Source organism: Oryx dammah, unplaced genomic scaffold, assembly GCF_014754425.2.
Source record: "Oryx dammah isolate SB20612 unplaced genomic scaffold, SCBI_Odam_1.1 HiC_scaffold_7, whole genome shotgun sequence".
NCBI lineage: Eukaryota > Metazoa > Chordata > Mammalia > Artiodactyla > Bovidae > Oryx > Oryx dammah.
The window spans coordinates 6,030,618-6,095,890 of NW_024070191.1; the positions used below are offsets into that span (position 1 = coordinate 6,030,618).

General features: G+C 46.1%; 4 protein-coding genes and 1 pseudogene across 4 annotated transcripts in view; 1 reads left to right on the forward strand and 4 right to left on the reverse strand.

Annotated features, from left to right (window-relative positions):
* Positions 1-10,767, reverse strand: part of XKR5 (XK related 5) — a gene marked incomplete at its 5' end in the record, with an annotated part of 14,995 nt that extends 4,228 nt beyond the window's left edge. The window contains 4 exons of the mRNA XM_040242867.1: positions 2,065-2,234; positions 2,891-3,100; positions 4,663-4,847; positions 10,568-10,767. Of these exons, the coding sequence (XP_040098801.1) occupies positions 2,065-2,234; positions 2,891-3,100; positions 4,663-4,847; positions 10,568-10,767 (765 nt within the window). The remainder of the gene's footprint in view (positions 1-2,064; positions 2,235-2,890; positions 3,101-4,662; positions 4,848-10,567) is intronic.
* A 6,326-nt stretch (positions 10,768-17,093) lies between these two features.
* On the reverse strand, positions 17,094-21,186 carry LOC120865586 (zinc finger protein 596-like). The gene is given in 4 exon segments (XM_040242868.1): positions 17,094-18,917; positions 20,102-20,197; positions 20,928-21,054; positions 21,175-21,186. Coding segments are annotated over 4 exon segments (1,134 nt in total). The 3' UTR covers positions 17,094-18,018.
* Positions 21,187-28,676: 7,490 nt separating this feature from the next.
* Positions 28,677-34,313, reverse strand: LOC120865587 (putative protein FAM90A5P). Its single transcript, XM_040242869.1, has 4 exons — positions 34,260-34,313; positions 33,559-33,755; positions 33,035-33,140; positions 28,677-29,396 (listed from the first exon to the last, which is right to left on the reverse strand). Exons 1-4 carry the CDS (start codon positions 34,311-34,313, stop codon positions 28,677-28,679), a joined length of 1,077 nt encoding a protein of 358 aa, XP_040098803.1.
* A 9,648-nt stretch (positions 34,314-43,961) lies between these two features.
* Positions 43,962-47,586, reverse strand: LOC120865589 (zinc finger protein 596-like). The gene is made up of 4 exons (XM_040242870.1): positions 47,575-47,586; positions 47,329-47,451; positions 44,390-44,840; positions 43,962-44,323 (listed from the first exon to the last, which is right to left on the reverse strand). Exons 1-4 carry the CDS (start codon positions 47,584-47,586, stop codon positions 43,962-43,964), a joined length of 948 nt encoding a protein of 315 aa, XP_040098804.1.
* Positions 47,587-56,429: 8,843 nt separating this feature from the next.
* Positions 56,430-57,335, forward strand: LOC120865590 (annotated as a pseudogene).
* The last annotated feature ends 7,938 nt before the right edge of the window (positions 57,336-65,273 follow it).

The following is a 65,273-nucleotide window of genomic DNA, read 5'->3' on the forward strand; positions in this document are numbered from 1 at the left end:
AGGATTGAACCCGGTTCTCCCACACTGCAGGCAAATTCTTTACCATCTGAATCACCAAGGAAAACCAGTTCTAAAGTGTGTTAACACTGCCTCCTGTCATGAACACGTGGGAAGTGTGTGAACGGTGGTGTGCAGATGGTATGCAGTCACTCCCCGACTTTGGTGGAGACCACACTGTTCCCTGCCCCCTGTCCCCCCTTTAAAACGTGCAGTTGCCTCCGCATAAATGGAGGTGAAGGGTCAGTCCATGCGGGACCCCTCTCCTTGTTGCAGTTGACTTATCAGCATTTGCGTCCCTCGCCTTTCCTCCGTGTCTGGATGTGTTATCTCAGCACCATCCACACGCGCTCTCCCTTGGGCACCCCCCCGGTTCCACAGCCTACATTGTGCTTCTGCAGCTTCTCCCCACTTGAAACTTCCGTACCGTCTAATCTGCCTCTCCTGCTTGATCTCTCTGAGCTCAGGAGTCCAGTGCCTAAGACGGCTGGAAAGAAGGAAGCATTTCCCCGCCGTCCTTGTGTGTGCACATGTGCACTCGGTCACTTCAGTCACGGCTCTGGGCAACCCCTGCACCGGGGCCCGCCAGGCCCTCGGTCCATGGCATTCTCCTGACAAGAACACTGCAATGTGTTGCCATGCCCCCTCCAGGGGATCTTTGGGACCCAGGGGTTGAATCCGAGTCTCTTGCTTCTCCTGCATGGCAGGCAGATTCTTTACCCGCGAGCCACCGGGGAAGGCCCCCTGCCCCTAAAACTCCCGGGACACGATCTGCTGATGAGGGTGTGAATGTGTCAAAAGCGAGCAGAAGCAGCGAATGTGAAACGCCTCCTCATTTAGTTCCGCCTCTCAGGGAGCCTCTGGACATCAGCACGTGAGCGTGATGCTCCCACAAACGGACAATGAAATTCACCCTCTTTTACTTGTAGTGCGTGTGGGCTGGGCTGGACCACACACCCAGCCCTCAGCCCACACGGTGTGAGGGGCTTGGTTACTCCCAGTTTCCAGATGTGGAGACTGAGGCTTGGTGTGACTCACCCAGTATCGTGGGTCCTCTGTGGGCCTGTGGCCTCGGGGGTCAGCGAGCTCTACGGGGGTCAGCGAGCTCTACGGGGCTCTCCTAAACCCAGAAGTGACCATGCTGTCACCTGCCCTGGGCCAGACCTGCCTCCCCGGCTTTTCCCTTCACTCTGGTCTCCATCCTGAAGCACCGGCACCTCTGAAAGTCTCAACTTCTATTTTTGGTAAAGGCCACTCTTGGTTGCTTATTTCAGCCCAAGTTTATTATTTTATTTACTCTTCACAGGGACCCGGAAAAGTAGGTAGGTATTAACATTATTCTCTCAGCGACACCAAGAGGTGAGTTTCTGATGCGCTGATGAAAAAATAGGTCCAGAGAGTCTAAATTCTCAGTCATAGTTGGTAACAGATAATGACAGAGCCAGGGTCCCATGGAAACCCTCTGGTTCCAAAGCCACAGCCAAAGCCTGTGGCTGATCCAGGCTCTCCTTTGCCTTCTGCGATACAGCTCAACTTCCTGCCTCTCGTCAAAAGTGTCCCTGGTCATCCGAGCAGGAAGTGATAATCCTATGCGATTCAGACACTGCTTTCTCTGCTGGCCTTGGTCCACATTCTGCCTCTTTATTATTACTTGGGTACAAGCTTAGAAGCTGCCTACAGATAAGCATTATGTCACCTTTGTGCTTTTCACACTAACTATGACCACAGCTATAACTCAGCAATTGAGCTGATTGACAAGGATGTCACGCATATGACAAAGAATAGAACTGTGATTATCTTTATCAGATGGGCTGATGTAGAGAGTCGCTGAAAAGCATCACCAAATACACTACAATCCTTGCTATGGTAACTACGTGGAAACAGACATCCGGTTGCTCCTTTCAGAGGCCATCATCTCTGCTCAAGACTATAATTCCTTTTATAGTTTTTCCTAAAATCAAGCTATTCCTTCATAATAGATATGCATGCACAATTGTACACATGCACACACACACACACGCATGCACGCCCATGTTCCACGTATACAGTAAAGTTAGGATCACTTGCCGTGTAGAACGTGGCCATCCTGTTTCTGGAGGGGCCGTCCCAGAGGTTGAGGTAGCAGAGGATGAACACGGCACCCACGAGCAGGTTGAAGAGCCTCCAGCGGCAGGTGCTGTCCACGATGTCACTCTGCTGAGCCACGAGCCAGAAGGTCATCACCAGCCAGTGGGCACCTGGAGAGAGCAGCCCTGGAGTCAGGGCCCCACGAGGGGGCAGGGCTGGGGGAAGCAGGAGGGCTGGGGCAGGGACTCAGAATCCGGGGCCGTAACCCTCCTCTCTTCTGACTGCGTGTGACTTGGCATCCAAGGAGACGGACGAAAACCCAGGAGAGATCCGAGGGACACAGAACATTCACAGGTTTAATGGCACGCGAGCCTTCGTGCATTCCTCTCTCCCCGGACACTCAGGGACACTCAGGGCCTCCCTCCACATTCCTGAACCTGGGCTGGCCGAGACCGCCTTGCTGGGCAAAATTCAGCCGAAGTCGTGCTCATCCAGTTCTGGGCCCGATTTAAGAGAACTGGCCGCTCCTTGCTCTTGGAATTCTCAGCTGCCTCGTCTGAAGCCAGCTGCCTCGCCGGCATGGACAGGGTGGAGGGGCCCTGGGTGCAGGATGTCTGAACAGCCAGCCCAGGGAAGCCCCTCTGTGGGTCCAGATACCTGCGAGCCTACAGGGATGGTGTGAGGACCCTGCAGGCAGGAACCCCCAGCGAACCCTGCTTGGCCCTTAAAGGCCTGGTTGTTGCTCACCAATGGTTCTTTTCAGGCATTAAACTCTGGGATTGCTTGTCGTGCAGCAGTAGTTGGTCGGGACAGAAGCTCAGCTTACCTGCGACAACCAGCACCCAGACGCGGTAAGCCCAGAAGAAGAGAACCAGGCTGAGGACGCGAGCCCCGACCATGCCCATCCTCCAGAGCTGCTGGCAGCCGAGGGCCGTCCAGGGTGTGGAGGGGTGGTCCGGCTTCACGGAGCCCAGGGATCGGGCGTAGCACACCAGGGCCCAGGAGAGCGTGGTCCAGGAGCACAGGGCACTCACTCCTGGAAGGCAAGCGGGACCCCAGGACCGCTAACCGACAGAACCTGCCTTCACAGAGGACACTGCCACCTCTGTGCACACATGCAGGCCTGTCTCCATGCAGAAGAAACGAGGACGTGGGTACTCCTCCCCGCCAAGGCAGGCTGGGCTCTCCGTGGGTTCACACTTAAGAAAAAAGGCTCAGGGGCGTCCCTGGTGGCTCCGTGGTAAGGAAGCCATCTGCCAATGCAGGAGACATGGGTTTGATCCCTGGTCTGGGAAGAAGATCCCATGTGCTAGGGAGCAACTCAGCCAGAGCACCACGACTACTGAGCCTGTGCTCTGGAGCCCGGGAGCCGCACCTACTGAGCCCACCTGCCACAACTACTGAAGCCCCTTCACCTGGACCCTGTGCCCCGCAATGGGAGAAGCCACCGCAACAAGAAGCCCGCACCCCACAACTAGAGGGTAGCCCCCACTCAAAGCAAACAGAGAAAGGCCCGCACAGCAAAACGAACGCCTGGGGTGGTCAATAAATAAATAAATAAAATTATTAAAAAAAAAAAAAAAGCAGCCCAGCCACTGCCCCTCGGGCACCTCTGGTTTATGATGAAGCAGCTCTTAACAGCTCTGAAGGCGGTATTTCATCTCAGTTGTACTCTGCAGTTCAGTCCATACGCGTGTGTGTATGTTGTGTCCGACTCTGCAACCCACGGTGAGCCATAGCTCGAAAGGCTCCTCTGTCCGTGGGATTCTCCAGGCAAGAATACTGCAGTGTGTGGCCATGTCCTCCTCCAGGGGCATCTTCCCGACTCAGGGATCAAACTCACATCTCTCTATCTCCTGCACTGGCAGGTGGATTCTTTACCGCTTGTGCCACTAGGGAAACCCTCAGTCCATACAAAGGACCAGGTAAGACCAGAACAGCGGGGGGTGCCCGGCCCGGAGGAGACACCCTGAGCGCACTGGCCTGACTGCCAGTGTCTCTGCTGGCGCCCGAGGTGTTGATCCCACTGCTCTCAAGGGGTGAGGCTCAGGCTGCACGGAGTTAGTCCCAGGGGAAACGGACACACTGATCTCACAAGGGGCAGCGCAGGCCTCCCCAGAGTGCTTTCAGGGTCCTCTCACCACCTGCAACTTTCCTCTCACGGCCCAACCTCCACGAAGGAAGTCCACTCCCTGGGAACTCACCGCCCCAAACAAAAGCCAGTTTTAACCGTCACCTTGGGCATCGTAGGTAACAGCCCTGGTGGCTCAGATGGTAAAAGAATCTGCCAGCAATACAGGAGACCTGGATTCGATCCCTGGGTTGGGAAGATCCCCTGGAGGAGAAAATGGTGACCCACTCCAGTGCTCTTGCCTGGAGAATCCCATGGACTGAGGAGCCTGGAGGGCTAAAGTCCATGGGGTTGCAATGAGTTGGACACTTTCACTTTTTCACTTTTGTGCACCGTAGTGAGCTTGGGCTGCCCTAACTCTGCCTAACAGAGGACATCTTAGGTTGCCAGGGTTTGCTAAACAAGGCGTTAGCTTCTGTCCCCCATGAGAAGTCAGGCAGGCTGCGGCCGGGGGTGGAATCACTCACCTGGCATGGAAGCAGTGAAGTCAGAGGCGAGGAAAAGGTATGTTTGGACCAGCAGGTGGGGCCCGACTTGGAGCAGGGCTTCGAGGAGGCGCAGGGCCGCCAGGTCCGCCTCCCACAGCAGCAGCGGGGCCTGGGGGGTGGCCTGCCCTTCCTTCCAGAGGCTGGCGGACACAGCGTCCCAATGCCTGGGGCGGAGGAGGGCCAGGACTCAGAATCACACTGCGAGGGCTGTCGGACCCCTCTCCTGGCGTACCACCTAGAGACCGAGAGCCTTCTAGGGCCTAGCCCGCCTCGTCCGCATCCCAGGTCCCTCAGCCCTGACTCTAGGCTGTGGGTGGCGCTTCTGTTCCCAGCGCAGGGATCCTGCCCAGCAGACCTCACTCTGCCCACATGTGGAAGGGTCGCTGGGTTGGGAGCTGGGAGCAGACAGGTTTGCTGGGGGCTCTCTCTGAGCCCTGCGAATCCTGAGCTAAGCCTGAGCCCCGTCTCCGACCCTGGGGCCGCCAGGGTCAGTCGCTCTGTGTGACCCCCTGGACTGCAGCCCACCAGGCTCCTCTGTCCATGGGATTCCCCAGGCAAGAATATGGGAGTGGGTTGCCAGGCCCTTCTCCAGAGCCTCTTGTGATGGGAATTAATGCAGTCCCGTTGAACAGCAGGGAGGGCAAGGGGCTACTAGGGGGTCTGCAAGACCAGGCTGGTCCGGGCACACTGGCTCCTCCAGTGGGAGCCACCTTCCTCACGTCCAGGAAAAGGAGTCAACACAAGAGAAAAAAAAAAAAAAGTCAGTAAATATTCCTGTTTCATTCTACTTCTGATAAACCCACCCTCGAAACCTTTCCTGATGCTTTAGTCTCATGCAAGCCCACCAGAGGTGCCATGGACCACCATCCTGTGCCACCTGGACGGTTATGCATGTATAAAAATGTCACTGCAGGCTCTGAGGACTTCAGGTTTTCACAGCAATTTCCCCCTCACCCTCCCAGGGGCAGGAACAAGGCGATCCCTACACCTGCCTGCAGCGGGGGCAGGCCTGCCTGCCAAGTCCACGGGCGATCGCAAACTTCAGTCCTATCCAAGTTAAGAAAAACTGGAAATCATTTAAATTTACTGATTCCTGAACCAGAGCTGGGTGTGCCTTTCAAGTCACCCCAAACGCCCTCTCCCTCTGATCTCTGGTCAGCGTTTCTTCAGCCAGAACAGGAAGGGGTCTTCTTTGAAATGTTCTTAATCAGGGTACCGAGAGCCCAGGAAAGGGGCTCAGGAGAAAACAGCTTTCCTTTTTCATGACTTGGATCCTGGAGTGAAGTGATTTCTCACTGAGTCTTTGAAGCTGTGATCTCTGACCCAAACAGAATGTTAAGAAAAAGCAGATGAAGACAAACCTGTAGCTGCTCTTCGGGTCCTGAATCCTCAGTTCTGGGGAAACCCCAGCCCCACTTCCTGCCCTCCCAGCTGCCCCCGTTCATTCAGCAGGCATCTTTATGGGCTGCCCCCACCTGCTGGAGACTGCAGAGGCAGCAAAAGAAACTGAAGATATTCTCTAGAAGCCCAAGATTCAGTTATGGAAAGAATGCCATACACGCTCGAAGTTTTAAGTAGGAAGAAAGATGTGCCAAAACGAGAAGGGTGAGAGGAGTCCTGGGGAGAGAGGACAAGGTGGGCATAAAAGCACCCAGTGGCACGGTTGTGGTCCCTTCTCCCCGGCCCTGGCCACCCCCCTTCTAATTTCTCTCTCTCTGTTTCCAGCTACTCTAAGCACCTCATGTCTGGGGCCCAGCAGCTGACGGTAAGGTGTCTGCCTCCAATGCGGGAGATCCGGGTTGGATCCCTGGGTCGGGAAGATCCCCTGGAGAAAGCAATGGCACCCCACTCCAGTACTCTTGCCTGGAAAATCCCATGGACCAAGGAGCCTGGTAGGCTACAGTCCTGGGGCTCACAAAGCGTCAGACATGACTGAGCGACTTCACGTCACTTCAAGCACCTCATGTAAGTGGGATTATACGCCATGCGTCTTACTGCATCATGTCCTCGAGACTCATTCATGTTGCAGCCTGTGACAGAATTTGCTTCTGTTTTCCACTGCATGTATAGACCGCACTTTACTCATCTTTTCATCCATTAATAGACACTTGGGTTGCCTCATGTTTTGGCTATTGCGAATGATGCTGCTACGAACACAGGTATACAAAGGTCATTTCAGGACACTGCTTTCAGCTTGTTTGGATGTTTACCCAGAAGTGGATTTGCTGGATTATACGGTAATTCTGTGTTTAATTGAGGAACTACTATACTGCTTTCCACAGTAGCTACACTAGTTTACATGGTCACCAACAGTACACAAGGGTTCTAATTTCTCCACATCCTTGCTAACATGTTATTTCCTGTTCTTGGTGTTTTTTTGTGTGTGTGGTGGCGGGGGATAGTAGCCATCCTAATGGGTGTGAGGTGGTATCTCATTGTGGTTTTGATTTGCATTTCCCTAATGGTTAGTGAAGGTGAACATCTTTTCACAAGCTTATTGATGGGAGTGTATATTACAAACTTTTAAATTAAATTTATACCCATCGATATTAAGCTTGCCTTACATATCCTTAAAGCTCATCTCAACTATCTTTGTAATAATTTTTCCCTTCCACTAAACAAATATTTTTAACCCAAAACACAGGTTCAGGATGAGATGGATTAGGTATTCTTCTACCATCTCATGCTGTGTTTACAAATGCATTTACAGGCTTAAATTTTTTTTTACTCGTTGGTAACATATGGCACCCCACTCCAGTACTCTTGCCTGGAAAATCCCATGGACAGAGGAGCCTGGTAGGCTGCAGCTCATGGGGTCGCTAAGAGTCGGACATGACTGAGCAACTTCACTTTCACTTTTCACTTTCATGCATTGGAGAAGGAAATGGCAACCCACTCCAGTGTTCTTGCCTGGAGAATCCCAGGGACGGTGGAGCCTGGTGGGCTGCCGTCTATGGGGTCGCACAGAGTCAGACATGACTGAAGCAATTTAGCGGTAGCAGCAGCAACATATAGCATTAGGGTAGAAATATAAAAACAAAATGTAACTGACTTTGTTTAAACAAGTAGTTACTAATGTCAAGTTCTTTGGAACAGTCAGATTTAACATTATCTATATTATTTGGAATTTAAAAAAAATACATGGGACTTCCCTGGCAGTCCAATGGTTAAGACTCTGCACTTCCCATGCAGGGGACGCAGATTCAATCCCTGTACCTGGTGGGGGGGACTCAGATCCCATGACATGTGGCTGGATAAAAGAAAAAAAGGAAAACATTTATCTTTTAGCTCCTTGAACTTTTTATAAGCTACTTTATGTCAGGAGGTTTTTAATTGGTTTCTCTGTAGTTAGTACAGTCTTCTGCATTGTATCAAGCCACATGCGTGCTAGGTCATTCAATCATGTCTGACTCCTTGTGACCCCATGGACTGTAGCCCATCAGGTTTCTCTGTTCATGGGATTCTCCAGGCACGAAATGGAGTGGGTTGCCATTTCTTCCAGGGAATCTCCCAGACCCAGTGATCAAACTGGGTCTCCTGCATTGCAGGCAGATTCTTTACCATCCAAGCCAGGATCCCCTTTTAAAAAGGTCCGTCTAGTCAAAGCTGTGGTTTTTCCAGTAGTCATGTATGGATGAGAATTGGACTATCAACAAAGCTGAGCGCCAAAGAATTGATGCTTTTGAACTGTGGTGTTGGAGAAGACTCTTGAGAGTCCCTTGGACTGCAAGGAGATCCAACCAGTCCATCCTAGAGGGTATCAGTTTGGAATATTCATTGGAAGGACCTATGCTGAAGCTGAAACTCCAATATTTTGGCCACCTGATATGAAGAGCTGACTCATTTGAAAAGACCCTGATGCTGGGAAAGATTGAAGGCAGAAGTGGATGACAGAAGATGAAATAATTGGATGGCCTCACCTACTCAAAGGACATGAGTTTGAGTAAACTCCAGGAGTTGGTGATGGACAGGGAGGCCTGGGGTGCTGCAGTCCATGGGGTTGCAGTGTGGGACCCAAATGAGCGACTGAACTGAACTGAACTGATAGAGGATTGCGCAAACAGAGTTCCTTTGGCTCCACCTAGAGGCGCTTTTACTGAACTGCAGTTTGCTGAGAGGCTTCTTGACTGACTCTGATTGGGAGTCCATTACAAAATTCCATGTGGATTTGCTTAAAGACAATTCATTATCCAGTGTCTTCTTTGTGAAAGTCAGATATGCTGGTTTCAGGATGAGAAATAGATGTGTTTTCTACTTTAACTTTCAAAGCTTTCTTCTAAGGAAGTAGATTTCCATTTGTTCGATTTTTTTTTTTTTAACACAGAAACACTGCAAACCATGGAGCTTCTTAACAAAACTTAGACCCAAATTTGCAGTTCACCTCGAGTAACTGCATTTTGCCATTACCTTCTTTTCCAACCTTCCCTTCCACCTCCTGAATGTTCTCACTTCTTTTCTTTCTTCTTGCCCTTTTTTTTTGTCCTTTTAAATTATTTATATATAGTCACCTTAACTGATTTTTTAAAATAAGAAGAGATATAGATGACTATTTGTTTTTCCTAATTTCTAATCTTTATGTCTCTCTTCACTTATTTCCATTTTAAAAAATGTATTTAGTATTCATGACATCATTGGAGAGACTTGGGGAAGATTAGGGGGTCAGCGTTGGACACCAGCATGAAAGTGGACACGTGAGCCTGACCCTGCCCCACTTCTGAAAAAGGTACTGGATCAGATGGGCTGGAGGGTCCCCACAGGACCCCAGAAGGCAGACTTATCTGACAATTATTCAGGAAGCTTCTCTCAAGTGACTGGCACAGACTTTACTCTTCTTCTGAGCTATGATATGTTTGCTTAGGGGAAAGCTGATTCATTTTTTTCAAGAGGTGGTCTGTCTTTGAGGTCACATGCTTGTTGGCTATAACGTACCAGGTGGTCCCCAGAAGGACTCGAGCCGTTAATGGTTTTCAGACCAATCTGGGCTGAGAGAAGCATCTGCACGTGTGAGTAGTGCCCACGACAGGCTCCAATCCCCCCGAGCCAGAAGGAAAAGCCGCCTCTGCTCTCTCCCCACTGGTCAGAATCTCATCTTTTCAGAGAAACCACACAGCTTGAACACAATGGCCCATCATCAGGCTAAATTGGTGTGGCTGAAAATGCTTTTGGTGCCTTTAGAGATGGAGGGTTCCAGCTCAGAGAACCCCAGTGAAATTTGGCTAGCTGCATGATATCTTTGTAAGAAGCACCCTCTGGGGTATTCCCTGGCAGTCCAATGGTTAGGACTCCGGGCTTTCACTGCAGAGGGCCCAGGGTTCGATCCTTGGTCAGGGAACTAAGATCCCACATGCCTGGCAGCAGGGCCAAAAAAAAAAAAAAAAAGCACCCTCTGCCTCCAACTTGAGATTCACTTCCTCCTCACAGTCTGCTGAGACACCATAAAACTCACTTCAGTTCTTCTAAAGAAAGCCTTGGGCTACAGCTTAAGGGCATAAAATACCCAGCAGCAAGGCTGAGATCTGAGACTAGACAACCACTCCTTGAACGGCCTTCCCACCCTGGCGCCTTCCTGCACCCTGAGCGAAGGGGCTGCACTGGTCTGGTCTCCCACAGGCCAGCCCGCTGAGCACTCGCCTGTCCAGACTGCCTGAGAAACTTTGGCCCTGGCACTCAAATGGTTTCCTCTCGCAGTAAAAACTTGATACAAATGTCACCATGCAACCTACTCCACTGCTTCAATCTGTGCCGCCCTCCTGGGGTGAAGGGGTGGGGTTCACATGGGCTGCCCCGAACTGACTCACTTTCTATGGCTTTCGATGTGCAGAACAACTCTCCTATCTCAGGTATGAAGTCACCCAGCAGGGTGAAAGGGGCTGTCTGTTCTTACCGCTTCCACACGCCGAGCTGGAGGAGGTGCAGGACCACCAGCAAGCAGCCACCTTGACGTCCATCTTCTCGGAACCAGAGATAGCTCAGGCCCTGGACCAAGAAGCCGGGCAGTAGCACCGAGAGGACCAGCCAGGCCCAGAGGAGCCGGCCTGTGGTGAAGTAGTAAATCACAGCGCAGAGGCCTGGGGCCAAAGAGGAAGGACCAGAGGGTTAGTGGGAGGCTGGGGGCGGGGGGCGCCTGGGCAACGCTGCATCCCGAGTTGGCCGAGCTGCCTGCTAGACACAAGCAGCCTAGATGGGAAAGAGGTTGAAAGGAAGGGCCAGAGCTACCCAAAGGATCAGACACCATGGTCCGCGAAGGAGACTGCTGGATCGCATAGGGCAGCGTGCACAAAACACTGGATGCTTAGCACCTGCTCAGAAACGTGAAACCTTCCCTCTGGGGATAGAAGATCCTAAGACAGGGTCGGGTTTCCCAGGTGGCTCAGTGGTAAAGAATCTGCCCACAGTGCAGCAGACGTGGGTTTGATCCCTGAGTTGGGAAGATCCCCTGGAGGAGGACACGGCAGCCCACTCCAGTGTTCTCGCCTGGGAAATCCCACGGACAGAGGGGCCTGGCGGGCTACAGTCCCTCGGGTGGAAGAAGGGTTGGACATGACTTAGCGACTAAACAGCAACAATAAGACAGGGTCAGTAGCGGAAGGAGCTTGACCAGTCTAATTCGGATCTGCCCTCCCTGATGAATGACAGTAGAGGTGGGTGCCCAGGACTCACAGGAATTGTTTGATACGACTGTTGCTTGGGTTTCCCAATGTTAGAGTTTAACATGGATTTATGGGTGCATAAGGCTGTGAATTGCAGCAGCAAGAGGGTACCAGCCCCGGGTACAGACAGGAGCCCTGCAGGTCTGGACTGAGAAGCCCGGGCTTGGGCAGCCCCTCCGTGGTCCACAGGCTCCGTGTTTCGTTGAGTCGATAAGTCCTGTCTGACTCTTTGAGACCCCATGGACTGCAGCACACTAGGCTTCTCTGTCCTTCACTATCTCCCAGAGGTCTGCTCAAACTCATGTCCGTTGAGTCAGTGATGCCACCCAACCATCTCATCCTCTGTCACTCTCTTCTCCCGCCTTCAATCTTTTCCAGCATCAGGGTCTTTTTCAGTGAGTGAGCTGTTCATATCACATGGCTGAAGTATTGGTGCTCCAGCTTCAGCATCAGTCCTTTCAATGAATATTCAGGGCTGATTTCCATTAGGATGGACTGGTTGGATCTCCTTGGTTCGGTCCCCTGCTCTAATCACCCGGCACACACAGCAAACCAGGGTCCCCCAGGCAAAAAGCGTCAGGTGGAGTCACAGCCTCCCCAACCTGAGGAATGCCCAAGGCCTGGCTGGGAGGGAAGGAGGAGGCTGGTCTGCGGGACCCCCTGGAGTGGGTGCTGGGACTGGGGTCCTGTCTCATAGGGGGCGCTGGCCCCGGGCGGGAGTTTAGGTGCAGATCTCAGCCTGGCGCCTCCTCTGTGCACCTTAGAAACCTCAGGGGAACTGCACGGACCGCAGTTCATAACGGCCCCACTAACACTAGGTTGGGGGACGGGGTGGGGGGTGGCGGGCAACTCACTCCCAGGGGTCAAGTTCAGCGCCGGCACTCAAACATGGTGCGAGCTGGGGAGGGGCGAGGAACCCTGGGGGTCTCGAAGCTGGAGCCCCATCAAATCCACTCCGCACCCGCCATCCGGGGGGACTCCGCGGAGGAAGAAGAGCTGCAGGGAGCGGGGCAGAGAGCGGCGGAGGCCTGGGCGCCGGCGGCCTCGGCGCCGGCACTGAAGGAGTTACGCGTTCAAACTGGAAAGGCGCGAAACCGCTCCCCGCGCTCGCTCCGCCGCGGCTGCGGGACCGCGCTCAGCACTCTGCCTGGGGGTCCCCAGCTGGCCGCCTCCGGGCAGGAGGTGAACTGTCCTCCAGAGCTCCGCGGACGTCGAGCTCGGTCCCACCCCAACCCGGCCCCAAACGGCTCCCCGCGCCGCCCGGACCCCAGGCGGGCGAGGGAGCGGGCAGGGACGAGCAGGGCGCGCCAGGCCCGCGTGCAGCGCCCGGGCCCCGCAGCACCGAGAGGCCTTCTGGAGGGAGGCGCGGGGGCGGGTCAGAAATTCCCAGACTCCCGGCGAGGATCGCCCGTCCGCTGGGCACGAGGGCTGGGGCTGGGGGTCGGGGAGAGGATTGTGCATCCGCAGGGGAGGGGTCTCAGGCACCCGGAGGACCGTGCGTGCAGCGGGGCGGGGGTCCATGCATCCTCCGGGGGATTTACGCCTCCCCGGGAGGGTCACGCGTTCGCGGGGATCCCCGAGGGGCTGGGCGGGGGTGCGGCGTGCCCAGGGCTAGCACTGGCGCGCAGTGCTGGGGTGCAGGCTGCCTCCGTGGCGGGGCGGGGGTGAGGGTTCCCGGGCGTCAGGGTGGGTCGGAGGGGCGAGCGTGGCCTGCCCCGCACTCACGCGCGCTCTGCTCGGCCGCCAGCAGCAGGGCAGACAGGCCCAGAACCCCCGCGTGCATCCTCCGCGCCGCCCGCCCGCCTCCTGCGCCCCCGCCCCTTCCCCTCTGGCCGACCCGGGACGGGGAGGTTTCCGGCCGGAGACCCCACTGCAGGTTGCATTTGGGCTGGGCTCTTCGGCTCAACGTTTTTTCCCGGGTTTCTCTCGGGTTTTTCCCGGGTAACTAGACGGGGCGGAGGGAGGGAAGACAGGCAGCTTGAGTGGTCTGGTTGCTAAGTCAGGTAAAGCACGGATTACACCCGGCCTCTGGATGTGCGCAGCGGCGGACCCCCAGCCCTGTGACCGGCCCTGGGACAGGACTCGGTGAGTGTTAGGGCCGCGGAAACCTGCCCCCGCCTCGAGCCGCTGAGCGGCAGTCTGGTGAACCACTAGTCTGAGAGCACACGGGCGTCTGTGGGAGGAGCTGACTTGGAACCGTTAAGGAGTCTTTTCGAAACCCTGGAGGGCATGAAAGCTGGCATGCATCTTCCCCGTTTCTCACTCTTAAATCCATCATGATCTCTGTCCGCACAATTTTTTTTTCTCCCCACACGGACTTGACGGTTAATCAAGATTCCCACGTGCAAGAAGTAAAACTGCTCTTTGGAAACACCTTCCCCCACGTGGTACGACCAGTCTTGGCCTTCCGCAATCTGCAGAAATTGAGTAGAGGGCAGAGGAGAGATTCAGGCAAGGCTTCACTGGGGCTCCTGGCTTCTTCCTTATTTGGGGTGAGGGTTGGGGTGGGGTCAGGCTGGAGGGGTGGCTTAGGTGGTTTGCCCGCCTTTTTGTGGTGTTGAGTGCAGAGGGTGCTCAGTACCCTACTTTTGTTCTTACACTCAGTTTTTGCTCCTGGCTCTCCAGAAATGACCGCTGAGTTTGTTTTTGTCTTTGTGTGTCTTTTGGGGTGAAGAATTCGCCCCAACCGCACATGCACACAGTTATTTTTAGTCTCCTACAGTTTCTTTGTATTTTGTAGGGTGCAAGCATTCCAGCACTGCAGCAAAGTGTCTCAGTCCCAGGCCTGTCTCACCAAGTGAAGTAAAGTGAAGTCGCTCAGTCGTGTCCGACTCTTTGCAACTCCATGGACTGTAGCCTACCAGGCTCCTCTGTCCATGGGAGTTTCCAGGCAATAGTCCTGGAGTGGATTGCCATTTCCTTCTCCAGGGGATCTTCCCAACCCAGGGATCGAACCCGGGTCTCCCACGTTGTAGACAGACGCTTTACCGTCTGAACCACTACATCTATCTATCTCTGTGTGTGTCTTATCTGTCTATCTAACTAGCTGTAGTTTAAGGAAGAAGTGATATTTAGGCATGGTGATGCTGATGATGCAGGTGGGCCGTTTAACTTTCAAAGTAGGCAGCCAAACTAGTCCTCCTTTTTGGGCTTCCCTAGTAGCTCAGATGGTAAAGAATCTGCCTGCAGTGTGGGAGACCCAGGTTTGATTCCTAGGTCAGGAAGATCCCCTAGAGAAGGAAACGGCAACCCATTCCAGTATTCTTGCCTGGAGAATCCCATGGAAAGAGGAGCCTGCAGGCTACAGTCCATTCGGTCGCAAAGAGTCGGACACGACTGAGTGAGTAACAGACACACACACACACATGGACACACACACACACACATTCCTCTTTTTTATTTGGGAGAGTTTTCCACGTGCCTCCTTAAGACAAGGATTTCCCACTTCAAAGGACCTTGCTATGCTGACCCACTGGTTTAATGAGATAGAGTACCCGCTCCTTCCCTACAAAAGCCCTACAGTAGAAAATGCCCCAGCTGAAGAACTTATATTTTGAAGGGAAAAAATTGAGGGGGGTGACCCAGGTGACCCTCTAAATCAAGTGAAGCTACAAAACATTTTTTCATTTACCAAAATAAAACTGCAGAGTCAGACATCTTTGATTCTTCCTTACGGTTTGGATGCAGTTCTTTAAAAAAAAAAAAAATGCTTTATTTCATTGAAGGTAATGCATTTGGCTTCCCTGATGGCTCAGTGGTAAAGAATATGCTTGCAGTGCAGGAGACACAGGAGACTCTGATTCAGTCCCGGGTGTGGAAGAGCTCCTGGAGAAAGAAATGGCAACCCACTCCAGTATTCTTGCCTGAAAATCCCCAAGGACAGAGGAGCCTGGTGGGGTACAGTCCAGGAGGGTGCAAACAGTTGGACATGACTTAGCAACTGGACAGCAGTGTGTATTTATCCCAAGAGGCTTCCCTCCTAGTTTTCCACTCACTTTTCAATGCATTTCTGGATTTCTCATCAGAATTCTGATCTTCTAGGTCTATCCCCATTTCAGAGTCTCAGTTCTGTGATACAGATGTTCAAACCCTTTGTAAACCTTTGGCAACGCTTCCCTCAGGGCATCCCTTGTGGCTCAGCTGGTAAAGAATCGCCTGCAATGTGGGAGACCTGGGTTCAATCCCTGGGTTGGGAAGATCCCCTGGAGAAGGGAAAGGCTACCTACTCCAGTATTCTGGTCTGGAGAACTCCATAGACTCTTTGGTCCATGGGGTCACAAGAGTTGGACAGGACTAAGTGACCTTCGCTTTCACTTTCCCTCTATATCAATGCAAGGGAGCAGGTCTAAGATCTGGGTTGTCGTATGTTCGGCTTCATTTTCACCAAAACCGCCATGTTAAAAGGCCCACTCCCTTTGGCTGACTACTATCTCTCCTTTTATTGGCTTCCAGTCCCCAAAACCTCCTTTTCCTGGTTGTCCAAAAGGAAACATGTCCAAAAGGACTATGTCATAATGTGTACACATTGGGAGCAGGACTCTCCTCCTCTAGAAAAGAGATAGAAAATTGAAGTTACTTACAGAATTTGGAATTGGGAGGAAAGGAATCATTGTGGTATTCCATACTTTCCTCAGTGTTTCAAGTTTTGGAAAAAAAGAATGTTTCCCCGAATTCCTAAGTATTATTGGAGGCATAAATATGTATCCTACTTTCATATGTTAAAAAAGAATCCAATGATTAAAGGTTTGGAGGAGGGCCTTACTCCTGGGACGGCAGCAGTTTGAACAGGAGCTACAGTGGATGTCTTGGGCCCTGAAGCTATGGGAGGGTCTTTGTGAGGAAGAGGATATGGATGTGTGTCAAAGGATAACTTTCCAAGTCCTTCAGACAGAGTGGGGAGATCTGCTTTGTGACAGCATTTTTTGAGGGAGGAAAAGTACATTGCACTAATTATTTTAAAAACCTGCTTGTGTGATGGCTGGTAGCTTTACACATTTTATATTCCTGCAGATTTACTCCATGAGCTTATCCTGTTTAGTGAGACAACTGTGTGCATAATTCAGGAATCAGCTGAGTAAGTTAGTATGATCAGTGGAAGGAACCCTCCATCCACTTGGCATAGTTCTGAGGCTTTGGTACAGAATAACAGAGATTTCTGAGGTCTGGGAGGGCAGAGACGTCCGTCTCTTGAGCCCCAAGTGGTTTCTCTCTGCAGACATAGGTTGAAGGGCCTCAAATAATGTAGGACCAGATGTCTCTGAGCCTCCCCCAGGACCTTGCCTGAGCAGGTCGTGACATTCTGGGAAACCTGGCCAGTGAAGCTGAAGATCAGAGCTGTGTTACCCCCAGGGCCTGAAGGGGTAGATGCGGGGGGGGGGGGGGGGAGGATGTTGGAATGAGTGGATCCGAGTTGTGAGGAAAGAACAGTGGAGAAAGGAGGACTCAGAGTGGGGCTGAGTCTCTGCCCACTTTGCCAGAGTGCAGACCTGCACCCTGTGCTAAGTCTCTTCAGGGATGTCCGACTCTGCAACCCTGTGGCCTGTAGCCCCCCAGATTCCTCTGTCCATGGGGATTCTTCAGGCAAGAATACTGGAGTGGGTTGTGATGCCCTCCTCCAGGGGATCTTCCTGACCCAGGGATCGAACCTGTGTCTCTTACATCTACCTGCATTGGCAGCCGGGTTCTTTACCACTAGTGCCACCTGGGAAGCCCATCCCTGTGTTTACAGGGGCCCAAAGAAACCAGACAGCAACACTAAGCTCCTTTAGCCACAGACTTTATTGTTTGAATATTTTCAACTATGACTATCTCGGATAAACTTTAATTTTACAAAACCCTACATTCCATGTTGCTGGGTCACTTCACTCTCCATTTGATACCACATTTTCATGAAGAGGTATTTCCCTCAGTCACAAACTGCCTGATTCTTTTAGGCAGTTTAGGATTCTTTATAGGATTCTTTTAGGATTCCCCTTCCCACGCAGTATCTTTTTTTTTTTCTTTTTCTGATATGAAATCTAGCTGTAGATTCACTTTTGATTTTAGGACTGCTGCATCCTCAGTGTGAGAATTCAATGTGGACTGAGAAATGAAAGTGATCCCTGAAGTCTTCCCTTCTGCCGTGACCCTGAGAGTGTGATCTATAGACTGAGCGTGTGTGAACTGGAGGGGTTGCTCTATGGAGAAAGAATTTCTCATACATTTCCATGAAATAACTTCTCTAGGATGAATTATTTAAAAGTATGCTTGGTGTTGCTCAACCTCCTTTGGTATCTTTCGAGAGTCTTCATCTTTGTTCTTGTGTTTATTTTTTTCTCAAGCTTTCTTGTGCACCTCAAGTGAAAGGTCGTGAACAGTTATTACGGTCTTGGTGGTTCTCTCCGTGGAGTTGGTTCACATTGATCAATAATTATCGAAGAAGTAGAAGGGGTTGCTTATCCTCTGCTCACGTCCTCTAAGGTCTTTAGAGTTGGGGGCTGTTGCTGGAAACACCCATATTGTGTTTGTAGAGTGAGTTCTGTTAAGTTACACGAGGTCAGGCTAATGACTAAAGGCTTAGTCACAGAGATAGCACACGTGTGGATCCAAATCCACTGGCAGTGCCTGCCTGGACTGCACAGCGCAATGCCTGAAGGAACCTCCATATTGATTATGTCACCTCAGGTCAGAATGTCTACTGAGGGTCCTACTGGTTTTCTCTCCTGTGCTGGGTTCCCTTGTGTCGTCTAAGGGAAGAGGCACGAGTGAAGTGTCCTCCACAGAGCTGACATTCACAGGGCTTCTCTCCACTGTGGGTTCTCTCATGTTCCCTCAGCTTAGCATATTTACTGAAGGCCTTCCTACACACAGAGCATACGTATGGTTTCTCTCTAATGTGGATTCTTTTGTGCGCATGAAGCCCCGAACTATGAGTAAAGGCCTTCCCACACTCAAGACATACATGTGGCTTCTCTCCAGTGTGGACTTTCTTATGCGAACTAAGGCCAGAGCTTTGAAGAAAGGCTTTGCCGCACTGATGACATTCATATCTCTTCTCTCCTGTGTGAGTTCTCTCGTGTTGTTTCAAGGAGGAATTTTGATTGAAGACTTTCCCACACAGATGACATTTGAATGGTTTCTCTCCAGTGTGAGTCATGCTGTGTCTCCTGAGGCTAGCGCATCTACTAAAGGCGTTTCCACACTGATGACGTTCGTAGGGCTTCTCTCCTGTGTGAGTTTTCTCATGTACCTTCAGGGAGAATCTTTGATTGAAGACTTTCTCACACAGTTGACATTTGAATGGTTTCTCTCCAGTGTGAATCATCTTATGCCTGCTAAGGCTAGAGCATCTATTAAAAACTTCCCCACACAGAGCACATTCACATGATTTACGTTTAGTGGGAAGGTGACCCTGTCTGTTGAGGGATGACCCTTGATGAAGTGATTTTCCATGCTGTTTGCTGACATTATGTTTGCTTCTGAAGGGAACTATTGAATATTGAAGTGAAGATATAGGAGTAACTTCATCTCTCAAATCAGCGCATCCAGCAGGATCCCCTTGTGGGTGAGAAACCTGCTTTGAGGGGAGGAGACATGAGGCTGTTACTGGTTTGTCCATGTCCAGGTAGACACTCATTGTCTACGTATTCACCCTAGAGCATCAGCCGATAATAGTCTCCTGGTAAAGCGTCTTCAGTGTTGGTTGCAAACACATGTTGTGTTACTCCCTTGCAGGCACAAACATTCTCTTTTATAGTTTCCTGACCCCAGATATCAGATTAATTTTGAAGATTTTATTGTGTTTTAAAGACTATAAGATGAGCAATGTTTCTGTAACTTTTTTTTCTTATATTATGGTTCTGAGCTCATACTATCTTATTAAGCTTCATATATCTAAAAATTTGCCTAGAAAAAGCTCAATTTCAACTTATGTACAGGAAATTGTGCTCAGTTACCAACTTATCTCATCTCTAGGTCATTCAGCTGATGCCTGGACTTCTCACCCATGAAACTTACCATTGTCCTGGTTGGGGATGTGTGCTTCCAGTAGACACTTTGCATTAATATCATTTCCTGTTGTCTAAAGAGACTTTCACTGCCTACAGAAATGGAAAAAAATACAGAGATTTTAGAATGGCATTAGAGAAATAAAAACATAGATAAATACCAAGGTCCATATGCCTATGTTTCAAAAATTGGTACTTAGATGGAGAAACTGTGTATAACAAAGAAATACTGAGGTAGTAGAAATACTTTAAAGGTAATCGTCTAGGAGCTTCCCTGGTGGTGCAGTGGTTAAGATTTCACCTTCCAGTACAGGGAGTGTGGACTTGATCCCTGATAGGGGAGCTGAGATCCCACATGTCCTGTGACTGAAAAAGCAAATCATAAAACTGGAGAAATATACTAACAAATGCAATAAAGACTTTAAAATGGTCCACATCAAAAAAAAAATATATATATATATATTAGAGTCGTTGTCTGTTAGAAGAAAACCAGGATTAAATATAGAAATGTTATGTGGTGAAGAGACACCGGGTCAACAAATGATGGAAAAAACATTACCTGGGAGGATCAGGACAAGAATCACTATGTAGAAGTTTTAAATTCAGAAAGTCCACAGCACTTTTTCCCTGAAAGAAGAGAAAGTGGCTGGAAGGAAGTAATATGAATTGCGGTGATATATGCCCAGGAGGATAACAATAGGAGGGATATGTCTGCTGTCCTCACTTCCATTTTAGGGCATGTCCCTCACTTCACTTTCATTTGGTATCTCCAAGGATGCTCACCTGGACTCTGACCTTGGAGGCCTCCTGCTGCTTCCGTCCACAACTCTTTCCCTTGTTCCAGTTGGAAAATCACATCTGATTTGCTGATCTGATAGCCTGTTTGATTAAAAAAAAAAAAAGCTGTGGATTTGGAGTTCAGGCTAATTACTCTTTGCTGTGCTCAAAACAGGTAAGGTACTGAGGAAAATAAAGAGGTAATTGAAGGTCTGTGCAGGCAGCAACATCTTTACCAGAAAGAACAGTGAAGGTCCTTGAGCAGACCAGGAAGAAACCCAGAGCAGCAGCAAGAACAGTGAGGCTGTCTAAGGGCTGATGCCTGTGCACCAGTTCAGAGAGAGGCCACAGAATCTTTTCCAAATGGGAAAGATCAAAAGACTCTACAGTGGGCTGAATATTTCTGTCAAACAGGATCCAGAGTGATTCACCTTACAGGAAGAATCAAAATTATGTCATATACAGACATATGAATATGACATATACATGTACTCGTCTCAAGCCTTCATGCAGTGACAGGAACAAAAGAATTATTTTTAAAAATATTTGATCCTTTTATTTATGCATTAAAATGTCCATTGAATCCCCAGTCCTGTTCTGAACATTGAGACTAAGTATCAATAAAGATATGAAACCTAGCCAAGATAACCTTTCAGTGTGGTAATGAAAAGTGCCATGAAAAGGAACTTCTTCCTTTAAGTAGTTAGGAGGACTAGCAGAGAATCAGGAAGCAGCTGGAGTGGGACACAGGGTAGCTGTTGTAAATGCTTGTTCAGTGAGTGAATGAACAGAATGGACACAGGTGCAGGCACATCCCTGTTGACAGACTCACCTACAGAGACCAGGTGGGTGACAGTTTCCAGCATCACATTTCTGAACAGGTTTTTCTAGGACTTGTCTAGCAGGCTCCACTCTTCCTGGGTGAAGTCAACGGCTACATCTTCAAACGTCACCGATTCCTAAAACAACAGGGATATTCTGGTTTAGACAGAGCAGCCCTCCCGCTGTCCAGAGTGGGCGGCTGAGCTGAGGAAGCATGGAGACTGGGTGCAGCTTCAGGAAGAAGCATCACTACTCACCAGGGGCTCCATGCTCAACAGCTCAGTCACCAGGAGCCTTTCTCGGGATCTCACGTACAGCTGATCAAGCACTAGGCAGGCCAACCTGAGGATGGAGAAGCCACGAGACTCCAGTCCTGTGCTTCCAGACCCACCTGAATTCAAGCCCCCAACCTTCACCTGGGTGTAGCCTCAGCCCAGCACTCGGAAACCAGTGGTGTGTCCAGGGAATACTATGCAGCTTCTTCTCTCCCAGATCCCATGTGAAGAGGTAGAGCTGCGGTTGCTAACACAGAAAGTCAGAGTCTGCAAATAAGAACGTGCTAAGCACTGACTTTGTGTTCATCAGCCCGTGGCACCCAGAATCGCTCAGTGTCCTCCCTGATTCCAGCCCTTGGGGACCCGGACTCTCGCCAGAGTAGATGGTTTACTGCTGTAGGTAAACGCTCTGGAAGCCCCCAGATCATCTCCTGCCTTATACACTCACAGTGCTTCTCCAACAGCCCTGGCAGTCCTCTGGAAACACACTGCCTTCCAGCTCTCCCTCAACCCTGAGGTTAGTTCTGTCCTCCATGGATGTGGATATCAATTACCCTAGGACTTCTTTTAGGATGGAGTTAGATTGGGGACTTATTCCATTTGGAGGAACCATAGCACCCACCCTGCCAACCCTGTCCTTAACATCCCCTGCACCAGAAAGTAGCCAGAGTCCAGGAGTCACAGTTTACTGTCCTAGACTCTCTCAATCCTCCTGGTCAAGGATGGTCAGAAATGTGGAGGTTTAGAAGGAAATTGCTTTACTTACCAATTTACGATGGACACCCAGAGGTTCCAAAATCTTTAATATCTGACAGGGTTACACTAGAGGAAGGAGCAGCTCTCATTTAATTTTTCTCAGTCTGTGTCTTGTGATCAAATACCTTTAGCCTAACAAAGATCAATAGGTTTTACCTGTAATGTGACTTCTAACAACAATAATCAGAAGAAACTCCTGTTACTTCTCTCTTTGTATGTATCGCTTAGTTTGGGGGGAACATCTCCATATATCCAAAGCCAATCCCTTCACCACATCCCCTCTATCTTGAAACAGAAGTCTCCCTGGAGCTATTTGCTCTCAATCTTCTCTCGGGTCCCTTCAAAACCAAAGTGAAAGCCTAGGTGTCAGTTCCTATCAGAAATGAATTCTGGATCCGTGCCTCTGCTCACTGTGGAGAGGAATCTAGTGTCCAGGACAAAGCACAAACCCCGAAATCCACTCAAGAAAAGTGATTGGATTAGTGATTAGATTATACAGAGCACCTGGGGAAACCCAAGCTGGGAGGGGCTGTCTAGGAAAACCAATCAAGACTTGCTGTGGATTGCCTTTGGTTTGGATTTGACTTCAGACAATTTCCAAAGTGAAGTGAAGTGTTCTTTTTCACTCTTAGAATATTTCTTCTACTGCTGCTGCTGCTGCTGCTAAGTCGCTTCAGTCGTGTCCGACTCTGTGCGACCCCATGAACGGCAGCCAACCAAGCTCCCCCCATCCCTGGGATTCTCCAGGCAAGAACACTGGAGTGGGTTGCCATTTCCTTCTCCATCTACTGATAATAGGTATTCCTATTTCTACTGATAATAGGAATAGGTAAATTACTATGATATCCAGGGAAACCCCAGGCATATGTAACAGGCTGCCTACAATAGAAAGAAGATGGAACCTAGGCAACTTTGGCTATGTCCAGCTTAGATGTCCTAAGAATCAAAGGAGGTTAATATATATTAATTTTTTGAAAGAATTAAAATAAGTATTTCAAGTGATTTATTCCATCTTGAGATAATTATTTCAACATAAAAATAGATCTCAAGACACCTAAGAAATAAAGGGAGGAAAATCACCTGATGAAATCCATTAAAGGAAATTAATTCAGAGAAGCAGAAAATGAAATACTTAGAAGATAATTATCTAAATATTTAGAAACAAAAACATCAGATATAGCTCAATGACCAATAAAACTTTTCAAGACAAAGGACATACTCTGTATCTGCATCGTGTGATACAGAAAGTGTCACACACGTGGGATGAAGTCTGGCTGGCAGTACCAATGGCTGAAATTTAGCTATTTAATTGGATTAGTTTAAATGTTCAAGCCACATGGTAGTGTGTTTGAAAGCACAAGATTAGGATCTTAGGTTAGGCGAATAAATAGATTCAAGACAGAAATGTTGGAGCTGAAAAAAGGGATGTGAACAATCAAAGGTTGGAATGAGAGTGGCAGAGAAAATGTTGACGCAGTGTGATTCAGAGACCATGACATGTGTCTAGAGACAGATAAGACATAACATTGAAGGAAGGAAGCACACTCCTATCTCACAGTTTGGAGCACTCTCCAAAATTCTAAATTGGAGCAGCGGGTCAAGCCAAGTGGATTCTGAGGATTCCATAGCAAGCATCTGGTTCCTCTTCCTCCAACCTCCTAAACAGTCCAGCTTCTTCTCTGAACAAATGCCTCTCTCCCTCTGTCTGTTTGACTTCCTTTTAAACCCGAATAGCAGTTTATAACCCAACCTGATCCACCCTATCAAGATCCTGAGCTTAATAGGGTTTCAGTCTGTGAGCCACGCCCCGTCCGATTTGAAAGTCTGGATTTTCCAGATTAATTGAAATTGTAACCCACACCCAGTGTTGGAGAGCAAAGATGTAATGACATTGTCCAGGGACAGTGAGAAGATCCATCATTCTCTTCTTCATTCATAAATACTTTTGAGTTCATTCTCTGTACTGTCTTCAAATAACAAGGCATCAGACACACTGGGATTCTGTGGAAATGAAGCTGGGGTTCCCTGGGAGAAATTTGGAATTAAAAATAAAATGCAAGATGAAGAACTATGAACATTTGAAATATAAGTAATGAGGTGACAACATAGAATCTATTGCTGGCCTGCAGAGTACTGACAACACAGTACCTTCAAGAACAGGTTAAGACTCTATTAAGGCAAAACCAGTACAGTATCGTAAAGTAATTAGCTTCCAATTAAAATAAATAAATTTATATTGAAAAAAACAGTATTGGGATGGGAAAGCAGGAGGGATGTCAAAAGATACCCTCCATCTTTAACGCTCCTTGATGGAAATGACAGCCTTATTTGTTTTGTTAACCAGTGCATAATTAAAAGTCAATATTCAAGATCATAATAAAAATCTGTATAACTACTCATGTTGTGAGATTGAGGCTTAGAAGGAAAATCCATTAAAACACAGCCATGTGTAATTTACAAGAAATCAGTAATAAAATGTTTGCTCTCAAAAAAAAAAGAATCTATTAACTGCAAAGAAAACGGGAAGACAACTTTATACTTTGCTTCTTGGTTAGTAGGAAAATCCATTCAAGTGTTCCTACCTGTCAAACTATTATAAGTAATTTTATTTCCATTTATGCAGTGGAAATCTTATGGATGTGGAGATGGCTCTTTAAGCTTAAAATTCCTGGTTGCCAAGTGGAAAAAATTTAACCGAGGGACACAGTATTTCACTGTATCTGAGGACATTTTGTTTATACCTCATACAATGCCTGGTGATCCTATTATCTTGTGCATTTCAATTCCATCTCCCATATTCTTTAAAGAATATTTCACCTGAAACTAGTATATTAAGGTAAATCCACTGTACTTCAATTTTTAAAAAGAATATTTTAAACTTGTGCCATAACCATTCAGTCTCCATGGACTCATCCTTTTCCTTTACATTCATCAGATTATGTACAGACTGTTTCCAAAATGAAATAGATAATTTTGAGTGTGGACTCTTTCTACCACAAGATTTAAAGAACTCTTGTAGGGTCATGTATTAATTTTGCCATCTCCCCAATATAATGAAAGGAATTGCCTTTCATCTAAGCTTGGGAATTTATTTCTACACTTGTGTTCTTTCCTATTTTCTCCTGGCACATTAGAATGTATGTTTTGACTCAAAACGTATATACTTTATTTTATTTTCATTTAATTTTTAAAGTATAGTTGATGAACAATATTATATTTGTTTCAGATATACAACTTATTGATACAGTATTTTTTATAGATTATACTCCTCTTGAAATTATTATAAAATATTGTATGTATTCCCTGTGTTGTACCATATATCCTTGTAGTATATTTATTTTACATATGGCAGTTTGTATCTCTTAATCCTTAACCCCTAACTTGCCCCTCCCACCTCCCCCTCCCAATGGTAACCACTAGTTTGTATACCTGTGAATCTGTTTCTGTTCTGTTATTTCTTTTTTTTTTTTTAGATTAACATGTATGTGATAGCATACAGTATTTGTCTTTCTCTGACTTATTTCACTAAGCACTGTATGCCTAGGCTCATCCCTATTGTTTCTAATGGCAAATTTCATTCTTTTCTTTTTTGCTAAGTAGTATTCCATTCTAATATATACCACATCTTCTTTATCCATTCATCTGTGGATGGACACTAAGTTTGTGTCCCTGTCTTGGCTGTTACAAGTAATAATACTGCGAATATGGGAAGTGCATTATATCTTTTGGCATTCTTTCCTTTTCTTCAGATATGTACCCTGGAGTGGAATCACCTTTGATCCTTGAGGATTTTGACAGATGATTTTTCTTCTGAAAATATTATGTAGTTTAATATTTTCTGTCAAGTATGTATAATGAACTTGCCCACCAAGTTCATATGTTGAAGCGGGAACACTCAGCGCATCAGAAGGTGACTTTATCTGGTGAGCCTGCAATGAGAGCCAGGATTAGATTAAAGTGATGGCTTTCTGGTGGGACACTGATCCGATGTCATCTGCGCCCTTAGAAGCAGGAGAAGACACCAGGGGTCTGAGCGAGAGGAAAGGCCCTGTGAGGACACAGTGAGTTGATTCCTGTCAGCTGTACATGGACACAGGCCTTGGGGACAAAGAAATCCATCTGTGCCTTGATCTGGGAAATTCTGGCTCCAGGAAACCGTGATGGAAACTAATGTGAAACTCCAGACTAGGGTAGGAGGGAATGTGCTATTTCACACTAAAGACTTCAGAACACATTTTCCGTGTCTTTTGTCCATTCCCTCAGGAGGCAGAGACTTAGCATAGAGCTCTGCTCGGGGATTTCATAAGACCAGAATGTCGTCAGTGAGGATGAAGGGCTTAGGAATTCCGTGAAAAGAACTTCAGGATGCTGTATGCATCTAACATCTATATAATGTCAACCTATGTACATTCTTTCTCATTCTTCATTTGTCATGAGTTCTATTTCACACATCTTGAAATGATGTATAAATTCAAATAAGTTTTTAAAAACATAAATCTTATCTCACACTTTTTCAATTTTTCAAAATATATTGTCATTACACATTTTTTGTTGTCTTTCTTCCCTAGGCTATTTAAATGATTATTTTTGTTTTGAAAGTAGGAAACTGTTGAACCCCTCTTTGCTTATTCTAAATATTTTGGGTCAAGTGTGGCTAAAGAGCTGTGTGCCATCACCTGGGCGGATGGAGGACCACCATCTTCTCATAGCTGACAGCACATGTTCTGATGGAGCCCAGATCTGTGCCATCTCACTAAAATCATCCTGTGTCCTGAACCCCTGCCCCCTGGAGGCGCAGGCCCAAGATATCAGCCCATCCCTAATAATTCCAGTCTCATCTGGCTTCTGTGACAGACTCCTCTCTACTCCTGTGATGCTCAGAGGATTCCATAAAATAGAGCATTTCTCAGGCCCATTCAGAGCCTTTGAATTGACAAAGTTGAAGATCAGATGATGTTTTGTTTTGTGAGAATCTAAGAATGTAATGAGGAGGATTTAGGTCCTGAGACAAGGGCGTAAAAGGAATAGGCTGTGACCCAGGTCACAGAGAAAGACAGTCTCAGAAGTTTGGGGAGGTCTGGGCCCAGCCCCAGTGTGCCAGCCGTCTCCCTGACAGTTTCATCCCCTTGTGCCTTCAGCCAGCAGGTCCCTGCCCTTGAGGTGCTGGGCTCTGCAGAATGAAGACATTCCCCCAACCGTTGCTCTGTAGGAAGGAAGGAGCACAGTTTGCTCTTCCAAGGAAGTCCTCTCCACACGGCTCAGTGGCTGTTCTTGGACCTACTCAAGTCTTTTCCTGCTGGAGAAGAGAGGCAGCTGGTGAGGTGGGTGATCTCTGCCCACTACCTCCAGTGCTTCTCAAACCCTGCTGCTCGTTTGATGACCTCAGAGCAGTGGCAAGCCCAGTGCCCAGGCCTCAGAACAGACAATGAGCTCTACCTGTAAGGAGGATTCGGGCGTATGTATACACTGCAACTCACCAACTGAGTCCAGTGTGGCCAGAGTGAGAATAAACCAGTACAAATGCTTATCATATTCTCTACGCACGAGACTCACATGGTGCATTGTCAATGTGCACGTGTGGGGGTCTGGGAGGGCCTGATTCTGTATTTTTAATAAGGTCCCCTGAAGCTCCTCTTTCCCTCAATTACAAAATCTCTCTTGAGTAAAAATAAAATTCAGATCCTCTTCAAGGTTTAGAGATAAAAACCACATAAAACATGTCTTATATGGTAGAACTTTATTAAAATTGAAAGAAAATGTTTATTCTATGGTAAATTTTATAAAATTTTTGAGAGACATTATATCAATCCTAGCAAAATTATCATTAAAAAGGAAGGCAGGAACTTGCAAATTTGATTTAGGGCACAGGAAGGCCCTGCTAGGGCTGAGTTCAGGGCCTGCCTGCCACAAAATGCTCTTTCTACATCTCTTGATATGATTGTATAGTTTTTCTTATTTATTCTATAAATATAGAAAAAATTTATATTAAGCTTTATAGTAACACCCCTGGTGGCTCAGAGGGTAAAGAATCTTCCTGCCACAGGAGACTCAGGGTTGATACCCCGGTCAGGAAGGTCCCCTGGAGGAGGGCATGGCAACCCACTCCAGTATTCTTCCCTGGAGAATCCCCATGGACAGTGGAGCATGGCCGGCTACAGTCCATGGGGTTGCAAAGAGTCAGATATGACTGAGCAACTAACACTAGTAAAACATAATAAACACAGCCATGGGAAGGTCCCCCACCATGATCTACAGTGAAAGACTCCAGAGAGTCCATGAGTCTCATCTCAGGACAAGGCACTGCTGACCTTCTGCAGAGCAGAGTCAGGCCCTTTAGTCAGGTTCCAAATGTTCAGATACAGCTACAACCATCAAATACAGATACTACCATCAACTACAGGTACTACCATCAAATACAGATACTACCAGCACTTCCTGTCTACACAATGGTTACAAGTCACTCCTAGAGTTTGCCTCAATTACTTATAATCGTTTTAAGTTGACAGCTTGCCATTCGGTTGCATAAGTGCCATGGGACAGACTGGGATTCCATGAGGAGACAGGGCAGTGTGTGCAGCTGTGTGTCCCCAGGGTGGTCCGGTCCCACTGCTGTCTCGCCCACCAGGGTGGGGAGTCCGGGTTCACTGGGAACAGCCGCTCCCTCTAACACCCAGCCCACCCGCCAGAGTCACAGTCAAGTCAGGGCACCGGGCGCTGGAGGACGAGTCTCAGTTGCCACTGGTGTCTGCGTCCCAGTCACTCTCTTCGGAGGAAGAGGACACCTGGAGGTCATCGTAGAGGATGCTCCGGGGCCCGGGGACAGCGAGTTCCTCAGGCGCCTGGTCGACGGACAGGCTCTGAGCAGGAGGGGCTGGTCGCTCCGCAGGCCGCAGAGACGGGGGCGCCGTATACTGGCAGCTCCAGCAGCCTTCAGCATCTCTCAGGAAGCGCATCCTGAGAGGCTGGGCCCTAATGCGGATGATGATGGGCGGCGGGTGGGCTGCGGGGACGGCGGGCACGCTCCTGGAGGGAGATCTGTCCGCTGGAGGCTGGAGGTCAAAGCGCTGCCCCTGGGCAGGTGTCTCCCTGGATGCACGGAAGACCACTCTAGGTCCACGTCCAGCTGTGCTGGGTGGAGGAGGGAGATTCAGGAAGACCCCCAGATCTGCTGTCGGAGTGCTCTGCTGGGGGGTCTGGATGAGGCTGAGTCTAGGTTTCTTTGGGGGGTTCACACATGTCAGAGTGGGGTCGGTGGGGCTCTGAGCACATCTCTTGCCTGGAGCCTCGATGAGGCCCTTGGAGGCCTGGACCAAATTCTTGCCGATGAGAGGCACTGCGGAGAGGCTGGATTTCACATCATCTTTCCTGGTGGGTGACCCTCTCGGGTGATCTGGATCCTGGACGGATTTCCTCTTGGATGTGTGGATAAGCAGGGGCATGTTTGGGTGCTGTAAGAGAAGACCACACAGAGAGGCCAGGTGTGAGAATCTCCTCTCCCTCCAATAAAACACCTCATAGGAATTAATTTTATATGATAAGATAGTCAACATCAGGTTTGCTTATAAAAAAAGAAAATTACAGTATGACCTTGATACATTTATGGATCAAATAGGTAAATGGAAATGTTATAAAAATATCTCTCGTTAAGTAAGAGGAAGCAAGCTTTTGGTATACCCTCTTCTTAGGACTGTACACAGCTTGGTGTTTTGCAGGCGCCTTGATGGCAAAATGAGTTTTCATGGTCATGGAAGATGAATCACAATTCACAGATTCCTGTTCTAACTTAAAGGATTCGACTATGGAAGCTACTGAATGTGGTCCACTGGAGAACAGAATGGCAAGCCACTTCAGTATTCTTGCCTTGGGAACCCCATGAACAGTATGAAAAGGCAAAATGATAGGATACTGAAAAAGGAACTCCCCAGGTCAGTAAGTGCCCAATATGCTACTGGAGATCAGTGGAGAAATAACTCCAGAAAGAATGAAGGGATGGAGCCAAAGCAAAAACAATACCCAGTTATGGATGTGACTGGTGATAGAAGCAAGATCCGATGCTGTAAAGAGCAATATTGCATAGGAACCTGGAATGTCAGGTCCATGAATCAAGGCAAATTGGAAGTGGTCAAACAAGAGATGGCAAGAGTGAACGTCAACATTCTAGGAATCAGCGAACTAAAATGGACTGGAATGGATGAATTTAACTCAGATGACCATTATATCTACTACTGAGGGCAGGAATCCCTCAGAAGAAATGGAGTAGCCATCATGGTCAACAAAAGAGTCCGAAATGCAGTACTTGGATGCAATCTCAAAAACAACAGAATAATCTCTGTTCGTCTCCAAGGCAAACCATTCATTATCACGGTAATCCAAGTCTATGCCACAAGCAGTAACGCTGAAGAACCTGAAGTTGAACGGTTTTATGAAGACCTACAAGACCTTTTAGAACTAACACCCCAAAATGATGTCCTTTTCATTATAGGGGACTGGAATGCAAAAGTAGGAAGTCAAGAAACACCTGGGGTAACAGGCAAATTTGGCCTTGGAATGCAGAATGAAGCAGGGCAAAGACTAATAGAGTTTTGCCAAGAAAATGAACTGGTCATAGCAAACACCCTCTTCCAACAACACAAGAGAAGACTCTACACATGGACATTACCAGATGGTCAACACCGAAATCAGATTGATTATATTCTTTGCAGCCAAAGATGGAGAAGCTCTATACAGTCAACAAAAACAAGACTGGGAGCTGACTGTGGCTCAGATCATGAACTCCTTATTGCCAAATTCAGACTTAAATTGAAGAAAGAAGGGAAAACCGCTAGACCATTCAAGTATGACCTAAATCAAATCCCTTCTGATTATACAGTGGAAGTGAGAAATAGATTTAAGGGCCTAGATCTGATAGAGTGCCTGATGAACTATGGAATGAGGTTCCTGACATTGTATAGGAGACAGGGATGAAGACCATCCCCATGGAAAAGAAATGCAAAAAAGCAAAATGGCTGTCTGGGGAGGCCTTACAAACAGCTGTGAAAAGAAGAGAGGCGAAAAGCAAAGGAGAAAAGGAAAGATATAAGCATCTGAATGCAGAGTTCCAAAGAATAGCAAGAAGAGATAAGAAAGCCTTCTTCAGCAATCAATGCAAAGAAATAGAGGAAAACAACAGAATGGGAAAGACTAGAGATCTCTTCAAGAAAATTAGAGATACCAAGGGAACATTTCATGCAAAGATGGGCTCGATAAAGGACAGAAATGGTCTGGACCTAACAGAAGCAGAAGATATTAAGAAGAGGTGGCAAGAATACACGGAAGAACTGTACAAAAAAGATCTTCATGACCCAGATAATCATGATGATGTGATCACTAATCTAGAACCAGACATCTTGGAATGTGAAGTCAAGGGGCCTTAGAAAGCATCACTATGAACAAAGCTAGTGGAGGTGATGGAATTCCAGTGGAGCTATTTCAAATCCTGAAAGATGATGCTGTGAAAGTGCTGCACTCAATATGGCAGCAAATTTGGAAAACTCAGCAGTGGCCACAGGACTGGAACAGGTCAGTTTTCATTCCAATTCCAAAGAAAGGCAATGCAAAAGAATGCTCAAACTACCTCACAATTGCACTCATCTCACATGCTAGTAAAGTAATGCTCAAAATTCTCCAAGCCAGGCTTCAGCAATACATGAACTGTGAACTCCCTGATGTTCAAACTGGTTTTAGAAAAGGCAGAGGAACCAGAGATCAAATTGCCAACATCTGCTGGACCATGGAAAAAGCAAGAGCGTTCCAGAAAAACATCGATTTCTGCTTTATTGACTATGCCAAAGCCTTTGACTGTGTGGATCACAATAAACTATGGAAAATTCTGAAAGAGATGGGAATACGAGACCACCTAACCTGCCTCTTGAGAAATCTGTATGCAGGTCGGGAAGCAACAGTTAGAACTGGACATGGAACAACAGACTGGTTCCAAATAGGAAAAGGAGTGCATCAAGGCTGTATATTGTCACCCTGCTTATTTAACTTCTATGCAGAGTATATCATGAGAAATGCTGGACTGGAAGAAACACAAGCTGGAATCAAGATTGCTGGGAGAAATATCAATAACCTCAGATATGCAGATGACACCACCCTTATGGCAGAAAGTGAAGAGGAGCTAAAAAGCCTCTTGATGAAAGTAAAAGAAGAGAGTGAAAAAGTTGGCTCAACATTCAGAAAACGAAGATCATGGCATCTGGTCCCATCACTTCATTGGAAATAGATGGGGAACAGTAGAAACAGTGTCAGACTTTATTTTTTTGGGCTCCAGAATCACTGCAGATGGTGACTGCAGCCATGAAATTAAAAGATGCTTACTCCTTGGAAGAAAAGTTATGACCAACCTAGATAGTATATTCAAAAGCAGAGACATTACTTTGTCGACTAAAGTCCGTCTAGTCAAGGCTATGGTTTTTCCTGTAGTCATGTATGGATGTGAGAGTTGGACTGTGAAGAAAGCTGAGTGCAAAAGAATTGATGCTTTTGAACCATGGTGTTGGAGAAGACTCTTGAGAGTCCCTTGGACTGCAAGGAGATCCAACCAGTCCATTCTGAGGAGATCAACCCTTGGATTTCTTTGGAAGGAATGATGCTAAAGCTGAAGCTCCAGTACTTTGGCCACCTCATGCGAAGAGTTAACTCATTGGAAAAGACTTGATGCTGGGAGGGATTGGGGGCAGGAGAAGAAGGGGACGACCGAGGAGGAGATGGCTGGATGGCATCACGGACTCGATGGACGTGAGTCTGAGTGAACTCCGGGAGTTGGTGATGGACAGGGAGGCGTGGCATGCTGCGATTCATGGGGTCGCAAAGAGTCAGACACGACTGAACAACTGAACTGAACTGATGAAAGCTACTGATAAAATCACTTCCATGTCCCTGCCAGCTTCTCGCCACACATGTGAGTCAATGCAAAATCAAAGGCACCGTGAAAAATGGCATCTGAAAGATAAATGCTGACACTGGTCAGGAAAGAACATGACCGGTTTCCTCCCAGAGACAGGACTGAGACCAGTCGATTAAAGGGGGCGCCCAAGAGACTGACCCTCAGGCAGAGGCCGGGCTCCGGCTCCTCCTTCCAGCTCTGCGGCTGCCGAGCGCGGGGCCTCCTGGGAAATCGCTGCAGGAGCTTCCTCTGCTGCTCCTCTGTCCTGCAACACAAACAGGTCAAGGTCAGAAACCCAGTGTCCTTGTCACCATTGGGCCCGACGGTGCTGTGGCCCAGCCCTTTCCTCGTTTGGGGTGACACCGGACCTGAAGCCCTCTGCCTTTGTGCAGACCCCCCATGTCCCTCCCCGACTCCAGAGGCCCCTCCAGGGTCTCCCAGGAAGGCCTGTCTCTATGGCTTCGGGGCCGGTCAGGTGCAAAGCTGTGTGTGTTCCCCACTCTCCTTAGTGACTTCAGGGCCTCCTGTGAGCCCCCGAGTGTGGCCCCTGAGCACGTGGCTCCTGTCTCTGTCTCCCCAGTTGCCCTGTCCTTTCTAGAGATGGCTCAGCACAGTGTCGACAAGGAGAGGAACCGCCTCCAGATTTCAGCCCCGACCTTGGGTCCCACCTCCCCGCCGCTCACCTCTGCCTTTCCTCCTCCTCTCTCTCAGCCGCGTTAGGGGTCCCTGAGGTCGGTGGGTCCTGCAGCTTCCACGCCAGGTTCTCCTTACCGAATCTGGACCCCAAGGGCAGGGGGACCAGCGCCCCTTGCCAGCGCTTCATGGGGCACCTGAGGCTCCTTGCTGTGTGCCCAAAGGCTCCACAGTCCTTACACTTCACCTGTGGGTGGAGGAGAACCAGGTCAGAGAGTCAGCAGAAAGCACAGGCACGAGTCCAGAGGGGATGCAAGGACAATGGAGAGCGTGGAATGCTGGTTCTGGAGAAAGGACGCGGTTCCTCACGTGCTGAGGTATTTACAATATTGTGGTTCCCAAAGCCCTCGTCAGGAGCATCAGAGGAGGAGAGGCTGGCGGTGTAAGGTGAACAGTAAGAGCCCATTGAAAGATCTGGATGAAGCCAGGGCAGACATAACCCCGAGGAGCCCAGGTGGTTCCTCCCAGGCTCTGAGTGGCCCAAGCTGCTGGGGAGGGAGGTCGAGGCAGCTATCTTTGGATGCAAATGTACTAGTGAGTTATGGACCCAGAATATTCCAGGTCTAAACCGTCTCCGCAGTCCATGCCACCCACAGATTCCCTGCGGGTCCAAGCCTCCACTCACCATAGAGTCTTTCTCCTGTGGTGGGGGAGCCGTCTGCCTCCCAGGTCCCGGGTTTTGCTTCCTTACTTTCTGGTCTTGAAAGAGTCGGCAGGCTCTCAGCCATCCATACTGACCAGCCATCTTCCACACCTAGTGGAGATTCTTCTCAATCTTAATTTTTGGATTTCCTCTGTGAAAAGAAAGAAAAAACTGTCATATTGATGCAGAGACACAGAGACATCCCTGCCCTATGGACCCTAAATGGGGATCATGATATCGCGACCAGGTTTCTGACAATTTGACTTCTGCCCAGATCTTTCTCTTCACAGAAAGTGAAGAAGAACGAAAGAGCCTCTTGATGAAAGTGGAAGAGAGTGAAAAAGTTGGCTTAAAATTCAACATTCAGAAAACTAAGATCATGGTAAATGGATAGGGAAACAGTGACAGACTTTATTTTTTGGGGCTCCAAAATCACTGCAGATGGTGACTGCAGCCATGAAATGAAAAGACACTTGTTCCTTGGAAGAAAAGCTATGACCAATCTAGAGAGCATATTAAAAAGCAGAGACATTCCTATGCTGACAAAGTCCATCTACTCAAGGCTATGGTTTTTCCAGTAGTCATATATGGATGTGAGAGTTGACTGTAAACAAAGGCGGATGGTGAAGGATTGATGCTTTTGAACTGTGGTGTTGGAGAATACTCTTGAGAGTCTCTTGGACTGCAAGGAGATCCAACCAGTCCATCCTAAAGGAGATCAGTCCTGAATATTCAATGGAAGGACTGATGCTGAAGCTGTCACTGATGCAAAGAACTGACTCACTTGAAAAGATGCTGGGAGAGATTGAAGGTGGGAGGAGAAGGGGACGACAGAGGATGAGATGGTGGGATGGCATCACCGACTTGATGGACATGAGTTTGAGTAAGCTCCCGTAGTTGATGATGGACAGGGAAGCCTGGTGTGCTTCAGTCCATGGGGTCCCAAAGAGTCAGACATGACTGAGCAACTGAACTGAACTGAACTGCTCAGACATTTCTGTATTCTCCCCTGATTACTGACACACAGATTAGGACCCAGACTAACATGCATTTGGATTTGCATCCTCGGAAGACTAAATTTAGAGACTCGGGTTACATGTATCACAATCTAGGAGATAAAAGATCTCCCCACATGTACACAAATATTTGTTCTAGGGGAAAGCTACACTAAATATTGAGGAATAGACATTTGAAAATAAAAAATAAGTGTGATCAATTTTGAAAACTGGACTCTCCCATTTGACAACAGAGAAGGCAATTTTGAAGCACAAATCAACTTCAGATTATGTTCCTCTCTATTAGAGTATGGGCTTCCCTGGTGGCTCAGAGGCTAAAATGTCTGCCTCCAATGCGGGAGACCCGGGTTCGATCCCTGGGTCAGGAAGATCCCCTGGAGAAGGAAATGGCAACCCACTCCAGTACTCCTGCCTGGAGAATCCCATGGACGGAGGAGCCTGGTGGGCTACAGTCTATGGGGATGCAGAGTCGGACACAACTGAGCGGCTTCACTTCACTACTAGATTAGATGATTCACGGCTGATGGTCTGTTTTCTGGAAGTTTTTTCCTCAACGTCTCATTTGTACCTAGCTAAGAATTGATGCTTTTGAACTGTGGTGTTGGAGAAGACTCTTGAGAGTCCCTTGGACTGCAAGGAGATCCAACCAGTCCATTCTGAAGATCAGCCCTGGGATTTCTTTGGAAGGAATGATGCTAAAGCTGAAGCTCCAGTACTTTGGCCACCTCATGCGAAGAGTTGACTCATTGGAAAAGACTTGATGCTGGGAGGGATTGGGGGCAGGAGGAGAAGGGGATGACTGAGGAGGAGATGGCTGGATGGCATCACGGACTCGATGGGCATGAGTCTGAGTGAACTCCGGGAGTTGGTGATGGACAGGGAGACTTGGCGTGCTGGGATTCATGGGGTCACAAAGAGTCGGACACGACTGAGCAACTGAACTGAACTGAACTGAATGTGAAATACATGTTTCAACCAAGGGTGAACAAATAATGTTTTTGGCTTTCAATAGTATGCATATTCAGTGGAAATCTAATCAGCCATAAAAAAAAAAAAGAAAAAAGGTTGAGATATTATTTTCCAGAACATGAAGAGACGTTACTGTTATGATGCTAATGAATTAAGTCAGAGGCTGAAAGCAAACACAAAATGACTTCACTCCTGGGTAGAACAGTGAGAGCAAACAAAAAAGTAACAAATCAACAAATTGATAAACAAACCAGAACAAAGACAAACACACAGAAACCCAGAACAGTTAGCAGACAATAGGGAGGAAGCTTCCAACTTCCACTGGCTCATCATAAAAGCAAGAGAGTTCCAGAAAAACATCCACTTCTGCTTTATTGACTATGCCAAAGCCATTGACTGTGTGGATCACAACAAACTCTGGAATATTCTTAAAGAGATGGGAATACCAGACCTAACCTGCCTCTTGAGAAATCTGTATGCAGGTCAGGAAGCAACAGTTAGAACTGGACATGGAACAACAGACTGGTTCCAAATAGGAAGAGGAGTACGTCAAGGCTGTCTATTGTCACCCTGCTTATTTAACTTATATGCAGAGTACACCATGAGAAACGCTGGGCTGGATGAAGCACAAGCTGGAATCAAGATTGCTGGGAGAAATATCAATAACCTCAGATATGCAGATGACACCACCCATATGGCAGAAAGTGAAGAACTAAAGAGCCTTTTGATGAAAGTGAAAGGGGAGAGTGAAAAAGTTGGCTTAAAAGTCAACATTCAGAAAACGAAGATCATGGCATCTGGTCCCATCACTTCATGGCAAATAGATGGGGAAACAGTGAAAACAGTGGCAGACTTTATTTTCTTGGGCTCCAAACTCTCTGCAGATGATGGGTGCGGCAATGAAATTAAAAGCCTCTTGCTCCTTGGAAGAAAAGCTATGACCAACCTAGACAGCATATTAAAAAGCAGAGACATTACTTTACCAACAAAAGTCCATCTAGTCAAAGCTATGGTTTTTCCAGTAGTCATATATGGATATGAGAGTTGGACTATAAAGAAAACTGAGTGCTGAAGAATTGATGCTTTTGAACTTTGGTGCTGGAGAAAACTCTTGAGAATCCCTTGGACTGCAAGGAGATCCAACCAGTCCATCCTAAAGGAGATCAGTCCTGAGTATTCAATGGAAGGACTGATGTTGAAGCTGAAACTCCAATACTTTGGGCACTGATGCAAAGAACTGACTCACTGGAAAAGACCCTGATGCTGGGAAAGATTGAAGAGGGGAGGATAAGGGGTTGACAGAGGATGAGATGGTTGGATGGTGTCACTGACTCAATGGACATGAGCTTTAGGAAACTCCGGGTGTTGGTGATGGACAGGAAAGCCTGCCCTGTTGCAGTCCGTGGGTTCGCAGAGAGTCAGACACGACTGAGTGACTAAACTGAACTGAGGGAGGAAGCTTCAGGGGAGAAGGCAGGATAGTGACTCTGGTCAAATGTGTAGTGGCAGTGAGAGAGGAAGATCTGGGTGGTGAGCCTGAATAAGGGTCAAAATGCTGAAATGTGATCAGGTACAAAAGAGCAGAGTCACTGCAGTCCCCATGATGCCAGGTGACCAGCAGGAGCTTGCCCGCCAGAAGAATAAGAAAAGGCAGAGCCGCTTGGTGAAGGGAAAGCACTGAGCTCCCGGGGCGATTGTCCCCCAAGCAGAGGGACACGTAGATCATGCAGCAGAAGCTGAGAAAGGCAAAAGGGAAGGGGGAAGCCAAGTAGCTTTGGGGCTTCGTGTGCAACCCTCTTGCCCTTGTCTGTGTGCCTGAAGCCAGTGCCCCCACTCTGGGGTTTCCTGCCTCAGGGCTCCCAGGCCCCAGGACCGATGGCGTTCCCTTTGCTCTGAGTCTGCAGCGGGTCTCTTTTGTGCCTCCTTCCTCCCAGGTAGCCTCTCTCCCTTTCGGCCACTCCCAGAGGGTGAGGGGGTTATCCTTTCCCAGCATTTTTATTCCTGTGGGGTTCACCCCAAAGTTTTAAAATTAGCTTTGTAATTGAAAAAAAAAAGGACAAGTAAAACATGTAATATTAACATCAACGTTTACTCAATTCAAAAAATAAAATTATAAAGTTCAAGACACCTTACCCTTATTGTCAGGCCAAATCACTACATAAGTTTACTATGGACTTTTGTTCTGAGCGATATGCTGAACACCAGCTTTAAAAAGCAAACCATCCTAAACTCCAGCTGTGCTCCTCCTCTCTGTAGGAGATGATCAGAGAGGTGGGGGAAGAATGCCCTCACTGAGGGAGATGCAGCTTTGATGGTGGCTGAGGACCAGTCAAGAAGGAATTTCCCTTTCCCAGCTGAGCTGAGGCTGCTCCAAGGTCACATGACCTCGTCGAGAGTTTCTTAGCCAAGTGACATCAGCTATTCCCTTTGGTCTAACGACATCTGAAGACTTGTTAAGAGAAATTATTCACAATTTCACTCGTGTGTGGAACACAAAAGAGAAAAAGAAAAGAAGTAAACAGAATTTTAAAGAAGACAAGGCTGACATGATGGCAAATACAAAGATGCACAGACCTGAGTGAAGGGAATCAGAAGAGGAGCCGCAAAGAAAATGGGGCAGCAGATAGTCACAGAGGAAACCTGCAGTTTTGGGTGCTGAGAAGGTGTGTGGTTCACAGAAGCTGAAATGTATGCAATGCACCTAACACTTCACTAAAATTATGATGGGATAATTCCAAAACTTAAAACAATTAAAATTCCAAAGAAATTAGAGAATCGATCCCCAGCTGCCCAAAGCCCCATCACTCCATGATTTTCCTCTTGTCCCGTTTCCCTGAGGGACTAGCCAAACACCAACTTTAAACCACACAACCTGATATTCACCTGTGAGCCTCCAGTCTGTCAGCAGACGCTCAGAATCATGAGTGCTGGACACTCCAGCCGAGGAGATGCAGCTTCCAGGGTGGCTGAGGAGGGTCAGAGGGGAAATTTCCCTTTCCCGCCGACTTTATACTCCCCTAAGGTCACATGGCCTTGATGAGGTTTTCTTTCCTTTTTTTTTTTTTTTTTTGATGAGGTTTTCTTAACCAATCAACCTTATGTAGGCCACAGTCCAGGGGGTCACAACGCATCAGACACAGCTGAGCGGCTGAACAGCGGAAATCACCCTGTATCTCTCAGTGTCTCGAGGACCCATTTAGAAAAGAGAAATACCTTGTGCATTCACTTCCATGTGGAACACGAAACACAAATTTCAAAAGCAAATAAGTCAGCACAAAAAGAAAGGAAAGCAAATGACACAAAAGCAAATATTCTCACAGAGCAGAGCAGGGCATGTCAGAGGATAGGGGCAAGGGGACGGCCGACAAGTGAAACGGGTCCACAGGATGGTAACAAAAACACCTAAGTTGTTGGTGCTCACCAATTCTAGTTCTACTGGAACTGAAATATATTTTTGTACACGTAAAACTGAGCTAACATTTTCACTGAATGATATCCTACAAATATAATGAAATTAAAAAAATATTCCTGCCCATGGCCTAGACTACATTGGTACCTATTTTGTCTACTGTCTCATTTCTCTGATAGACAAACTGAACATCAAATTTAAATCAACCTGAACCTTAGTCACATGCCTCTTACCTGTCAGTAGATGCCCAGAATGCTGGGTGCTAGGCACTCTGCACCTTTGAAGGTGACTGAGGAGGGCCAGTGGGATAACTTCCTTTTCCTGCTGCCTTTGATTTGTCCCCAAGGTTACCTGACCTTGATGAGGTTTTTCCTAATCCAATCAAGGTTATATATCACCTTTGATCTAATAATGTCTTGTAGATACCTTTAGAAAACAGAAATACCTGATGAATTCATTCATATACGGAACACTAAATACAAGGAAAAAGAGCAAATAAGTAAAAAAAATATATTAAGACAGCAAATGACATGCAAATAAACACATTCACAGAACAGAGCCACGGATGTCAGGGGGTACCAGCAGGGGAATGGCTGCTGCGTGAAATATGTCCATAGGATGGTAAAAGAAAAAAACTTTGAAGTTTTTGGTGCAGGTCAGTTTTATGGCATACTGAAATTGAAATGTATTTTATATAAATAAAACATATAATATTGTAACCAAATGAATGATACTCTAGAAAAATAATTAAGGGCCTCCGTGATGGCTCAGACAGTAAAGCATCTGTCTGCAATGTGGGAGACCCGGGTTTGATCCCTGGGTTGGGAAGATCCCCTGGAAAAGGAAATGACAACCCACTCCAGTACTCTTGCCTGGAAAATTCCATGGGCAGAAGAATAATTGCATGAAAAATTATCCATGCCTCAGTGCATAAAGCCATATGTGTACATATTTTGTCTACGTCTTTTTTCTCTGTGGGATACACTGAACACCAAATAAAGTCAAACAACCTGAAATCCAGCTGGGTGCCTCCCATCTGTCAGTAGATGCTCAGAATGGTGGGGGCTGGACACCGTCCACTGGAGGAGATGCAGCCTCGGAGGCAGCTGAGGGTCCGTGGTGGAAGTTCCCTTTCTTAGCTGACTTGTTACTGCTCCAAGGTGTGTGACCTTGTTAAGATTTTCCTGACCAATCCAAGTCATATATCAACTTTGTTCCCTCTGTGTCTGAAGACAGATTAAGAGAAGAGAAACACCTATTGACTCTACTCATGTGTGAAGCAGGAAGAAACCAAGAAACAAAAAGAAAACAAGTGGGAAAAAAAATTAAGGACTAAACAAATGACACAAGAACACATACACAGAAACACAGAACTGAGTGGTGGATACAGGGGGGAACTGGCAGGCAGGAGGGCCCAAGGGTAACAGTCACGGAGAGTAAAGGAGGGAAGATAACATGTTGGTGCTGAGCAGGTGCACGGTATGCAGGAGCTGAAATCCACTTGTAAACGTAAAACTCATCTAATATTATAACTGAGTGATAGCTCAGTATAACATAGAGATGAAATTAAAGAAAATTAAAGAATCTTTACTCCATTGTCTAAAGCCACAACACTACATATTTTGACTGCTGTCCTATTTATCTGGGGGTTTAGCTAACACCACATTTATTTCAAACCAACCTGAAATCCAGCTGTACTCCTCCTGTCTGTTAACTAGAATCACAGAAAAGTGGGTGCTGGACAAACTCCACCAGATGAGATGAAGCTTTCAAGGAGGCTGAGGAAGTGTCCATGTGGAAAGCTGTCTTTGCAAACTGACCTTCATACTGTTCCAAGGTCACATGACCTTGTTGAGCCATTTGTACCCACGGAATGATACATGTCACAATAGACACAATAGAATTGGTTGCTCATCACCTTCACCCAGGACTCGTTTTCCCATCTTGACTGCCCCCAGAATTCCTTGTGGAAATTTTAAAAACCAGTGATGGATAAGAATCCTTCCGCCAAGGTGGGAGACACAGGTTTGATCCCTGCTCTGGGAAGATCTCATGAGCAACTAAGCCCCTGTGCCCACTGTTGAACCTGTGCCCACTGTTGAGCCTGTACCCACTGTTGAGCCTGTGTCCTAGAGCCCCAGAAGCCCCACTACTGAGTCCAGGAGCCTACAGCCCGAGCTGCAGCAAGAGAAGCCACTGCAATGAGAAGCCTGCAAGCTGCAATTAGAGAGAAGTTCCTGTTTGCCACAGGTGGAGAAAAAGCCCTCCCAGCAATGAAGGCCCAGCAGAGCCAAAATTAAATTTTTTTTAATTAAAAGAAGTCATTATGGATCAGTACCATCCTTGTGTGTGTTTCTGTGAGTGGACTCAGGCCTTGGTTGGGGAATTGTACTGCTTGGACAGGAACACAGCTCATCCGAGTGGATATCCAGGAAGACTCTCTCTGGAGATATGGGTTCAATATAGATGTGTGTGAAAGGATAACTTTCCAAGTCCTGCAGACAAGAGGGGAGATTCGCTCTGTGACAACATTTTATTTGGAAAAAGACATTGTGCTAATTATTTTAAAAACCTGCTGGTGTGATGACTGATAGTTTTAGGCATTTTATATTCATGCAGATTTATTTCATGAGCTTATGTGGTGGTAACAAGGCGGGGTTCCTGTTTAGTGAGACGGCTGGGTCCAAATTTCAGGAATCAGCTGAGTAAGATAGAGAGTCCCAAATCCCAAAACTTTGTCAGCGGGATTTTCTAGACAAGAATACTGAAATGGGTTGCCATGCCCTCCTCCAGGGGATCTTCCCGACCCAGGGATGGAAGCTGAGTCTCTTATATATCCTGCATTGGCAGTCAGGTTCTTTACCACTAGCACCATCTGGGAAGCCTGCAGACATAGGTTGAGCAGCTCAAATAACGTAGGACCAGATGTCTCTGAGACTCCTCCAGGACCTTGCCTGAGCAGGATCATGACATTCTGGGAAACCTCGCCAGTGAAGCTGAAGATCAGAGCTGTGTCACCCCCAGGGCCTGAAGGGGTGGATGGGGTGGGGGCTGGAATGAGTGGAAAGGGGAGACTCAGCGAGCGGGGGTGTGTCTCTGCCCACTTTCCCAGAGTGCAGACCTGCGTCCCTGTGTTTACAGGAGCCCAAAGAAACCAGACAGCAACACTGAGCTCCTTTAGCCATGGACTTTATTGTTTGAATATTAACAATTATTATTCTATACACACATTTTAATTTCTTACAAAACTCTACATTCCATGTTGCCAGGTCTCTTCATGCTCCATTTCATGCCACATTTTCATGAAAAGGTATCTGCCTGATTGTGTGTCTGTTGTTATGGTTGTTGTGGTGTAGTCGCTAAGTTGTGAACCCATCGATCATAGACCCCCAGGCTCTTTTGTCCATGGGATTCTCTAGGCAAGAATACTGGAGTGGGTTGCCATTTCCTTCTCCAGGGGAACTTTCCAGACCAGGGATTGAACCCATCTCTTGTCTTGCAGGCAGATTCTTCACCACTCAGCCACCTGAGAAGCCTGATTGTGTGACAGGTTTCTTTGGCAAGCTTCCCCTCCTACACAGGGTCATTTTTTCTGATATGAAATCTGTCTGTAGCTCCACTGTGACTTTAGGATCGCTGTATCCTCAATGTGATAATTTTGTGTTGACTGAGAAGTAAGTCCTCAAAGACTTCCCTTCCTTCACAACACCGAGGGTGTGTCATACAGACTGAGCACATCTGGAGCAGAATGGTTGATCTACGGAGAAAGAATTTCTCAGAACCTTCCATGAAGTCACTTTGCTAGGATAAATTATTTAGAAGTATGCCCTGGTATTGCTCAACATACTTTAGTATTTCTCAAGAATCTTCACCTTTGTTCTTGTTTTACTGTTTATTTTTTTCATTGAGTTTCTTGAGCACATCAAGCCTGGGGCTCCGCTGAATGTTAATAGTGATTACAATCCTACTGGTTTCCTTCATGGAGTTGGCTCATGTTGAACAATTAATTATGAAAGAACTAGGGGTTGCTTATCCTCTGCTCATGACCTCTAGGTACTCAGGGGCTTCAGAGTTGGGAGTTGTTGCTGAAAACACCCATATTGTATTTACAGAGGGAGTTCTGCTAAGTTACCTGAGGTCGGGCCAGTGACTAAAGGCTTTGCCACAGAGACAGCGCACATGTGGCTCCGTGTCCACAGGTGGTTCCTGTCTGGACCGGGGAGTGCGATGCCTGAAGGAGCCTCCACGTTGATTGCAGACAGTTACTTTAGTGAGCATGACCTTGGTGAGTTTACATGCTAACGCAATGGCTCTGTTCCTCCCACACTCCTCATGTGTCACCTCGGGTGAGAAAGTCTACTGAGGGCCTTCCTGGTTTTCTCTCTGGTGCTGGGTTCCCGCGTGTCGTCTAAGGGAAGAGCCGTGACTAAAGCACTTCCCACAGAGCTGACACTCATAGGGCTGCTCACCAGTGTGTGTTCTCTCATGCCTTCTCAGGTTTGTATATTGACTGAAGGCATTCCCACACCGCTGACATTTATAGGGTTTCTCTCCTGTGTGGGTCCTTTTGTGCCGAGTCAATTCAGAACTCTGACTGAAGGCCTTCCCACACACAAGACACCCGTGAGGTTTCTCTCCAGTGTGGATTCTCTTGTGCTGACTCAGGCCAGAGTTTTGGCTAAATGTTTTCCCACACTGATGACATTCATAGTGCTTCTCTTTGGGATGGATTTTCTCGTGTTTTCTAAGGTAAGAGATTTGATTAAAATTTTTCTCACACAGACGACATTTGTAGGGCTTCTCTCCTGTGTGAGTCTTCTCATGTTGTTTCAGGTAGGACCTTTGACTAAAGAGTTTCCCACACATGTGACATTTAAATGGTTTCTCTCCAGTGTGGACCCGATTGTGGTTTCTAAGGTCAGAACTTTGAAAAAAGCCACTTCCACAGAGACCACATTTGTATGGTTTCTCTCCAGTGTGAATCATCTTGTGTTGTCTGAGACTAAAGCAACTGCTAAAAACTTTCCTACACAGAGGACATTCACACAACTTGCCTCTACTGTGAATGTGATCCTGTGCATTAAGGAATGACCCTTGAATAAGTGATTTTCCACACCGTTTGCTGACATTACGTTTCCTTCTTAAGTGAATTGATGAATGTTGAGGGAAATATCTAGAAGGAACTTCATCTCTCAAATCCGTGCATCCAGCAGGATCCCCTTGCGGGTGAGAAACCTGTTTGGGGAAAGGAGATATGAGGCTGTTACTGGTTTCCCCATGTCCAGGCAGACACTCATTTGTCTACATGTTCCCCCTAGAACATCAGCTCATAATAGTCTCCAGTTAAAATGTCTCCAGTGTTAGTTGTAAACACATGTTGTGTTATTTCCCTGCAAGCATGAACATTCTCTTTTATAGTTTCCCAATCCAAGATAGGGAAACAGTGGAAACAGTGTCAGACTTTATTTTTGGGGGCTCCAAAATCACTGCAGATGGTGATTGCAGCCATGAAATTAAAAGACGCTTACTCCTTGGAAGAAAAGTTATGACCAACCTAGATAGCATATTCAAAAGCAGAGACATTATGTTGCCGACTAAGGTCTGTCTAGGCAAGGCTATGGTTTTTCCTGTGGTCATGTATAGATGTGAGAGTTGGACTGTGAAGAAGGCTGAGCTCAGAAGAATTGATGCTTTTGAACTGTGGTGTTGGAGAAGACTCTTGAGAGTCCCTTGGACTGCAAGGAGATCCAACCAGTCCATTCTGAAGGAGATCAGCCCTGGGATTTCTTTGGAAGAAATGATGCTAAAGCTGAAACTCCAGTACTTTGGCCATATCAATGTGAAGAGTTGACTCATTGGAAAAGACTCTGATGCTGGGAGGGATTGGGGGCCGGAGGAGAAGGGGATGACAGAGGATGAGATGGCTGGATGGCATCACTGACTCGATGGATGTGAATCTGAGTGAACTGCGGGAGTTGGTGATGGACAGGGAGGCCTGGCGTGCTGCAATTCATGGGGTTGCAGAGTCAGATCCGACTGAACTGAACTGAACTGAATCCAAGATATCAGATTAACTTTGAAGATTTCAGTGTGTTCCAGAGACTAGGAGGTGAAAAATGTTTGTGCAACGTATCTTTTTCTCTCTTACATTATGGTTTTGAGCTCATGTTAACTTCTTAACCAATTTCAGAGTATCCAAAAATTTGCTCAAGAAGAGCTCAGTCTCAACTTACAGGCAATTGAGCTCAATTACCAACTTATCTCACTGCAGGTCTTTCATTTGGATGACTGGGGTTCCCACCCATGAAACTTACCATTGCCGTGGTAGGGGATGTGTGCTTCCTGTAGACACTTTGCATGAACATCATTTCTTGTTGTCTAAGGGGTCTTTCACTGCCTAAAGAAATGTGAAAAGTATAGATTTTAGAGTGGCAATAGGGAAATAAAATGTAGACAAATACAAAGGTCCATGTGAATATATTTCAAAAATTGGTACTCAGAGAAACTGTGTATAACAAAGAAATACTCAATGTAGTAGAAATACTTTAAAAGTCGTGTCTATTAGAAAAAAGCCCAGGCTTAAAATATAAAAGCATAATGTGGTGAAGAGATATTGGGTCAGAAAATGGTAGACAAAACTTTAAGTGGCAGGATCAGGACAGAAATCACTATGTGAAAATTGAAGTGTGGTATAGTCCACAAGCACCTTTTTCCCTAAAGGAGAGAAAATATCAGGAATATGAATCGTGATGATGGGGGCCCAGAATGATAACAACATGAGGAATACGCCCCAATGTCCTCACTTCCACTTTGGAATATATCCCTGCCTTCATCAGACTTTCATCTGGTGTCTCCAAGGACTTAACATACCGGCTGACTGTTTTGCCCTGAAGCTCAGGCCCCTGATGCTCACCTGGACTCTGACCTTGGAGGCCTCCTGCTGCTTCAGGCCACAGCTCTTTTCCTTGTTCCAGCTGGGAAATCACCTCTGATTTGCTGATCTGATAGCCTGTTTGATTTAAGAAAAGAAAGGTGTGGATTTTGAGTCTAGGCTAATCACTCTTTGCTGTGCTCAAAACATGGGTAAGGTACTGGGGAAAATAAAGAGACAACTGAACGTCAGTGCAGGTAACAACATCCTGAACAGGCAGAACAGTGACGGTCCTTCAGCAGACTGGGAGGAAACCCAGAGCAGCAGCAAGAACAGTGAGGCTGTCCAGGGGCTGATGCCCCTGTGCCAGTTCAGAGAGAGGCCACAGAATCCTGTCTTTTCCAAATGGGAAAGATTAAAAGACTCTACAGTGTGCTGAATATTTCTGTCAAACAGGATCCAGAGTGATTCACCTTACAGGAAGAATCGAAATTACGTCATATATAGGACTGCTCTCAAGCCTTCATGGAGTGATTGGAACAGAAGAATTAGTTTAAAATATATGATCCTTTTATTTATGCATTAAAATGTCCATTGAATCCCCAGTAGTGTTCTGAACGTTGAGACTAAGTATCAATAAAGACATGAAACCTGGCAAAGGTGACCTTTCAGTGTGGTAATGAAAAGTGCCATGAAAAGGAACGTCTTCCTTTAAGTAGTTAGGAGGACTAGCAGAGAATCAGGAAGCAGCTGGAGTGGGACACAGGGTAGCTGTTGTAAATGCTTGTTCAGTGAGTGAATGAACAGAATGGACACAGGTGCAGGCACATCCCTGTTGACAGACTCACCTACAGAGACCAGGTGGGTGACAGTTTCCAGCATCACATTTCTGAACAGGTTTTTCTGGGACTTGTCTAGCAGGCTCCACTCTTCCTGGGTGAAGTCAATGGCTACATCTTCAAATGTCACCGATTCCTAAAACATCAGGGACATTCTGGTTTAGACAGAGCAGCCCTCCCGCTGTCCAGAGTGGGAGGCTGAGCTGAGGAAGCATGGGGACTGGGTGCAGCTTCAGGAGAGGGAAGCATCACTACTCACCAGGGGCTCCATGCTCAACAGCTCAGTCACTGGGAGCCTTTCTCGGGATCTCACTTACAGCCAATCAAGCACTAGGCAGGCCAACCTGAGGATGGAGAAGAAGCCATGAGATCTTACTCCTGTGCTTCCAGACCCACCCACCTGAATTCAAGCCCCCAACCTTCACCTGGGTGTAGCCTCAGCCCAGCACTCGGAAACCAGTGGTGTGTCCAGGGAATACTATGCAGCTCCTTCTCTCCCAGATCCCATGTGAAGAGGTAGAGCTGCGGTTGCTAACACAGAAAGTCAGAATCTGCAAATAAGAATGTGCTAAGCATTGACTTTTTTAATCAGCCTGTGGCACCCAGAATTGCTGTGTCCTCCCTGATTCCAGCCCTCGGGGACCCTGACTCTCGCCAGAGTGGATAGTGGTTACTGCTGTAGGTAAGCGCTCTGGAAGTCCCCAGATCATCTCCTGCCTTATGCGCCCACAGTGCTTCTCCAACAGCCCTGCAGACCTCTGGAGACACATTGCCTTCCAGCTCTCCCTCAACCCTGAGGTTAGTTCTGTCCTCCATGGATGTGGATATCAATTACCCTAGGACCTCTTTTAGGATGGAGTTAGATTGAGCACTTATTCCATTTGGAGGAACCATAGCACCCACCCTGCCAGCCCCGTCCTTAACATCCCCTGCACCAGAAAGTAGCCGGAGTCCAGGAGTCACAGTTTACTGTCCTAGACTCTCTCAATCCTCCTGGTCAAGGATGGTCAGAAATGTGGAGGTTTAGAAGGAAATTGCTTTACTTAACAATTTACGATGGACACCCAGAGGTTCCAAAATCTTTAATATCTGACAGGGTTACACTAGAGAAAGGAGCAGCTGTCATTTAATTTTGCTCAGTCTGTGTCTTGTGTTCCCCTAAACACCTTTAGGGTAACAAAGATCACCCAGATTTTACCTGTAATACAGCCTCTAACATTAACAATCAGAAGCAGCTCCTCGTTACATGTCTCTTTATGATTATTGCCCAGTTTGGGGAGAACCTCTCTATATATTCAGTCGATCCCCTCATCACAATCTCATCTATCTTGAAACAGAAACCTCCCTGAATATATGTGCTCTCTGGTTTCTGCTCTCCCGTTCTCCTTTCACCATCAAAGTGAAAGCCTGTGTCTTTTCCTATCAGAAATGAAGTCCTGGATCCATGCGTCTGCTCACCGTGAAAAGGAATCAAGTGTCCAGGACAATGAACAAACCCAAAAATCCACTCAAGGAAACGTGATTGGATTGGTGATTAGATTATCTGAAACTGGGGAAACCCACGTTGGGAGAGACTTTCCAGGAAAATCAATCAAGACTAGGCATAGATTGCCTTTAGTTTAGACTTCAATTTCTGCCTGAAGTGAAATGCTCTTTTTCATTCTTAAATTTCTTCTTCTATTGATAATAGGAATATGTAAATTCCTATGAAACCCCAGGAATATGCCAAAGGGCATTCCTACAATAGAAAGACAGAACCTCAGCAACCCTGGCGATGTCCCGCTTAGAGGTCACAGGAATCAAAGGAGGTTAATATTAAATTTTTGGAAGAATTAAAATAAATATTTGGAAATATTTATTTTATCTTGAGATAATTATTTTGACACAAAAATCCATCTCAAGACACGTAAGAAATAAAATGAAGACAATCACTTGATGAAATCCATAAAAGAAACTTCAGCAAAGCAGAAAATGAAGTATTTAAAAGCAAATTAGTAAAAGCATAGTTGTAGATCAACGGTCAGCAAAACCTTTCAAGATGAAGGTCATGCTCTGTATCTGTACTGTGTGAACAGAAAGTGCCATACACAGAATACCTGAAATCTGGCTGGCACTACCAAGGTTGTGAAATTTAGCTGTTTAACTGCATTAATTTAACTGCGTTACTGTATTGGAGATCACAAAATCTTAGTTTAGGTATATAAAATACATTCAAGACAAGAATGTTGGAGTTGAAAAAGATCGTGAACAAAGTTTAGAAATGAGAGAGGCAAAGAAAATGTTGATACAGTATGATCCAGAAACCATAAGAGGCTGCTTTGACTCCAGTGTCTAGAGACAGATAAGACTTATAACATTTAAGGGAATGAAACACTCCTATCTCAGTTTCAAAGACTCACCAAAACCCCAAATTGGAGGAGCCAGTGAAGTCAAGTGGATTCTGAGGACTCCACAGTAAGAAGCTGATTTCCCTTTCTTCAAGGTCCCAAACAGTCCAGCTTCTTCTCTGAACAAATGCATCCCTCTGTCGGTTTGACTTTCTTTTATACCTGAATAGCAGTTTATAACACAATCGGGGCTACGATCCACCCTATTGGATCTTGAGCTTAATAGGGTTGCAGTCTGTGAGCCACACCCTGTTCAATTTGATTGGAGTTTCTAAACTAATTTGAATTTATAACCCACACCCAGTGTTGAAGAGCAAAGATGTAATGACATTGAGAAAATCCATCATTTCCTTCTTCATCCATAAATACTTCTGATGGATGTATTACTGTATTAGAGACCACAATATAGTGCTGAACTGAGAACCATTCAATGTCTTCAAATAACAGGGCATCAGACACCCTGGGATTCTGGGGAAGTGAAGCTGGGCCTCTCTGGGAGAAACATGGAATTAAAAATAAAATGCAAGATGAAGAATTATGAACATTTGAAATATAAGTAATTGAGTGACAACACTCAACTTGCTGGTCTGCTGAGCGTGACTCTTAAAGCACTGGCTACGTAGTACTTTCAAGAATATGTTAAGACTCTATTAACTGTGCAAAGAAAATGTGAAGACAGTTTTACACTCCAATATTAATTAGTGAGGAAATGAACACAAACGTTCCTACATAGTGAAGTATTGTCAATTATTTCACCTCCATGAGTCGTGTACCGTTGATTTAAATATTTGCGTGGAAATTTTATGGGTGTGGTGATGGCTCTTTCAGCTTAAAATTCCTGGTTCCCAAATGGAAAAAAAAAAATTAACCAAAGGACACTGTGAGTATTTCATTGATTCTGGGGACATTTTGGTTATACCTCATACAATGCCTAGTGGTCCTGTTGTCTCATGCATTTTAGTTCCATCTTCCATATTCATTAAAGAATAGTTCGCCTGAAACTAGTAAATTAAGTTAAATCCACTATACTTCAATTTTGAAAAAAGAGTATTTTGAACTTTCATCATTATCATTCAATCTCCATGGAATCATCTTTTTCCCTTAAACTCATCAGATTATGTGTAAACTATTTCCTAAATGAAACAGATCACTTTGGATATAGGCACTTTCCACCACAAGATTTAAAGAACCCCTGTAGGGGTCATTCATTACTTATGCCATCTCCTACATAGCAGGGAAGGAATTACATTCATCTCAGCTCAGGAATTTATTTGTTGTTTTTTTTTTTCCTATTCTCTCCTGGCACATCAAAATATATGTTATGATTTAAAACATGTGCACTCTCTTTTCATCTAGTTTTTAAAAATATAGTTGATGCACAATATTTTATTTGCTTCAGGTGTAGAACATTGATACAGTATTTTATAGATTATGCTCCACTGAAGTTATTGTAAAATATCGTCTGTATTCCTTGTGTTTTGCAATATGTTGTTGTTGTTGAGTTGCTAGGCTATGTCCAACTCTTTGAGACCCTATAGACTGTAGCATGCAGGCTCCTCTGTCCTCCACTATCTTCCAAAATTTGCTCAAATTCATGTCCATTGAGTCACTGATGCTGTCTAACCATCTCACCCTCTGTTGTCCCCTTCTCCTGCTCTCAATCTTTCCCTCAATTGGAAAAGTATCAGGATCTTTTCCAGTGAGTCAGTTTTTTTGCATTGGTGGCCAAAGTATTGGAGCTTCAGCTTCAGTATCAGTCCTTCCAATGAATATTCAGTTTTGAGTTCCTGTAGGTTTGACTGGTTTGATCTCCCTGCTGTCCAAGGGACTCTCAAGAGTCTTCTCTAGCACCACAATTCAAAAGCATAATTTATTCAGCACTCAGCCTTCTTTAAGGTCAATTTCTCACACCCACAATATATACTGGTAGCTTATTTATTTTATACATGTAGGTTTGTTCTTCTTAATCCCCAACCCCTATCTTGCCTCCCTCACCTCCCCCTCCTGAATGGCAGCCACTAGTTTGTATTCTGTATCTGTCTTTTTCTGTTTGATTTTGTTTATTGTATTTGTTTAGATTCACACATATAAGTGATAACACATAATATTTTTATTTCTCTGTTTGAATTATTTCACTTGGCATAATATACAATGCAATATTACTCAGTCATAAAAATGAAAGCAATTTACCATTTGCAAAAACAAGGATGGACCTGGAGGGTATTATCTGTTCATCTGTGGATGGACACTTAGGTGCTTCCATATCTGGGCTGTTGTAAATAATACTAGTGTAAAATGAGAGGTGCATTAATCTATTTGAATTTGTGTTTTCCTTTCCTCAGATTTTACCCAGGAAAGGAATTTTGGATCATAAGGTAGTTCTGTTTTCAGGAACCTCCATACTGTTCTCCAAAGTGGCTACACCAATTAGCATTCCCACCAACATGTAGAGGGTTCCCTTCTCTCCATATTCTAGCCGATACCTGCTAGCCATAGAATTCTGATGATAACTGTGACAGGTGTGAGGTGGAATCTCATTGTGGATAGGACTTCCATTTCTTTGATTAGTAATGTTGAGCATCTTTTCATGTGCCTGTGGCATATTACTTCTTTGTAAAATGTCTGTTCAGACCTCTGCTCAATTATTACTTTTTTTTTTGATATTGAGTTATATGAGTTGCAAATCAACCATATACACTTTAAACTGCTCCTTCTCTCTGAACCCTCCTCTTGACATTTAAATATGTTATGACATCACCCAACCTGAAATTTGAAATGAAACAAAAAAAGATAAGCAAACAATTTGGATTCCTTTTATTTCTAATGGTTTCCCTCTCATACCCTCTTTAATCCAGGCTGAGGGTAGAGCTTATCAGCATTTCTCCCCACCTCAAACAATCTTGTGTTTTGTCCCCATTAATTCACAGACATGATTCTTGGCAGCAAAGCTCACGTCCGATCAAACTTCAAGTCTCATGAGATGCCATCAGTCTTCATGTTATTTCCATCCTGAGCAGAAGCTGATTCCTTCTGTTGTGAGCCCGATTTTCCCTGGAATCTTATCACTTTCATCACAGTTTTAGATAACAGAGGGCAGAGGAGATTGGCGCTTCATGTGCTGGTATTTATTAGGAAGTGATCTCAAGATAAACATATAGTGAAAAGATGAGGGAGAAATCCACACACTTGGAAATGTGGCTTCACCTCAGCTGTCAGCAAGCACTGTCCAAGCACACATGTGAGCTCAGCCAGGGGGGATGGCAGGAATGCGGCCAGCTGAGGAGGAGAGTGAAAAAGTTGGCTTAAAGCTCAACATTCAGAAAACTAAGATCATGGCATCTGGTTCCATCACTTCATGGCAATTAGATGGGGAAACAGTGGAAACAGTGGCAGACTTTACTTTTTTGGGCTCCAAAATAACTGCAGATGGTGACTGCAGCCATGAAATTAAGATGTTAACTCCTTGGCAGGAAAGTTATGACCAACCTAGACAGCATATTGAAAAGCAGAGACATTACTTTGTCAACAGAGGTCTGTCTAGTCAAGCCTATAGTTTATCCAGTAGTCATGTATGGATGTGAGAATTGGACTATAAAGAAAGCTGAGTGCCGAAGAGTTGATTCTTTTGAACTGTGGTGCTGGAGAAGACTCTTGAGAGTCCCTTGGACTGCAAGGAGATCCAACCAGTCCAACCAGAGGAAATCAGTCCTGGGTATTCATTGGAAGAACTGATGTTGAAGCAGAAACTCCAATACTTTGGGCACCTGATGTGAAGTGACTCATTAGAAAAGACCCTGATGCTGGGAAAGATTGAGGGCAGGAGGAGAAAGGGATGACAGAGGATGGGATGGTTGGATGGCATCACCGACTCAATGGGTTACTAAACTCAGTGAGTTTGGGTAAACTCCAGCAGTTGGTGATGGACAGGGAGGCCTGGGGTGCTGCAGTCCATGGGGTTGCAAAGAGTCGGACAAGACTGGGCGACTGATCTGAACTGAACTGAGGGGGAGTGACGCTGGGAGCTGACAGTCAGTACCAAGTGGTGCTGCTGGGCAGGTGTGGATCAGGACCCTGCTTCCCAGGAGGCAGCCACTCTGCCAGCCAGCTGTCCTCTGGAGAGCTGGTGGTGTCCTGTGGGGGACCTGGACCAGGCCTCTCTGTGCCCAGAAACCCCTCCATATAAGGCTGGCAACAGGGTTAAGGGCCCTGTGTCCTCATGTATACGTGGATTCCTTTCTCTTCCTGCTCCTAGGCTGTGCCCCCAGAATGTATTTCCCTGTTAAATCTAGAGCTCTGCTGCCCCTGAGAACTGATGTCATGACCCTGTCACTCACTTGGTAAAAACCTGTCTCTCATCTCCCATCACTGTAGGTTTATTACCATCATGAATATAATGAGTACATCTCCCTCCCCATGTTCATTGTTGCCTTAATTGTTATTGTTGTTAATCTTCTTTATTCCCATTATTGTATATTATAGTACATTGTTATTCAGTCAGTTCAGTTGCTTATTTGTGTCAGACTGTTTGGGACTCCATGGACTGCGGTACACCAGGCTTCCCTGTCCATCACCAACTCCCAGAACTTGCTCAAACTCATGTCCATTGAGTTGGTGATGCCATCCAGCTTCAGCATCAGTTCTTCCAATGAATATTCAGGACTGATTTCCTTTAGGATTGATGGGTTTGATCTCCTTGCTGTCCAAGGGACTTTCAAGAGTCTTCTCCAACACCACAGTTGAAAAGCATCAATTCTTTGGCACTCACCATTCTTTATGATCCAACTCTCATATCCATACATGACTATTGGAAAACCCATAGCTTTGACTAGATGGACCTTTGTTGGTAATGTCTCTGCCTTTTAATATGCTTCTAGGTTTGTCATAGCTAGTACATTGTGGCGGAGAAAGCAATGGCACCCCACTCCAGTACTCCTGCCTGGAAAATCCCATGGATGGAGGAGCCTGGTAGGCTGCAGTCCATGGGGTTGCTAAGAGTCGGACACGACTGAGCGACTTCACTTTCACTTTTCACTTTCATGCATTGGAGAAGGAAATGACAACCCACTCCAGTATTCTTGCCTGGAGAATCCCAGGGATGGGGGACCCTGGTGGGCTGCTGTCTATGGGGTCACACAGAGTCAGACACAACTGAAGTGACTTAGCAGCAGCAGCAGTACATTGTGGTTGTTGATATAGAACATTGAGGGGAGATGCTCTTTGGGAAAGTGTTTCCAGCTGTACCACAAGGTATCTTTTTCTCCTGAGGAGCTTTCTGAAATATTCCAATTCTTGATTCTAGCAGGTGTGAAATAGATAACTAATAGGGATGTAATGCACAAGCATAGGGAATAGGGCCAATATTTTATAATTATTTTATATGGAGTATGATCCATTAAAAATATTGAAGTACTAAGTGGTGCACCTGAAAGTAATATAATCCTGTAAATTAACTGTACTTCAACTAAAAAAATCAATAAAAAATAAAAGCCAGTTTTTAAAACATAAAAAAAAACACATAAGAAAGAATGAACTTTTAGAAGCCAGATTATATCTCCTACCAAATTCATATGTTCAACTATTCACACTGAAGAGACCAGAATGGAGAACACCCCTTGTGGTCCAGTGGTTAAGACATTGCCTTCCAAAGCAGGGAGTGCAGGTTCCATTCTTGCTTGTGGTAACATGTTGCAAAATGTGGCCCCTGAATTAAAAATAAATCAATAAAACTTGAAGAGACCCTAATGGGGCTGTCTATGGAGACTCTTTGTGATCCCACGGACTGTAGCCCCTCAGGCTTTTGGTCCATGGAATTTCCCAGGCAAGAACACTGGAGTGGGTTGCCACTTCCTTCATGTCTATGGAGAAGAGGCAGATAAAGCAGTGTTTAGGTTAAAGTCATGCCCTCATCTCAGCAGACTGGTGCCCTTAGAAGAAAAGCAAGAGACCCCAGAGTCTAAGGAGGGGCAGGACACCGGAGGACGCTGTGGGTGGGTGGTGGTCATACTCTAAAAACAGAAGCCTCAGGAGAAAACAGAGCAACTACGCTTGATCTGGAAACTTCATGCCTCCAGGACTGAGCCTCTGCCTGCAGTTAGAGATCTTTGTTAAATAGAAACTGGAGTGTGGACCTCCGGAGGCGCGGTTTCACACCAAACCCCTCAGAGCATGTTTTCCATTTCTATAACCCAGTAACTCTGGAGGCAGAGACCAAGCCTTGGGCTCAGATCTGGGGACTCCTGGGACCAGACCTGGGGTTGTGAGGTTCAAGGACTGAAGAAGTGCTCTAAAAGAATAATTGTTACTAGAACTCCTACCATCAAATATCTATGATCTGTCCAACTTCTTTCTCATATCTTTCATTTCAGATGTTCTTTTTCATACGTCTTGAGTTGACTTCTACTTTCAAATACTTGGGATGAATGTGGATGATTCCCAATAAGTTTTCATTTTTCTAAATATAGTATAGTTTCACCATTTAAAAAACTATCTTTGGGGAATTCCTTGGCAGTCCAGTGGTTACATGTCAGACATGCACGGCTGTGCTTCAGGGCACCCAGGATATCTCACTTTCTTGTGCATCTTGTCACCTGTGAAATCTGAGACACACTTCCAAGCTGAAAGAGAGATGAGCTGGGTTTCAAAAATGGGGAACACCTGCTATATGAACGCAGTGCTGTAGTGCCTGACTGACACGTGGGCCCTGGGCAGCTAATGCTGTTTCAGCAGCATGGACCATCTGTCCCTACCAGATCTGTGTGCTATGCAAGCTTACATCACCCGAGCCCTCCTTCATTCTGGAGAGGTGATCCGGCCCTGGAAGGACCTGGTTGCTAGTTTCCACAGATATAAGCAGGAAGATGCCCACGAGTTTCTGATACCCACCCTGGACATCATGCAGCAAGCATGTCTGAGTGCCTATGAGCTGTTAGACCATGCCTCTGAGGGCAGCACCCTCATCTGTCAGATCTTTGGAGGGTCCTGGAGACCTCAGACCCAGTGTCTCCACTGTCTTGGTGTCTCAGACACTTTTGACCCGCAACTCAGAGTATGAACCAAGCTTTGAGAGAGCTGGTGAAGCCCAAGAAGCTAGATGGTGGCAATGCCTATCATTGTAGCATATGTCTCCAGAAGGTGCTGGCCACCAAGAGGTTGACTCTGCACCACGCCTTGCCAAGGTCCTGATCCTCGTGCTAAAGTGGCTCTCAGATTTCACAGGTGACAAAATGCACAAGCAAGTGAGATATCCTGGCTGCCGTGATGTGCCACCGTACATGTCTGAGCAGAAAGTAGGACCCCTGGATTATGTGCTCTCTGCTGTGCTGGTCCACTCTGGGAAGAGCTGTCACCGAGGACATTACTTTTGTTGTGTGAGAGCTTGAAATGGCCAGTGTTACAAGATGGATGATGCTAAGGTCACCCCCTGTGCCGTGCATCTGCCCAGAGTGCCTACGTCCTCTTTACATCCAGAAGAATGAACTGGAAGGAGGCGATGGGGGTAGCGCCAGGAGGTCCCTGGGGGCTGACCCCACAGGTGTGGATGCAGCCCGTGGTGAGCCTGCAGGATATGCCAGCCCCAGAGCTTCTGGGTCGGAGGAGACCCTGGAGGAAACCGACTTTCAAGAAATCAGCTTAAAAATCATATGATTATCTCAATAGATGCAGAGAAAGCCTTTGACAAAATTCAACATCCATTTATGATAAAAACCCTCCAGAAAGCAGGGATGGAAGGAACATACCTCAACAAAATAAAAGCTATATATGACAAACCCACAGCAAACATTATCCTCAATGGTGAAAAATTGAAAGCATTTCTCCTAAAGTCAGGAACAAGACAAGGGTGCCCACTCTCACCACTACTATTCACATAATTTTGGAAGTTTTGGCCACAGCAATCAGAGCAGAAAAAGAAATAAAAGGAATCCAGATTGGAAAAGAAGTAAAATTCTCATTTTTTGCAGATGATGTGATCCTCTACATAGAAAACCCTAAAGACTCCACCAGAAAATTACTAGAGCTAATCAATGAATATAGTAAAGTTTCAGGATATAAAATCAACACACAGAAATCCCTTGCATTCCTATACACTAACAATGAGAAAACAGAAAGAGAAATTAAGGAAACAATTCCATTCACCATTGCAATGAAAAGAATAAAATACTTAGGAATATATCTACCTAAAGAAACAAAAGACCTATATATAGAGAACTATAAAACACTGGTGAAAGAAATCAAAGAGGACACTAATAGATGGAGAAATATACTGTGTTCATGGATTGGAAGAATCAATATAGTAAAAATGAGCATACTACCCAAAGCAATCTATAGATTCAATGCAATCCCTATCAAGCTACCAATGCTATTTTTCAGAGAACTATAACAAATAATTTCACAATTTGTATGGAAATACAAAAAACCTTGAATAGTCAAAGCAATCTCAAGAAAGAAGAATGGAACTGGAGGAATCAACCTGCCTGACTTCAGTCTCTACTACAATGCCACAGTCATCAAGACAGTATGGTACTGGCACAAAGACAGAAATATAGATCAATGGAACAAAATAGAAAGCCCAGAGATAAATTCATGCACCTATGGACACCTTATTTTTGACAAAGGAGGCAAGAATATACAATGGAGAAAAGACAATCTCTTTAACAAATGAAACTAGAACACTTTCTAACATCATACACAAAAATAAACTCAAAATGGATTAAAGATCTAAACGTAAGACCAGAAACTATAAAACTCCTAGAGGAAAACATAGGCAAAACACTCTCTGACATAAACCATAGCAGGATCCTCTATGACCCACCTCACAGAATACTGGAAATAAAAGCAAAAATAAACAAATGGCACCTAATTAAAATTAAAAGCTTCTGCACAACAAAGGAAACTATAAGCAAGGTGAAAAGACAGCTGTCAGAATGGGAGAAAATAATAGCAAACGAAGCAATGGACAAAGAATTAATCTCAAAAATATAGAAGCAACTCCTGCAGCTCAATTCCAGAAAAATAAACAACCCAATAAAAAAGTGGGTCAAAGAACTAAACAGATATTTCTTCAAAGACGACATACAGATGGCTAACAAACACATGAAAAAATGCTCAACATCACTCATTATCAGAGAAATGCAAATCAAAACCAAAATGAGGTACCATTTCACACCAGTCAGAATGGCTGCTATCCAAAAGTCTACAAGCAATAAATGCTGGAGAGGGTGTGGAGAAAAGGGAACCCTCTTACACTGTTGGTGGGAATGCAAACTAGTACAGCCACTATGGAGAACAATGTGGAGATTCCTTTAAAAAACTGGAAATAGAACTGCCATATGACCCAGCAATCCCACTGTTGGGCCTACACACTGAGGAAACCAGAACTGAAAGAGACACGTGTACCCCAATGTTCATCGCAGCACTGTTTATAATAGCCAGGACATGGCAGCAACCTAGATGTCCATCAGCAGATGAGTGGATAAGAAAGCTGTGGTACATATACAGAATGGAATTTTACTCAGCCATTGAAAAGAATGCATTTGAATCAGTTCTAATGAGGTGGATGAAACTGGAGCCTAGTATACAGAGTGAAGTAAGCCAGAAAGAAAAACACCAATACAGTATACTAACGCATATATATGGAATTTAGAAAGATGGTAACAATAACCCTGTATGCGAGACAGCAAAAGACACACAGATGTATAGAACAGTCTTTTGGACACCGTGGGGAGGGCGAGGGTGGGATGATATGGGAGAATGGCATTGAAACATGTAAATTATCACATGTGAAACGAATCGTCAGTCCAGGTTCCATACAGGGCGCTCGGGGCTGGTTCACTGGGATGACTCAGAGGGATGGGATGGGGAGGGAGGTAGGAGGGGGGTTCAGGATGGGGAACACTACACCCATGGCAGATTCATGTCAGTATATGGCAAAACCAATGCAATATTGTAAAGTAAAAAAGAAATTAATTAAAAAAAATCAGCTTAGGGGAGTGGAGGGTCCTCCAAGAACACCGTTGACCTTGGCTTGAGTTCCACCTCCAGAAGGTTGAGTCGGCCCCACTTGCCGCGGCAGTCCTGATCCACCTGTCGAAATATGGAGATGGAAGGAAAATGAAACTTCCTAAACAGGAAAACTACCAGCTCAACAATTCAACCAGGGACCCCCCACCTCAGGGGCCAAAAAACGTTGGCAATGACCCTTGTCTCCGATGGGGAGGCCAAAGGAAGAAAAGTAGCAAGAAGAAGCAGAGGCCTCTGGATGCACTGCAGTAAGTGCTGCTGTACACGTCTGCATGCACACTCACAAAGACACACACACACTCACTAGACACACACAGTCACATAGACACACACACACACTCACATATACACACACACATACTCAGACATACACACTCACAGACACACACACACACTCACATAAACACACACACACACATAAACACACATAGTCACATACTCACATAGACACACAGTCATGTACTTACATAGACACATACACACACACACTCACATAGACACACACTAACAGACACACACACACTCACACAGACACACACACTCACATAGACACCACACATTCACACACTCATTCACTTACAGACACACACAGAGTCATGTTTAGAACTAGTTGGTGTTCTGGGTGTGAATAGTGGAAGGACTGTGTGTCTGGACAGTTCACAGGACACAGAATTCAGTTTGAACTTTCCCTCCTGAGATTTGGGGTGGGAGATCAACCGTGAAGTTGTTGGAGGGGATGGCATTGATGACTAGTTTATTTTCTTTTCCTCACTGGGTTGGGCTTTCTTTTCATGTTAACATGACCACTTGTAATAATTTTACTGTTAAATGTATGTCTGTATGCTCTGTGCCTTTGCCATCTGATTGGTTTCCTGTTTGCTTGAGAGGAAATACTAATACCTATTTCATTTGTGGTGTGTCCTTTTTTACAGCATGTGAAGACCGGGGGCCCTCCAGACACCAAGGTCACATCTGTCCAAGGCCCTGTTCTCATGTGGACGCTGCCCTGTGAGCATCATGTTGGGGACATGGCTGGGTCCCCCGCCTACCATCCTGCACTCTGCCCAGGACCCTCCGTCCCTGCCCAGCTCACAGAAGCAGGCCTCCTTGGCCTCAGCCCTGCCCTCACATTGCAGGTTCAAGCCCTGCATCTTGATGTGCCCGCCAAGCCATGCCCCCGCCCTGCTCCCCAAAGACTGAGCCAGAACTCCGGACTCTGCACCCCGGCTGCAGATGAGGGGGTCTGCCTGGGTCCCCCAGGACGCAGGGTCCCTCAACAAGCAGAGACCCCCAGCAACTTCCAGACCCACAGAAAAGCACTCAGCAGCTCCACGGGGAGGCTGACAAGACTGTCCGTCTCCGCTCAGCACAGAGGGCTGTGGACAGAGACACCTGCTCAGGTGACCAGCCCTGACCTCGGCCTCCCCACAGGAGGACTGCCCTGACCACTGCCCATTCCCCATCCAGCTGTTCCAGGCTGGCCCCTAGAATGGTCTTTACCAGACTGACTGACAGATGGTGGAGCTCCAGGTTCAGAAGAACGTCCTTCCTCCAGCCTCTGGAGACGCCACCCTTTTCTGTCAAAGCCCTCGTACCCCAGTGACCCTGGAGGGCATGCCCCCTGGGTCCCGCGGCCTTTCCTCTTTGATGACTCTGTGCTCTGGTTCTCCTTTGAGCAAAGGGACTGGAGTGAGAAGCTCCCGTAAAAACTGAGACGTGGTTTTCTGCCCTAAGTGACTGAGGAGGGGCGAGCACAGGGTATTCAGGGCTCCCTGTGTGTGAGCGGAGGAAGGAACCTGGAGTGACATGGGAGGCAGACACGCCACACAGCTTCTTCTAACTGTGGACGTTTCAGGAGAAAATAACATGAAACTTATAAAACTGGCATAGGAAAGCTTTTTTAACTTATAACAATTTTATCATGAGGTAATCTGAGTAAACTAATTGAACAGGAATTTAACTGGAAATAAAAAGCTTTGAAATTAGTCTGAATTTGAGGAAACTCTGGTTAAAGGACTGAGCTATGGGCTCTGTGTTTTTTAAGAGTTGCCCTGTCCTGAGACAAGAGTTTTGTTTTATAAAAATGATTGTAATATCTAGTGGAACCAAATGTAACTTTGTTCTGTATTTTCCAAGTCTCCTGTAGATGTGTTATCATACTTCATCATTTAAAAAATTAAAAAAGAAAGAAGGGAAAAAGTTTTGTTTTATAGAAGATGAGAGTTTTGTCTCTCTGGAGGTGTTTTATACAAACCAGTACATTTTGTTATTCAATAGCACTGTGTTTTAAAATGTCTTTCAGTGTTACTAAATCCACAAAATGATATACCGTGCAGGTATTTTAATTTCTAAGTTGTCACCAGTTGACTTTATGTTTTATTTATTAAGTTTATGTTACTGATATGTTCATGTGCTTGGTCGTGTCCAACTGTTTTGCAACCCCATGGACTGTGGCCCACCACGCTCCTCTGTCCATGAAAAATTTCCAGGCAAGAATACTGGAGTGGGTTGCCACTTCTTTCTCCAGGGTATCTTCCTGACCTGGGGATCAAACCGCATCTCTTATGTCTCTTGTATTGGCTGGAGGATTCTTTACCACTCTGTCACTTGGGAAGCCCATATTCCTGATTATAGGGTAAGGGAGTTAGAGAAGGCGAAGTTCGGAAAAAGAAGGAGACTGGCACTTTACAGGAACAGATCACCTTTAATGAGGTGAGAAGGGGCAGCAGTCAGATTAGTAAACTGCTGCACTAACCCAAGAAAAGAGTAAGCATGTCAAGCAATTGTTTTTATGTAACAAATCATAAATAAAACATATGAGGTTGGTATGATTTTTTTTTAAAAAAAGAGTAAGCATGTATAGGCATATATGTGGAAGTCTACCGTCTTAAGGGGGCCATTCTTTTCCAAGGTCGTTTGGAGTAGTTATCTCTTAAATGGCTGGGGCAAGGAAGTCTGGAGATCGCCCAGAGGCTGGGGCCAGCTGGGAGCTGGGCGTAATCAGCCTTAATGTCCATTTTTTTTCCTTGGGGTGAGAGAGTTCTTTGTTTTGCATAGAATGGTGGGGAGGACCTGAAGGGGAGTTTTAACTCCAGGTTATTTTGAGCCGTGTATCTTTCCTTCACTGATACAACCTGTGGCGTAATAGAAATGCAGTCCTTTAGGTATCCAGGACTCAACTCTAAGAAAATGAGATTCCACAAAGTGGATGGACCCAGGAATTTGCATTTCTGGCAAAGCTCTTAGGGATGCTGAACATGGTCCCTGGACCTCCCTCCAGTGAGCACTAAGGCAAAGGGCAAGCACAGCACCACCAGTCCCCGAGACCCACTGAGTACATCTTAACACAGGACTTCTTTTGTTCCTATGGAGACCACCATCACTTCTCAGATAGACTACAGCTTGCACTGAGCTATGCAAGAAAAGACTGGAGGGGAGAAGGGGGTCGGTTCTGAGCAAGGTGGCATCTGAGCAACACCCAACCTTCATTCAGTAACACCAACTGCATTAGGCAGCTATTCTGCTCTCCTGGGTGGGCTGGGGGCCCTCTACGCTGGGCCCTGTGCTGGGAACCACAGTTCATGATATGAGCACATCGTCATGCACTGCAAGTGGTCACAGTCCTTTACACACTGGAGTGGAAACCTTCGGATGTGCAGATGGCCCATTCAGCTTAAAATTCCTGGTTCCCAAGCAGAAATAATTAAACCAGGTGACACAGTGTTTCACTGTATCTGGACACTTTGGTTATTCTTTCTCATAAAAGGCCTGGATTTTTATGACGGCAAGCATTTCAGTTTCATCTCCCATGCTCAGTAAAGAGCGTATCTCCTGAAACTAAGATAAATCAACACACTACTTCAGTTTTTTTAAAAAAAGATTATTTTAAACCTTCACCATTACCACACAGTCTCCACAGACTCATCCTATTCTCTTACTTTCATCAGATTATGTGTAAACTATGTCACAAGTGAAATAATTAACTTTGGATGCAGGCACTTTCCACCCCAAGATTTAAAGGACGCCTGTAGAGTCATTATTTATACCATCTCCCACATAACAGGAACAGAACTGTCTTTCATTTCAGCTCAAGAATTTATTTCTACACTTGTGTTCTTTTCCTATTCTTTCCTGCCAGGTCAGAATGTATGTTATGATTTAAATTGAGTTCACTTTTTTTTTTTTTAAAGCATGGTTGATTTACAATATTATAGTAGTTTCAAGTGTACAACATAGTGATTTAATTATTTACAACATTATACTCCACTTAAAGTTATAATAAAATATTCCCTATGCAGTACAATTTATCTTTGTAGCTAAATTAAAAAATTTTTATACATAGTAGTTAGTGTTCCTTGATCTGATGTTTTCAATTTGCTCCTCCCCTCTTCCTTCTTCCCTTTGGTAAGCCCTGCTTTATTCTCTGTGAGTCTGTTTCCTTATTTCATTTGTTTCTTTTAGGTTTCCGCATATAAGTGATAGCATACAGTATTTGTCTTTTTGTGTCTGACTTATTTCTCTAATCATAAGACCCTGCAAGTCTGTCCATATTGTTGCAAATGGCAAAATTTCTTTTTTACAGCAACGTGATATTCCATTGTGTATATACATCATTTGTTATTTACTCTGTTGATGGAGATGTAGGTAGCTTCCATATCTTGACTTTTGTAAACAAAGTACTTATGGACATTGGGGTGCACGCACCTTTTCAAAATAGCATTTTTTGTTTTCTTGAGCTGCACACCCAGGAGTGGGGTTATTGGATCACACGGTAGTTCTATTTTTCACGTTTAGGACCCTCAATACTCTTTTTCATAGCGGCTTCACCAATTTGCATTCCCACCAACAGTGGGCTAGCGTTCCCTTTTCTCCATATGCTGGACAATCTTTTCCAGTTGCAGAACTTTTTGTGAGGGCATTGAGACAGGTGCGAAGCCACAGCTCACTGTGGATTTGATTTGCATTTCTCTGATGATTAGAGGTGTTGAGTATCTTTTTATGTGGCCATGTGTATTTCCGCTTTATGAAAACGTCTATTCAGATCTTCTGCCCATTAAAAAAAAAATTCATTTATTTATTTATTTTTGACGGTGCCAGGTCTTGGTTGCTGCCCAGGCTTTTCTCTAGCTGTGGCAAGTGCGGGCTACTCTCCTCACGGGGCCACCGCTTCTCATCCCGGTGGCTTCTCTTGCTGCAGAGCACAGGCTCTAGGTGCTCGGGTTTTGGTTATCTGCAGTTCCTGGGCTCTAGGGGTTAGGCTCAGTAGTCTCGGTGCACAGGCTTAGTTGCTCCAAGGCATGTGGGAATTCCCAGACCAGAGACGAAATCCCGGGGTTGCCTCCAGCGAAAGTGACTCACCTCCAGCCACGGTGGGATTCAGCTTCCTGCCAACATCAATGCTGGGACGCAGCTCTAAGAAAATCGTGGGCTCCAATTGCCTAAGGCTGAGAAACTCAGGCCTTGTTGCTTCTACAGCATCTCACTCCTTCTCCCTGTGACCAGCTGCCAAGGGCCCCGGGAGAGGGGCTTCCCACACCCCCGCCCAGGATACCGC

What these genes read in the sequence shown, in the direction of transcription:
- LOC120865587 (XM_040242869.1), bottom strand. Translation starts at nt 34,313, where the DNA reads ATGGCTGGTCAGTATGGATGGCTGAGAGCCTGCCGACTCTTTCAAGAC. An exon ending in GACTCTTTCAAGACCAGAAA is followed by an intron (nt 33,756 to 34,259) that starts GTAAGGAAGCAA and finishes CTCCACCCACAG; the next exon opens with GTGAAGTGTAAGGACTGTGG. An exon ending in GAGGAGGAGGAAAGGCAGAG is followed by an intron (nt 33,141 to 33,558) that starts GTGAGCGGCGGG and finishes TTTGTGTTGCAG; the next exon opens with GACAGAGGAGCAGCAGAGGA.
- LOC120865589 (XM_040242870.1), bottom strand. An exon ending in CTGTCACCCACCTGGTCTCT is followed by an intron (nt 44,841 to 47,328) that starts GTAGGTGAGTCT and finishes TTCCCCAAACAG; the next exon opens with GTTTCTCACCCGCAAGGGGA. An exon ending in AGAGAAGCCCTACAAATGTC is followed by an intron (nt 44,324 to 44,389) that starts GTCTGTGTGAGA and finishes TCCATCCCAAAG; the next exon opens with AGAAGCACTATGAATGTCAT.